The 72,089-nt window shown below is 40.7% G+C and overlaps 2 protein-coding genes across 2 annotated transcripts; both read right to left on the bottom strand.

Annotated features, from left to right (window-relative positions):
• Positions 1–6,095: 6,095 nt before the first annotated feature.
• Positions 6,096–6,899, bottom strand: lrrc3 (leucine rich repeat containing 3; the record flags this gene model as incomplete). Its single annotated transcript, XM_080037997.1, has 1 exon — positions 6,096–6,899. One exon carries the CDS (start codon positions 6,897–6,899, stop codon positions 6,096–6,098), a length of 804 nt encoding a protein of 267 aa, XP_079894123.1.
• Positions 6,900–37,273: 30,374 nt separating this feature from the next.
• Positions 37,274–69,720, bottom strand: pcbp3 (poly(rC) binding protein 3; the record flags this gene model as incomplete). The annotated part of the gene is made up of 13 exons (XM_080038726.1): positions 69,651–69,720; positions 54,335–54,499; positions 50,373–50,396; positions 50,231–50,263; positions 49,887–50,003; positions 49,163–49,294; positions 46,784–46,912; positions 45,141–45,215; positions 43,724–43,765; positions 42,331–42,409; positions 40,274–40,326; positions 39,554–39,723; positions 37,274–37,310 (listed from the first exon to the last, which is right to left on the bottom strand). Exons 2-13 carry the CDS (start codon positions 54,407–54,409, stop codon positions 37,274–37,276), a joined length of 966 nt encoding a protein of 321 aa, XP_079894852.1. The 5' UTR covers positions 54,410–54,499; positions 69,651–69,720.
• Between the last annotated feature and the right edge of the window lie 2,369 nt (positions 69,721–72,089).

The raw sequence follows: 72,089 nt of genomic DNA, 5'->3' as shown, positions 1-72,089 counted from the left end.
TTCAATGTGGTTAATTGATCTCTTTGTGGTTTGCTGAAGTAGTTCACAAAAATGTACAACAACAATAACATTACACTTCTGGGTGTTGACATTTAACAAAAATACTTTCAAACATACATAAATACAATTCTATCTCTGAAAATGTTTAGTTTAGAAAGCTGCAATAATTAATAATTGTATATTAAAGTTATTAGCAATGCCTTTTTAAACCTGACTTAAACTGCCTCTGAACTTCTTTCTGTGGTGGACAGCATAAAACACCTATTCGATCTTGCAGATGCACAGGTGGAGTAAACATATTAACAAAGTCACCTATGACACCTGGGTGACCTGAGAGCATCTACTGTATATTCCGGTGTCACCAGAGGATTTGTCCCAACTGGATCTTCCTGTGAAATCTGAGAAATTAGAGTGAAAGAGAACTCTCGCAGTCATCCCAAATTCATCGAACCGTAGTTACATACATAAGCCACTGGATGTCTTCTCCAAAAACGTGACGAGGAGTACCCCGCAAATGAATAGCTCGAAGCCGCAGACAAGCGGCTGTCACCACAGGATGAGGAACATCAACATTTACCCTGCAGAACCGAGCAATGGTGCATGATGAAGACCAGGGAGCAGGGGCGCACATGTCCTGAAGAAGAACCCCGTTCAAGGCAGTTCATGGTAAAGCCATACTCCTGGTAGAGTGGCACTTAACGGCCAAGGGCACGGGAACCCCTTTGCTCTATATCAGGGGTCTCCAACACGTCGATCGCAAGCTAGCAGGTTTTCAGTAGCTCGCCTGATAGGTTGACCAACTGTGTAGTAAAAACACTGTGTTTTTTTTTGTTTGTTTTTTAAGTTAAAAATCTGACGAAGGTAAATGCACCTCTTCCCATGGTCGAAACTTCGCGAAGGGCCGCAATTTGCGGTAAATAAATGTTCACATGTGTCTCAAAGGGTTTCTCTATCAGTGTGTGTCTGTGTGTGTGCGGCTCTGCTTGCGGCCATGCGTGACTACGGCATGAACGCGGGAGAGTAAACGAGCAGAAGCAAGCTGTCATTGAACTGGTGGCCATAATAAACGCAGCGCGGTTCTATGGGGATATGTAGCTGAACAGAAATAAGTGCTGTGTAAAGCTAGAACAGTTTTTAGACTCCACATCACCGTGGCAACACAACCTATCTATCAGCTCAAACAGCGCAGAGAAAAGTTTGAAGAATGCTTGAGTGTGTTGGCCCAGGCACCTTTCAGTAAGTTTACAGAAGTGCCACACTGTTACTGTCTTTGACCTTTGGATAAATGTATTTAGTCATTTTAAAGGTAAAACACATTGTATTTATTATTTTAACTATTGAGTTATTTGTAAAACAGCCTGCTAGTGTAGCCATACAAGATTTATTTTCTGAATTTTCAATGCTGCTTTATTTTTATGTTTTAAATTGGGAAATACATGTTCCAAAATGGTAGTGGTATTTAAAGAGAAATCAAGCTGGTAGGCTAATAATAACCATTAATGAATAATAGGCTATCACATCACAGTAGGCCTATTGTCCACAATAATCGCACAACAGCCCCCCATCCAAAAAGGAACTTTAAAAAGTTACAACTGTAAGGTCAGTTGTCTGTTTTATTCAAATAAGCAGTTGTTTATTTCTGTAGTGCATATTGGCATCTTTGAGCAAAATACCCCGAAAATGTTTGTCGCCTGGCCGGTGAACACCTTGACTTGCGGTCACAATAACAAGTCTAATATAGACATTGTCATGTCAATTTTCAGTGATGTGGCCCACAAAAAGTGTAAAGTAATGTTTTCTTGGACCTTTGATGGGAACTTATTTATGATAAGCATTGGGTATTGCAATTGCACACGTGTACAAACAGAAGCTTCATTCATTTGATGTGTGCTATGTAAATAAATATAAGTGATTTGATACAAGTAGCTCTTGGCCACTTACATTTTTTCAAAGTAGCTCTCAGTTGAAAAAAGGTTGGAGACCCCTGCTCTATATCATTCAAGATTGCATCCACAATTAGTGGAGGGGTCTCTGTTTGGACAGCGCAGCCCACTCCCTGCAGCCTCCATAAAAGACAAAGAGATTATCTGTCTTACGTAAACTGGTTATCGCATCCATGTATGCCTTAAGCGCCCACACCGACCACAGCAGGTCTGACATTTTATCTGCACCCTGGTGAGCCTGCATGCTGAGAAAACAACTCCTGACCCATCTACATGCCAGCACAATCACGCCTGGCTCACTGACAAGACATGGAGTTCCCCCACTCATTTTGCAGACACAATGGCAAGAGTCAGTGGCTCAATTGGTGGTAGACACAAGGCCCTCAGGACTATGTTCAAGTCCCAGGGGGTCGTGGTAGTTGAAGCCACCAGGCTCTCTTCAAAAACTACCTGACTGACTAGGTAGTTAGGTAGTGGGACACTACCGTCTGGTTATCCACCCTCGCATGTGTGGCCGAAATAGGAAGCAGCTCTCCAGCTGTTCAACACAGACTGCAGGAAGTGCAGTATTAAAGCCATTGAGCAGGTCTCTGGAACTTTTCCCTGTGACTCTTGCCCTGTTTGCATAGATCATTCTATTGGAAAGTACCAGTGGAGTCAAAATAGTATTGACCACCGACTGGTCACAAGATACTGTATTAGGAGTGGCTCCTGGCTATCAGGGCCAACATGCACCACCACAGACAACTGTGATTCAGCTGCCATATATGTTGGCCTACCTGAGACAGAAGGTCCGGTCTCAAATAGAGGGACTGTGTCACTCCGTTGAGGAGCTTTAGAAAAGCGTGGAACCATGGCCTTCCCAGCCAATGTGAAGCCACCAGAAGTAGGCTGCATCCGCAATGCTGGAACCCATTGTGTAGGAGGGCTTTGATCTCAGTGAATTCAGTTGAAAGAGTATCTACTTTGGTAGACAGACTTCCCATGGGGTCCACAAGAAATGACAGAGGCACAGTATCTAGACCAACAACCGAAAGGGTCAGCTCCGGTCAGCCCTCCACTTCAGCCAACCTGCGCTAACCGAAGGCTATGCTGTCTACACACACACAGACACCCAACCAGGTGAAAACACCTGTTGGTTGAGGGGTTGAAATGGAAACATGCACTCTACTACTCAGCACCATTGGCCATGTTAACAACACAACATAAGGCTACTGACAACATGAGCTGGCATGGCGAGTCACGGCTGGCTGTAGGGTGAAGATGACGGAAATTAAACTCATGTGGATAAAGAAACACTTGAAACACAAGCGATGAGTTAATCCTACAATATAAGCAACCAACATTTTTTGTTTTGTTACCCGACTATAGCAGGAACAGATCCTGATGATGATTCCAGCTAATCTTTATGGTCCAGTCTCACTGTTCTGATCAAAGAGTAAGCAACTGTTGTTAGCAATGAAAAGCTCTGAGCAACCAACTTCATAATACCCAGACAGGATGACCAGTAAAGCCCCTATCTCACTGGGCTGCGACTGTTTGCGACAAGTTGGAGACTGCATTCGCAAACGAGTCTCTAAACTGTCTCCAAACGTTCACGGAGGTCTCAATTTCCTCGCATGAGTCGCAGAGCCGCGCAGTCCTGTCGCATGAATTTTGAACATGTTCAAAAAAAGTGTGCGACAAATCAGTCTCAAAATAGTCTCAGAGTCGTCGCAGGTGTGTCGCACGCGTCGCAAACCCTTCTCAATTTAGTCTCCGCGAGTCAGAAAGTGTGAGAAGTGTGAGACAACTTTGCAAGGGTTTGGCGACACATGAAACTAAATTGCGACTGCTTTGAGACAAAAATGAGACTGGCATTCCGTTCGTGAGACACTCGCCAGACGTTCGTGAGACATAAATGCGACCTCCCGGCAAGGACATTCGCAAACGTGTCGTAAACAGGTCGTAAGTAGCAACTCAGTGAGACTGCAAGTGAAAATTGTCGCAATTTGGCATATTTTGTCGCAATTGTGTGTCTCCAACTTGTCGCAAACAGTCGCAGCCCAGTGAGATAGGGGCTTAAGGCAAGTCAAACATCTGGTAAGATCTTTTTTCCCCAGGAGTTGGTGCTGACCAAAATATGACTAAAAAGCGTGTGGAAATTCATCATTCATCATCATTGCACATCAGTGGTTTGTACTATGGCTCAACAAAACGGTCAGTTCTTCAGGGGACTAATACTTTTGATCCTGGTAGTTTTTGTGAAGAAATTTTGTTTCTGTGTGCAAAGTCAAATAATGTAATGATCCAAAATAAAAGTAGGATGTTTGGAAAAGCTGTGTTAAAAATGTCTTGCTCTGTTTGACAGCACTTTAAAAAAAAAAATTATTTTGATGGGGGGACCAATAATTTTGTACTCAACTGTAGGGGAGAACGGGGTAATTTGTCACACGGGTTGGTTGTCACAATCGTTATATCTTGGAACCAGAAGGCGCTGTCTGTGAAATTTTGGTATGTAAATATCCAGAATTGGGATCAGAGGTCACCTACATAGTCTTCCTTGGAGTTGGACTGCTGAATTTGAGGTGAGACAACTGTTTGTGTTTTTCATGTCAAATTGAAAATATTTAGCTCCTCAGTATTTTTCTTCTAGGCTTTTACACAATGGGTTTATAACAAAACACTTGTTACCCATACAAAGTGTGAAGGGTAAACTATAGTTTAGATTGTGATTAGCAAGCTAATTAGTTGTCAGATGGTTGTTGGCCTTGATGCTAGCAAGAAATTCAAGTTGGGGTTGGTCGTCAAATTTTTTGGGGGGTTGGTTGTCACATGTTATCTCAAGGCTGCAGCCAGAAAAGGAACCCAACAACGAAAGAAATTGTCAAGCTGTCTCCTCACTGACACCCCAGAGAAGGAAAGAATAGAGCAGGAAAAGGCAGCTAGCATGCAAAAGAAAAAAGGGAAACAAAATCAAAACAACCCAGTGCATCCCAAACTAGACCAGCTGCCAAGGCTACAGTAAGTTATGTAGGCCTATTTGTCAACTTGACAATGCAATTAAACTTTCTAATTTAGTTCTACTTGCTTGCCTTCTTTTTAAGATTATTCCCATTAAGATAACATTGTGACAAACAACCCCATAGTGTTTGACAACCGACCCCTTGATGGGGTTGGTTGTCACAATGTGTAAGGGTGTCTTTGATGATTAATTTCTTCTTTATTACAATAAGATAGAAAAAGTGAGGGGTACACATTTCAAGCCAACACCTTAAGCTTCAATTTAATGTAGGAATGACTATTGAAAGATGTTTAGGTGATAAGCAATGCTCACTAGAGTAAAAATTGTGCCTACTTACCCCGTTCTCCCCTATATAATCACACAAACATATCTCACCCTGTCTGAGAAATATTTCACCTAGAGCCTTCCATTGCTGGGATATATTGCCAATATCAATATTGCTCCCTTTTTAACCATGGCAGGGGACGCTAAAATGCTTGTTTACATTATTTTTGGGATGGACCAAAACCCCATTAGAGCTGCAAGTGTATGGCCACTATTCCATGATGAAATTGTACGGAGTAAACTTATTTACTGTGTCAGTTGTTGCAAGTGTAAGGTTTATTGAAGGCACCTTAAAAATCCCATAACCGTGACAGTGAGAAATGTACTGTAGAGCGTACATCAATAAATAAAAAGTAACTGGCTGACACAGTTGTCGTCCTCATTCGTCTCTGTCCAACTTCAATCACGATGTGGATCGACACCAGCATGTGAACATTTATCTGTCCAGTCTGGATCTATCATCTCTCATTAAGGGAATGTGAGTTTTAGAAGTATGTTGTGCATTTTGTGCTATCACTGTTGCCCTGTTTGGTTTTAGAGACAGATTTGCTCATACTTCAAATCAAATCGAACAGGTGTTTTGGAATAATACAACATACATCATTTTGGAGACTGAATACAATTTAAGTTACTCATTTTAGTAACTCAAATAATGTGCTAAAAAATATGGTTGTTATGTGTTCCAACTGCTTTTTAGTCATTGTGTACATCGTCACACATTTACTCGCATATTTACACACACACACACACACACACACACACACACACACACACACACACACACACACACACAGCATATCCCCCTGGAGCCTCATACGGCCCTGCTAGAGAATAGTGCTGATGGTGTCAAAGTCCTTGCTGATCTGTGAGCTGCTGGGCAGTGACTTGAGGTACTCCAGGTGTCTCCTCGCATCCTCCTGATTGTGTCTCACGTAGTAGATGACGTACGCGATCACCATGGTGAACCATCCGAACATGGTGACGAACATGGCTATGTCCGTGGTCTTGTGGTGAAAGTTGCAGAAGTTGATCCCAGAGTCCAGCACCTGGATGAGGGGTTTGCCCGCGTACTCCTCCTGCTCGGCCGTGTGGCAGATCACCTCGTTCACCGTGTCGGGGTCCAGACGCAGCTCCCTCAGGACCTCCTGCAGCGTACACTCACAGTGCCACGGGTTGTTGGAGAAGCTGATTTTGGCCCTCAGACGAGCGAACGCCTCTTTGGGGACACTCTGTATGCGATTGTTGGACAAATCCAACACGAGAAGGCTGTCGGAAACGCCCTGGAAAGCTCCCACGTCCACAGTTTCGATGTTGTTGTTGGACAGGTCCAGCTCCTGAAGGTAGTGCAGCTCTTTGAAGGCGTGGCTGGGGATGTGGGTGATGTGGTTGGACGCCAACAGCAGGACGACAGTGTCTCTCGGAAGGTCCGGCGGGATCCTCTCCAAGTTGCGAGACAAGCACTGGACCACAGTCATGCCGCTCTTCTCCATACAGTGACAGCTGCTGGGGCAAGCCATCACCGGTGCGCATTCCATGAAGAAAAATCCAAAGAGGAAGGCCCATAAGAGGGCAAAGCCATCAATTATGAGGGATTTCCTGGGCATACCAGGCCTCTCTGTGCCCTGCATATTCAGCAGCGACCTCCAACAAGACGAACATAAATCATAGTTTCACCTGTTTCTTGGCATTCAATGGTGATGCCTGCAACTGCATTGGCTTTTGCAGTGCCAACAATATCAGTCCAGATACACAAACATTAGGTCTTATCTTGAGAGAACCCTGTCAATATGAATTAATAGAGCTTCATATTTTCTAATAAAAATACATGTCAAATGCACTCCTCCAAAGAATCGGGCTGCTTGCTGAACATATTCCAGCAGGGAACTGTGATCTCAGTTTTTATTGTGAGGACGTTGAATGCTTCATTAGACGTGGGCCAGACGACACTGGAAGCCACATGACGTATTGTGCACTGCAAAGACACAAAGAAGAAATAGTGTTACTTTAACAGAACACATACATGATTTGTTCTTAAGTGCAGCAATACTTCTTGTAGCCTTATTGTACACACTCATCCAGCCAAGGACCACTGGCAAATTAAGTCTAAGTGCCCAGGCACATTTTTGGGCACATGATAAGAATAACTGAGGGCTCCACTAGAATAACCCCATCTGTCCTGCTGGAGGATAATGGCTTCGGGGCTGCTGCACACCCTCTGGTGGGCTAAACTGATCACACAGTGAAACCTCTCGCTGTGTTCGAGGTCATGCGTCCCACGGTTCCTCTTTTTCTTTTTTTCACTTTTTGTCTTTGGCAAGGTCTCCATATTTGGGAGCCACACACACACCCACACAACATCGGATGGACAAGTCTTACATTCACATCGGTCTGAGCTCAGCTGGAGGTGGACAGATTCATGTGGCATGGCTGAAATACCCCGTGGATAGTGGCACCACTATTTCATCAACAGTAGATAGATAGATAGATAGATAGACAGACAGACAGACAGACAGACAGACAGACAGACAGACAGACAGACAGACAGACAGACAGACAGACAGATAGATAGATAGATAGATAGATAGATAGATAGATAGATAGATATTACTCATGCATGTTGCACTGCAGCTTCTCTGGACTCTCTAACTCTCTATCTATCTCTCTCTCACACTCTTTCGAAATTAGATGATGAATTGGCTCTTATAAAGCGTACACTAGCAGATGTTTTCTCCAGTTTCGCAAGGGAATACGTAATTGCAGTTAAAACCGTGAACGATAAAGCATTGCGATAAGATTAATAAGGCTCAAGTGCAGAGTAAACTGTTTCATACTGCGCATTTAAGTCTCATTACCATGATGTTCTTTGGTAGAAAATATGACATTGGAAAACACAAACACACGAGTTAATACCTTAATTGACAATAGGCTCCTCGGAGAGACACTTACCGGGAATGTGTTCTGTCTTGAAATGAATTCAAACTACTTTTTAATCCAGTCTCTGCGTCCAGAGTATATAGTGTTGCTCCAAAGCAGCGGATAGCAGCAGCAGTTCGCTCATCACATGTGTCATATCGGTCAAAGAAGGCTGGATCGAATAAATACTAAAACAAAATAATCTTTAAATAAATAATATAGAAAAGAAAAAGTACAGTCAGCTACTTCAACGCAAGCACATCCCCGTGAGGGAATAAAGAATGGAACGGCAAAGTTCCAAATCGGCACTCGGGGAAGTTTTTCAATATCCAAGTGAAATTCATATCTCCAAACGTGGCTCTTTTGTATGCCTTCTCGTGAAACAAAACATGGCAGTCACACGTGTTGATTATGATAGTGGAGACTGGGATGTTGTTGGTTGTGGTGGTGGTGTTTAGATGCGGCTCATTACGCGCGTCTCTCTCGGATGGAGCCCCGGTCTGTCTGCGCGCGGACTGGACTGCTGCTCTTATGGCAGCTCCCCTCGTCATCCAACCCTCCCGCCTGTGTGTGACTCGCTGATTGTCCTTCTCCCTGGCTGGCCCGCATGCACCTCCCCTCCCCTTTTCTCTCTCCTCTAAGGCATTTGACGAAACAAATAAAAATACTATAGGCCCATGTTAAAAATGTCCCTGGATGCAAAAACAATCAACAGAACAGGTGATTACTTTTAAAATAAAACAATCTAATTAATAAAAACAGCTTAACAGCTTATAATAAAATATTGGCAGTGTTGTGCACAGAAGGGTAATGGGGGGAGGGAGGGGGGGGTTCTAACCAGTGTCCAGTGGCTAGCTAAAGTGACTTAAAGTGACTTCCACATTTGCACCAAGGTTGTACAATGGACATTTGAGTGGCTCAGGTGCAGGTACTAGCTTCCTTGTAAGACATTTTGAGTTTTTTAGTTGTATACCAAGAGGCGACCTGATTGGACATTTCTGTAATAAGGTCACAGCAGAAAAAATCACGGAGATTGTGACCTAATTCAGAAAAAGTGAATATCAACCTCAATATCTGGGCGCTGCACCACACACAAATTGGACTCCCAGCCCCCATTGGGCCCCATGTATGTTCACATGGACTAGGTTACCTTGTTTTATTTTTCACCCTATAGCCCCGTTAGGGATTCTGCATACACCACTGCTCACCACTATTGTTCTTTTGTTAGCATAAATCAAGTTCTATGCAATACAGGACAAGGTCACAATGAAAGAGTGAAAATTGATTTTTGGACTCAATTCTCATGTAAAACACCCCACCATGACACATTCAATTGAGGCACTGATTAGTTCAATCAACCCGAGTGCTGTATCAAACAGACTTTCAAGGACTTTTTAGGCTGCACAGCAGTGGATGAAGATGTCACTTTGTCAGTTCTGCACGATAGTACTAATAATATCTGGCGGTAATTGCCATAGTCTAACTGTGGAGGCATTTTCCACACTCACAAACTGCATGCAAAATAGGCTCCATGTTTCTTGGGTTGTCTTTTTACTTCATGGTAAATTACTTTATTTGACTTAATCAAGCAGCAATCGTGTCTACATAATCTAATATAAAACACTCTCACTAACTGTCAGTAGCATTTAATTAAAAAGTCTACTTTTTTTGTTTGTGTGTCCGTGTAAACAAGCTTTTTTTCAACACACCTCCTGCTAGTGCGGTTATCAGACACCAATGGGTATAATTTGCATCACTATGGCTAATAAGGTCAGATCCCATGTGACCTTGACAGATTGACTGTACATGGAGACATGCGATTGGGCATTTAGTGTTGTAGCATGTCATTAGTGGGAGTGGAACTTACACATGACAAGCTCATTCAAACGGGGTTGCGGCAACTTACATTGCAGTTTTAAATTTTCATTGTCGAAGTGTGCTGAAAAAAATCTCAGAGCTGCTCATGAAATGTGCTGTGGTTACCACTGTCAAGTGGTTGGGAGGGGTAGGAAAATAAGGGAACCGTCCCATACCTATTTTTGTCACCCTTTCGTTGGGGTACCAAGTCAAAGGACCCCAAAAAGGGGCGCCCTTAGCTCAGTTGGTAGGGCGTCCCCCCCGGGCCGGGCCCAGCAGCAGACCCGGGTTCGATTCCCGCCCGCGCTCGTCCCTTTGCATGTCACTCCCCTCTCTGCCCCATTTCACCTCTGTCTATCTGCACTATCAATAAAAGCATAAAAATGCAAAAAAAAAAAAAGACCCCAAAAGGCTGGAGCTACACGCTGCAGTCCGTTGTCTGGTCGGTGTATTCACCACTGCAAAAGTGAACAGTCTTGTGTTTCCAGCAAAATGTCGACTCAGCTCTTTGTTTATTGTGTGGCGTTTTTCCTCTTCATTGAATATATCGGCCGGCCACGCTGTGTCCCGCTGCTATGATGTCATGATAGTTACGTAGCAGCAGCGGCTATCGCCACATACAGTATACCCCGAATACGGGTACTGTCAGCAGTGGAAACGCAAGCCAGAGCTAGGGTTACCGTACCAAACCGTGCCATGCTCAAGCGAACTGTGCTGCTTAGTGGAAACGAGTCATGAGGTAGTACACTACAATGAACTCTTACATCTTTAAATGACAATATATTCTAATTAGTTGTGTACTTGTCTCACTGTGATACTTCAGCTACAAGAAACTTGTGGAAATTAGCAATACATTCCAAGAGGCAAATTGTGTGGTGTAAGCTGGTCAACGTGATGATTTCTTAAAGCCGCAGTAATCCCTCATTTTACACTACTAATGGATCAAATGACAGTGTGTAATGTGAAAGGGTTCACTTGTGACAAACGCAATTCCATGACGCAGAGTTTTACCATCTAGCAGTTATAAAATGAACACCATAACTCCAAGGTCAAGGTCCTACACTGTGCGTGCACCAACTGTTAGGCCACCATTAGTCGTTGACTTATCGTTCCATGATAAATAAGCAGGCACCATTTTGAGGGAGGTCACAGGCCTTTTTGCTGGAAAATTCTATTTTCTCAACAGACAGGTGGGGAAAAAGTGCAGCTTTTCAAAGACACCATAAAACTCTGACGGTATGGCCTTAACACACCCATCTGATATCAAGGTGTCACAGCTGCTATCCTAGAGGTCCACAAGAGAGTCACTTCTGCTCAAATGGTATCCAAATGTGTACAAACTCACAAAGCAAAGACATATACGTAAATGAAAGATCCTGATTAAGTTATATGACGTGATGATAATATCTTCCCCTTGAAACGATTATATGACTTGTGTGCTACAAAAGATGTGTGAGTTTTTTTAAGACTAGGCACAAGCCATTGAAATGCATCAACCAACCACTGACTGAGAGGAGTTCAGCTGTTGATGGTGCGACTGAAAAAGATGCTGTCTTTTTTCCTATTCCCATGTCTAATTAAGACGGTGTTCATTTTTAAATTCTTCTAAGCAGCAGGGTTTGACATTGGGCTAAGTTCGTTGTTCAATACTAATTTGATTGGATTCCATCTATAATTTTGGATAAATTCTAGAAAATGAGTCGTTGAAAAAAAAAAAAGATTCTTGAATCATTTCAGATTACGCAATCCTGTCTTGGTTTTGAGGATAAAACAGTCTGTACGTGTTGTTCAAACGTTCTAAGTAGGATTGGGATACATTTGTTAAAAAATAAAATAGAAAAACAGCATTATTCTGACCGCAGTTCAAGGGTGGATTCAAGGCCCATTAAGAACACCACCACTATGTATTTGTTGATCTCGAAAAGTCTTGATATGGAGAAAAGTGTTCCAATCCACTTTTGTTATGCTTTGAGTAAAACGTCGCAAAATAAAATGGATTACCTAATCGTTAACCTTCTGAACCACTGGGCACTGTTTGCTAGTAGTTTGCCAAAAAAAATCTCTGTGTGGATAGTGGAGTTTATCAACATTGTTGTAGCGACTGCTCTCCAATAAAGGCCGCTAAGAGGCTTAATGGGCTCCAGGCAGTTACGCGTCCAAACAAATCTCCAACTCCGGTGATGGGTATAGTTTAAATAGTTTAATGAATGAAAGGCAGAATTACAACGGATGAATGAGAACATGTAGATGGTGTTGAAAATAAACAAATAAAATATAAACTGCTGTAATTGATGGTTATTTGACGTTGTTGACGATAAGTTGACGGTAAACAGAAAATAAAACAGGTGCGCCACTAACCCCCTTTGTATCCTAACCCTCGCCCGCCACAAGTGCCCCGGTATATAAACCACACCCACACCCACATGTGTCAATCAAAACGGAAGTGTTTGTAACTTTTCAAAATAAACAATTTTGGCCCCTACAATTCCGGCCCCTAATTATTATGTTTCAAATTCAAATAATAATTACACATTTGACATGACAATCAACACAGTAAATATATTTTCTTGATCTTCTTTCTTCATTATTTGTAATCCAAAGAAAGAGTGATTAGTCAAAGTCATGTCTCCAGGAACAAAGTCAAGAGGTCAAAAGTTTGTTTGGGTCAGTCAATGATCCTCTGCCTCCAGTAGTAGGCAGACTTTGTTGATGGGCCTGGTCAGAAATCCGGTCTTGGACTTGATCCGAAGCTAACGTACAAGTCCCTTTTTGTCCATCATGGTCTCCACAATCCTTCCAGTCAACCAGGAGTTGCGAGGTGCTGAATCATCCACAATGACGACGATGTCTCCTGGGGTGAAGTTGCGTCTTATGTTGGACCATTTCTGTCGTTCTTGTAGTTGGGGAAGATATTCCTTAATCCACCTTTTCCAAAATAAATCAGCCATATATTGAACTTGCCTCCACCTGCGGCGAGCATATAGGTCTTCCTTCTGAAACTGTCCTGGGGACAGTGATGGCACAGTTTTGAGAAGCAGAAGGTGATTTGGTGTGAGTGCTTCAAGGTCGTTGGGATCTGTAGAAGCCTTCGTGATTGGACGACTGTTGAGGATAGCTTCGGCTTCACATAAGACTGTATGAAGTCCCTCCTCATCCAGACTTTGCACATTTAGTGTTGAGTTGAGAACCTTCCGCACTGATCTGATTAGTCTTTCCCACACACCTCCATGGTGTGAGCCAGCAGGGGGATTGAATATCCAGTTTATTCCCTTTTGAAGCAGTGTGTTATGGATCTGACCTTGATTCCATCCTTCAATAGCTTCCTTCAACTCGCGCTGTGCTCCCACAAAATTGGTTCCATTATCTGATCGTAGTTCTTTTACTTGGCCTCGTCTGGCTATGAAGCGCCGAAGGGCATGGATGAAAGAGTCTGTGTCCAGCGATGAGGCCATTTCAAGGTGAATTGCTCTTGTAGCCAAACAGGTGAAAATAACACCGTATCGCTTCACAACACTTCTGCCACGCTTCACTCCAAAGGGTCCAAAGTAATCGACTCCAACGTTTGTGAATGGTGGGTCATCTGGAGAGACTCTATCCAGGGGTAGATCAGCCATCTGCTGTTGTCCAGGAGTAGCATTTATACGCCGACAGACAACACATTTAGACAGGATTTTTCTGATTAATGCTGTGGCACCAGGAATCCAATATTTCTGACGCAGTCTGGATAGCATATGGTTGCGACCACCATGTCCCACCTCTCCATGAATATGTCGTAGAATGAGGTCAGCAATGTGAAAGTCTTTGGCCAGAATTACAGGATGTTTAATTTCTTCTGGCATTGCTGCTCTGCTTAGGCGACCACCAACTCTTAACACATCTTTGTCCAGAATGGGGTTGAGTTTATGAATGTGGCTTGTCTTTTTAACATTCATTCCTTTCTTGAGATTCAAGATTTCATCTCCAAATCTCTTCTTTTGGCAGAAGCGGATTACCTCAATCTCTGCATTCTCCAGTTCACTGATTGTGAGACGGATTACCTGAGTGTCAAGATTTCCTTGCAAAGAGAGAACCCCACTTGCCGTTTTCCTCTTCCTGATTCGGTGCAGAAGCAGTCCTTTCATTCTGAGCATCCATGCTACTGCCCTTTTCAACTGATTCCAGGATGAGAAGTAATGGATGAAGTTGGTTGTTGGATCCACTACTTCAAGTGTTATTTGAGCGGCATTTACGGTTATGCTCTTGACTTCAGAGTCCTTTGGTGAAATTGCATCCAATCCATCAGGGTTCTGAGGCCACTCTTCCTGAGGACCAAGAAGAAACGGAGGTCCGTACACCCACATTTCCTTCTTTAGGAAAGCTTTGACTTTCACACCTCTGGAAGCCATATCTGCGGGATTGTCATTTGTGTTGACATACCTCCACTGATGTTCATCTGAGGCTTTGGCAATTTCAGTCACTCTGTTAGCCACGAATGTTCGAAATCGTGTGGTCCTGTTCTTTATGTACTTGAGCACAGAGGTGCTATCAGTCCAAAATGTAGAGTCTGCTAGTTCCATCTGCAGCTCTTTCCTCAATATTGTGTCCATTCTGCCTGCCATGGTAGCAGCAGTCAACTCCATGCGAGGGATAGTGACTGGCTTCAAAGGAGCCACTCTGGCCTTTCCCATCACAAATGCACAATGTGTTTGGCCATGGTTGTCATGCAGTAACAAATAACTCACAGTTCCATAACCATCCTGACATGCATCAGAAAAATGGTGTAGCTGGGCAGATGTTACCGTTCCGAAGTTTGTAGGTTTGAAGCATCTGTTGACAAAAGAGTCTGGTATCACATCATCCCAACCAGTCTTTTCCCGACACAATTCCTGTAGGATCCTTTTTGCAGTCAGGACTACTGGTGCCAACATTCCAAGGGGATCATATACAGAGCTGACAGTCGACAAAATCCCTCGTCTTGTCAGTGGTCTGTTTTTGAGGATGATTTTGAACTTGAAGACGTCAGACTGAACACACCATTGTACACCTAACATCCTCTCCACAGGTAATTTGTCATGGTCCAAATCCAGATCCTTCATTTCTTTTGCTCTTTCCGTTTCAGGTATGGCAGCCAATACATGACGACTATTGCTTATCCACTTGGTGAGTACAAAGCCTCCCTTGGAGCAAATGGCTCTTAACTCGTGATAAAGAGCTATTGCGTCCTCTTCTGAAGCTGCTGAAGCGAGGCAGTCATCCACATAAAAGTTGTTCAAGATGGTCTTGATAGTTTGTGGGCTGAACTGGCCAGTGTTGTCTTCAGCACATTTCCTCAGGGCAAAATTTGCACAACTTGGAGATGATGTTGCTCCAAATAAATGCACCGTCATTCTGTATTCCACCATGTTCTGACTGTAATCTCCATCAGGCCACCAGACGAACCGTAGCAGGTCCCGATCTTCCTTTGGTACTTGCACTTGGAGGAACATCGCTTCGATATCCGCAGCAATGACAACAGGTTCTTTACGGAATCTAGCTATGACTCCAATCAAGGTGCTGGTGAGGTCTGGCCCCTGTAAGAGCTGAGAGTTCAGTGAAACTCCCCGATATGTAGCTCCACAGTCGAAGACTACTCGAAGTTTTTTCTTTTGTGGATGCAAAACTCCATGGTGTGGTAGATACCATTTTCTGCCATCACTACGTTCCAAGATCCCTTCTGGTACTTTCTCTGCATAACCCTTGGATATCATGTCAGACATGAAGTTGGTGTACTCCAAGTGATAGCATGGATGTCTCTGGAAACGCCTTTTTAAGTTTAGTGTCCTCTGTTCAGCGCAGTTCTTATTGTCAGGCAAGCAGATTTTCCTGTCCTTCAATGGTAAGCCAAAGCAGTAATGTCCATTTACCAGCTTTGCAGATGCTGAAACCAACTCCAAGAACTGCTGATCTTCTTTTGAAGGTTCTTGGTCATCTTTGACACACTCAGGAAAGTCAATCTTGTACTGCTGCTCCCACTGCTCATCAAGTGTAACAACTGATATCCTGTTAACACTGATGTCTGACTGCTCCTGAGCATAATCATCTTTTCCTCCCAGAGGTCCATTAACTGTCCAGCCGAGCAATGTTTTCACGGCATACGGTCCATCTCCCACACTTCTAATGACTTGAAGTGGTTCAAGAGCCTTTGGTACATCAGAGCCAATCAGCAACTCAATCTCACAGTCCAGTTCAGGTAAGTGAATATTCTTCAAATGAGACCACTGTTTGATGTCATTTTGATGTGGGATGTTTCCTTTGTGCACAGGCATTGTCTTCTGTGTGTACACACATGGGAGATCACAGAACTCAGTGCCATTCAGTCCTGTTACCTCTAGGCCTGAAACAATGCTGGTTTCCACGACCTTCCTTTGACCCATTGTTCTCAGAAGAATATTTGATTTTCTTCCCTGGAGATTGAGTTTAGTCATTAGCCCCAATGTGCAAAATGACGCAGTGCTTCCCGGGTCAAGAAATGCATATGTATGCACTGTTGTGTTCCCCTTCTTGGCCTTTACTTTCACAGGCACTATTGAGAGTTTGCAGTTGTCTTCACCGGCCCCAGTAAGACCACTTGTCTGTACCGAGGCTATGGCTCTGTTGTCGGCTTCTTCTTTTGTTGGAGATTGCTGTTTGTCCATTTCGTTCCTTCTTTGGTGGATATGCAGCATCCGAGGATGCTTCAAATTGCATATGTTGCAGCTGAGTCGCTTCCTGCAGTCCTTACTCATGTGTCCCTTCTGCAGACAACCAAAGCAGGCTCCATTTTCTTTTAAGAAAGTGATTTTCTCATGATGTGCTTTCTTTTCCAATAGGAAACACACCTCCAAAGCATGTCCACCTCCACAGAACATACACCTTTTTACAGCCGGCCAACTCTCCATTTTCCTAGGTCCATTTCCATGTTTCTCATGTGCAACTGTCACAGTGGTTGCAAACGTACTCCCTTTGACTCTTGGATGCTGTGGTTTTGACATAAAACTCCTTCCATCCTTGCTTGGTGTTGGAGTGTCTCTGATGTCTCCAAACACTGGATCAGTTGCAATCCTCACTTGTTTTTCCAGGTAATTAACCAGATCCCTGAAGGTAGCTCTTTGTTTGTACCTTTCCTGAAAATCACATGCCACAGATCTCCATTTATCCCTCAGTCGATATGGCAGCTTCTTAATGATAATTAGCAGATTAGCAGACATGTTGAGCTCCTGCATGTTGTTGACATCTTCCATGGCATTGCAACATCCTCTTAGAAACAGAGTGTATGCTTGTAATGTTTTTGTGTCATCTGGTTTTATTGAAGACCATGAAAGAGCCTTCTCCATGTAGGCTGTAGCGATTTTATGCTCGTTGCCAAAGTGCTCCTGCAGTAAGGACTTTGCCTTCCTGAATCCTCTTTCTGCTGTCATATGAAGGCAGCTCCTCACCATTTCTCTAGGTTGTGCTTCTGTATACTGTTCGAGATAATAAAGACAATCTGTGGGGTTTGGGTTCTTGCTTTCAATGTTGTGTTCAAAGGATTTTATGAATGTTTGAAATTGAAGTGGGTCACCATCAAAACGACAAATCTCTTTCTTGGGCATTAAAGAGAGACACTGTTGCTGGACCATTAATGCAGTGATGTCATTTTGCTTTTCCATGATATGAATCATATTACTCTGTTCACCATTGCTTGGAGCAGGCAATGTTGTAGGTACTGTAACATGTGCATCCATAGTCAATGTATTTGACTGTACTGTCACTGGCACTGTGGGGAGAGATTGGGTTTGCGTAATGTCTCCGTCAGCAGTGGCAATCATTTGTGTTCTATTTTCATGTTGTTTCTTCACCATATATGAGTTCATACCATCTGACGCTCTTGATCTGTGGCTACGCACACCAGATCTACTTGAGGCTCTGAGAATTTTCATTTTTGCCATTGTAGCAGCAAGGCTTCCATCCAGTTCCAGTTGCTCTTTTTTCCTCCTTAGCTGCTCTTCCTGTGCTTCTATGGCATGTTTATCTTTAAGCATTTGTTGTTGCACAATAAGAGCAGCCATTTCAGCCTCAGCCTTGATGCATGCAGATGAGGTGGTGGACAATCTTGAGCATGAAGAATGTGATTTGTGACTCCGGTTTGTAATATTTGACACACTGTCACTTGGATTTATTTCATCCTGCATGTCAGATATCGCTTTATTCTGTTGGGAAGGAATGGCAGGTTGAACATCAGAGTGTGGTATATTTCCCTTTAATTCAACAGGTGCCTCCTCTTCAGTTGGAATGGGAAAGATGACTGATTGTGCAGTTAACACATCTGTAGTCACATTTCTTGCTTGCTGACAGGGTCTTTCAATCTCAGAGAGCCATGTTTGAACATCATCAGTGAAGTCTGTGTTGTGTTTTATTATGCGTCCAAACCATTCATTTTGTGTTACCTTTTCCTCTTTGGGAAGTAAAACCATCACTGACTCATGTGTTGCATTTGCATTTTCATGCAGTTGTTTGAGTTCCTCCAGTTTGAATTGCACTTTCTTTGCATTTTCATCACATTTCATGAGCCCTTTCATTTCAAGTGAGAGCTCTTTCATTTTTGTCACATTAGATTGACGTTGCTTTTGAAGAGTTTCCATTTTGCAAGCCAGCGCTTTGGCTGTAAGCTTGACCGTTCTCTTCTCCGTATTTTCCATTTCATTTGCGTCACTCATTATGCGAACTTTCAATTTTCACAATTCACCAAAGCACAGAGCAACAGACACAATGCAATCCGCAATGACATTGATTCAGCCAATATGCGATTTCCACACAACAGCACAGCACAGCACAGCGGCGGCCTCAGCCCACCACGCGGTCAAATCAGCCCAAACAATTGCCGATCGCGACAACCAAGCACGCGCAACACAAGCCAAAACAAACAGTCCCCAATGGACAAAACGGCAGCCTTCCAAACTGTGTTCAACTTCAAACAAATACACAGAAGGATCAACAAACATACCGTTTCTGATGGCTGTGATGCACTGCTGTCACTCGCGCGTTACACCGCTGCTGCAGCTGTCAATTGTGTCTCTGATCCAAGGCGTCCGTGGAAAAGAGTCCAATGTTGCTTAGTTCGTTCACTCCAAAACATCGAGATCCAAGCGGTAAGAGCAACGTTGAATCCCGTCCATGCCGTGGTGTTTTTGGATTGAAGTTTCTGTTTACTAATTGTAGCGACTGCTCTCCAATAAAGGCCGCTAAGAGGCTTAATGGGCTCCAGGCAGTTACGCGTCCAAACAAATCTCCAACTCCGGTGATGGGTATAGTTTAAATAGTTTAATGAATGAAAGGCAGAATTACAACGGATGAATGAGAACATGTAGATGGTGTTGAAAATAAACAAATAAAATATAAACTGCTGTAATTGATGGTTATTTGACGTTGTTGTTCCTAAAAAATCAATCAGACAGCTTCAGCTAATTCAGAACGCTGCTGCTCGAGTCCTCACTAGGACCAAAAAAGTAGATCACATTACCCCAGTTCTTAGGTCTTTACACTGGCTTCCTGTCACTCAAAGAATTGATTTTAAAATATCGATGATGGTCTACAAAGCCTTAAATGGTTTAGGGCCAAAATACATTACTGATCTGCTGATACGTTATGAGCCGCCCAGAGCCCTTAGGTCGTCTGGGACAGGTCTTTTAAAAGTCCCCAGAGCTAGGACTAAACAGGGAGAGGCGGCATTCAGCGTTTATGCGCCCAATGTCTGGAACGGACTGCCAGAGAGTCTGAGGTCCGCTGAGACTCTCAGCTCTTTTAAATCGGGTCTCAAAACGTTCTTGTTTCCCTTTTAACCTGTAATTTTTTTTTTTTTTTTTTTTTTTGGTAAAATGTTTTAATTCTTTTATTTAAATGTTGTATTTTTATCCATGTTTTAAATTTGTTCATTTTTATTTTTTTTTGTATTTGTATTCTTTATTTGATTTTAACCCTGTGAAGCACCTTGAGTGGCCCTGTGCCTGAAATGTGCTCTATAAATAAAATTGCCTTGCCTTGCCTTGCCTTGTTGACGATAAGTTGACGGTAAACAGAAAATAAAACAGGTGCGCCACTAACCCCCTTTGTATCCTAACCCTCGCCCGCCACAAGTGCCCCGGTATATAAACCACACCCACACCCACATGTGTCAATCAAAACGGAAGTGTTTGTAACTTTTCAAAATAAACAATTTTGGCCCCTACAATTGTTGTGATGTCCTACAGAAAATGCATCGTTCTTACACTCAAGTAGTCAGGCACCCGATCAACATTGAGACTTGAACACGTGTTCATTATTAGATTTACTGGCCATTCACTATATATGGAGTCAAAGAGGCCGTAGTTGAGGGACCATAAATAAAGATGTTGCAGGGTCAGGTAATGCTGTTAAACCACTACACCAATGACAGCTACCGGCTTATGACAAGCTGAACTGGAAGTCATCATGCTGAAAAGTGGCGCAGAGAACCAATCTGGCTAAAACCATAAACATTAAGGGTTTACTGGCACCTTCTGGCACACAGCATTATTATAATGCATTACTTCCTTTATATAGGACACACGACTGTTAATCATCACTGGCACGTCATTCATTTCTTCCCAACAAAGGAAGACACCAGTAGCTAAAAAAAAATCCATTTGGAATCAACTTGCCCTAATATATTTAAGTCGATAACAAAGGCATGGCTTGGGGACAATACGAGCAGCTGAAGGCTATTTTTTTATCTTTAGATATATCTGCTGAGCTCGATGATTCTTTTACAAGCGCACAGGCATGCACACACAAATGTCAGTGTCCGAGATGATGGGGCCATAGAAGAGCTTGTGGTGGTTTCATTCAGCCAGAAAATCACAGTAATTGAGAAGATGAGGGGAGTGTGTGACAGTCACACAAAAAAGGAAGCCACGGTCAGGAATTTTGAGCACAGCTGTGTTGTGTTTGCTGCCAAAGAGATGCTCGACCAACTAGTGCTAACCTTCCTCAATCAATGTAAGTGACCAGGCAGAGAAACTCAGGGATTGGGTGGACAGAGTGCATGTAAGAAACCATTCATCTAGATGAACAAAAGTACTAAGTGAAGCTCCGTATGAATATATTGTGATTAATGTCTCCACAGGGGAATTTTTCTACACGTCAGAATTGAATTTTTCTTTCTTTTCAAATTGCTTTTTTTTCAATATAACGAGGGTTGTGGGTGGGATCCTGTGAATAAGATGGAGTTATCCCAAAAATGTTCCCATGATTAATACCGTGGTGAAGTGTTTGTAATGATACCAATACATTCATATTATGCACAGTTTAGGACCAATTTGACTAGTCGCTGCCTGTAATTGCCGGTGGGAAAAAACTATAAACGGCTCCAAACACAAAACACATTCACTTAACCCAGCCAAGAGCCAGGGGAGATGGCCCGCCAGGTGTGTGTGCGTGCGTGCGTGCATGAGTGCGTGTGTCTGCGCGTATGTGTGCACAAAGGCCTTCTAGAATTTCCTCTGCATGCATAAACCACAGGGCCAGTTGTCAGCAGGCAGCCTTTCCCTTCATTTCCCTGCTCCCCTGCCCCTTAATGAAACACCACATGCTTCAGAAGAGACAAATTACCCTTGTCCGCTGCCTCCAGTCAACTCATCCGTCCATCGCATACTTACTTATCCAAGTGTATCACGTTGGGTGTCGTTTGACAAAAGGACGTTCATCTCATTTGAATGGGGGTCAGGATACTTATGAGTGCAGCCTTTAGTTTGAAAGAATTCATCATAATTACATACTTACTTATGCAGTGTCCAGGGCAGAAGATAGCATTAGCAGCAAATAGCATCCAGAGTAGGGGAGGTGGGGTGTAACTGTCTGATGAGCTGCTGTAATACATCTAGAGCTGTTTGTGTGGGACAGGGTGACTTATAATGCAACACAGATTGTACTGGGACCAATTGAATCAGCAGAACACTGTTTAGTATCAAACAGTATACCATGTTATGTGTTAATATGTTGTGAAATAGGTTTAACCTGGGTGCAAATGAACCACTTTTTACTGTGCATACATGTAAAGTTTAGAGTAAGTAATCATTGTGCGGGATCCATTCAGATATCCTTCTGTTTTTATATAACCCAGATCTTACAGTTTTGCCCATAATACTTATTATGACATTTTATTCAACAAATTAAAGGATACGTATATACTTTTTCAAATGTGTTTTAAAATGATTAACATGTGCCCATAAGAACATTGAAACAGGTTTTGCTTGTTGTAATCATTCCTGTTTTTATATAGGGCCTATATAAAACCTAACAAAAAATATTCCAATGAAAGTGATGAAGGACATAATCTGTTAATGTTAATTAGTTGTAAAATATATCTTCACAAATAAATGTAAGTTCTGTATATTAACCAAAATGACCTTCTAGTAGAACATTCCCTCAATGTGTCTCTGAACTCCATTCTGCCTGCATAACATTTAACAAGAGACAGCTTTCACCAGGGAGAATGACCTTTTCAAAAAGGGGCATGGAATATGTGATATATCTACGGTGGCCCTGAGAGCTCACGGCACTGCAACATCAGAAAACACATGCAAGAACACAAAACGCAAGCAAATTAAGAAAACATCTTCATCAATTTGACAACACATGCGCACCATTTAGAAAACACATGCAAGAAGAGAAAACGCAAGCACATTAAGAAAACACATGCAAGAAGAGAAAACGCAAGCAAATTTCCAGAAGACACTTAAAAGTGATGCACACGTCCAGACAGGCTTTTTGCAAGCACCGGATTTCGGATTTCAGTCAGTGGTGTTGGAAAATTACATAAAAAGTAAGTGTTAACATTGTGATCGCATGATTCAGATATTAGCCTATTGAAGTGATAGGACATGTGCATCACTTTTAAGTGTATCACTTTTAAGTGTCCTCTGGAAACACTTACAGAAGCACTTCCGTTGTGTTTTCTTAATTTGCTTGCGTTTTCTCTTCTTGCATGCGTTTTCTTAATTTGCTTGCGTTTTCTCTTCTTGCATGTGTTTTCTAAATGGTGCGCATGTGTTGTCAAATTGATGAAGATGTTTTCTTAATTTGCTTGCGTTTTGTCTTCTTGCATGTGTTTTCTGATGTTGCAGTGCCGTGAGCTCTCAGGGCCACCGTATATATCTCATACATATTTTCATGTCATGATTATATCAAAGCCTTTAGAGTGTTATGACTTAGAGTGTATATTTGTCTAACTTGACTGATATGAATGGTCTTTACCTTTTGATATGTATCATTATGTAATCATCCTGTGCTTTTGAAGGGGGACAAAATAGAGAAAATAATTCAAAACATCGAGTGTGCACAAAAGAGGCGTCCTTCAGAAAAAAATAAATATTGTCCAAACTGACTTTCAATGGTTTGCTTTGATTTACTAATTTGACTTTCATTAGATGAATGCCGTTATGTTCTTTTATATTGTAATATTGCGCACATCATTATTTCTTGTTTGAAAACTTTTAATTTAGTTTACTTTCTGTCAGTTTTGGTCTGTTTTGCAAGGTTTTGGCTATCAACCTCATCATTAATGGTAACCTAACTCCTTGGGTGGCTAAGCATTGGGGAAACATGAAAAGAAAAAATTCCAGTCAATCTCTGTGGCACACTGCTAATGAATGCTGAAGCCTGGAAAGTATGTTTTGCACCTTTGTGGATATCTTCCTCAGGGCAAACTCCATCAGGACAACAATTTCATGGCTGAAAATGTCAATTTTTGAAGGAAGGGACCAAATCTAACAATGAATATATCCACTATTGCAAAAGATCCTGATATTATGTACCTGTGACATGACACGCCATTTCCACACTCCATGCAGTAAATCTTAAATTAGATTGTAAATGGGATTACATTAATTGGGAATGAAATTAAATATAGTAGAAAATAATAAATAAGATAGAATAAAAATACCATTCATGCTCTCGTTTACAGGTGTCTAAGCAGATGCAGCCGAAGTGTTACGGCTGGACAGGGAGGACACAGTACCAGTTTAAGAATGTTTATTTAGAAAGGATCAGCTGGGGGTTCGGGCCGTGATCCGGGGAAATCCTACTGTCCTGGGGGAGTCCAGGGGGAGAATGTCCAGGGGATTGAGCGAGAGCAGGCTAGAGCAGGCGGGCAGAGGGGTCCGGGAGGATGTGCTGGCTGGTGCAGGTTGGAGCCGGTGGTTGGAGTCAGGCCGGGAGAGTGTGAGGAACTAAGACTTCTACAAAGTATATTACTGATAATAACAGTGTAAAATTAGCCATCAATGATAGTAGCCAAATGTACTGTCTAATATCTTTCTTTGTTTACCTGCTTCCTACGGGCACTGCACTAATAATAATAATAATAATAATAATAATAATAATAATAATAATAATAATAATAATAATAATAATAATAATAATAATAATAATAATAATAATAGTTGAATAGGAATTACAAAATAAAAATGAAAAGTGACAGATAGAATCAATGACTGATAGAATATACAGTATATGCGGTCTGAAAGTGTTGCCTAACAAAGTGAATGCCGCGTGGATGTCAGTTTCTTTAAACACATAACTGTGGCTTCATAACTGCAAGACATTTTTGTTGGATGAACTGCTGCACTGAAACAAAGCAGTGAGGATGAACACCATCTGGGAAGTTTCTGTCATAAATTGTAAGCAGCAAAATAGGGCGGGTACGTATTATAAGGTATACACTGTACCAAATTACCCTTTTTCTACCTACTGTATATCAAATTCCTAAATAATTAAACATTATTTAATGAATAATTTTCATCTTAACAACTACTTCAGAAGTTATGGCACAGATCATTCAACTTTGAGTCAGTGAAGGACAAATATGTTATGGGAATACAGATTAGATGATGGTTAGATCGAGTATAACTAGTTGTTCAGTGAAAGAAGGCTCAGGACATGAATTATTTATAAGGTGAACTACTTTCTTGCATTCCACACTGTTTCAGGAAACAAAAAAGCCACATTGGTTTTGGTAGAAACTAATCTAAACCCAAGAGGAATTTTTGTATTTTTACCCAGCATGAATTGCAGTGTGCTCTGAGATTACTCAGGAGAGCTGCATTTTTTCATGGGACGGAAAGCAAACTGCAAAAACAAAACAAAAATGGGATGAGATGAAAGACATTCTCTCTTAATGAGAGCAGTCAGTCCATAGTCGGACCCTGAAATACTCTGAATACCGGCCACCAACTGAGTTCTCTTTAATAATGCACCACAACATATTTAACACACTTGGATGCACTTTTTTTTTAGCTTGTGTAAGGAATGAAGAAGAAAATGAAACCCCCTTTATTTTTGATTTTTTTTGGCATTTTTCAAGCTTTATTGATAGAGACAGAGGTGAAATGGGGCGGAGAGGGGAGTGACATGCAGAGAACGACCGTGGGCGGGAATCAAACCCGGGTCTGCTGCTGGGCCCGGCCCGGCCCGGGGGGGGGGGGGGGGGGACACCCTACCAACTGAGCTAAGGGCGCCCCATGTCAGTCTAACGGCCTCTGCACACATCCTGCGTCTACCTCTGGAGCGCGTCGCCTTACCTTACTGCTGCGTCTCTCAGACTTTTCTCGGACACACATGGAACGTCTCAGCAGCTGCTGCAGCGCTGCTTCTAAAAGCCCTATCTTTCTACATAGAGTTTTCATAGATAATTCCCATTAAAAATGAAGTTTTTTCCTGTCATTTATGATGCATATGATTTATACTGAGTGTAATATTGAGTCTGGACAGTAATCCGTGCGCCCCATTGCCTTTTTTTTTTGCCACATTTTCGCTTGTTGGAAGTTTTATTTTGAAAAGGACACACCAGGAAATTGTGAAACTACAGCGAAAGCTGCTGGTATGAAGTCAATATGACTCTCAGCAGAGTATTTCTCTATCAGTTAAAGCAGAGAGACCCGAGAGAGACGCGCGGCTCTCAGAAGAAAATAGGCGAGCCTCCTGAGGTAAAGGGGAGCGTCGCTGCAGACGTGCCTCTGACGTGCATCAGCAGTGCGTCTGAGGTTGGATGTGTATCCGCTCTAGGTTGATTACACGGTCAGTGACAAAAATTCAGACGCAGACGCGAGGTAGACGCGCAGTAGAGGTAGGATGTGTGCAGAGGCCGTAATCTTGACTTATATCTGATCTGTTGTTGCATTGATCTCCTCACATACAAGATAGAACTAACTACACCAAGAGAATAGAAGTAAAAGGCCTATTAAAGAAACAATTGCAGTGTTGAAAACGTAAACCTTTGAAACCAGGTTCCAGAGTGGAATCTTTTGAAAACGCAACACCAACGTCACCATGTGAATAGCAATGCCGTTCCCTGTCATAACCATGACATCACGTCTCCACTCCCCACATGCATAGGCAATTACATTAGCTGTCAAAATAGCCACAAGAGAGGAACAAGACAACATGCACGGTGTCTCTGCTGCACAATCACTGAGATCAGCGGAGAGAGAGAGCGTAGTCTCGTGCAGGGCTCAAATATAACACTCAATGCGGGTAAATTTAGTCAAAGTGAGTAGTAAGTTATTGAGACCACCCGCCACTTTGGCTGATGAAAGATTTGTGCTCTGGCGGCTTTTCTAGGGAAATAAACTTGTGTCATCACCGTTTATGCCCTGGACACGGCTTTCTACATTAAAAAAACACTCTATGGATCACATGTAGCAGTTAAGTTAGTGTTAAGACAAACAGAGCATTGAGGCTCTGGCTTCACAATAAAAGCATGTCAATGGCTTCACATTATTAGCATTTCACTGGACAAACCTGAGTTGACTTTTACTTTGAAAAGACAAGAAGGTTGCTCGGACACAGCCCCTTCACTGCACCGCAGCGCTCCAGTCACTAGCAGCATATCGTCTGTATTTAAGAGTTCTACGCGGTGAAATAAGAGGACAGAAAGCTTGCCATTTGCAATACTAACCCTAAGCTTACACATAAAGATTCATGAACTTTAGTGGCATTAATTTTCAGTTACAGTAAACGGATTGTCAACATGCACCAAATTGCACCGGAGTATTTAGCATGCTTCAGCGCACTGTTTTGGTTCCTTTTCATTGTAGCCTGGTAGATCAGCATGATCTTGCACAGGCTTCACAATAGGCTCGTTCGACCTAACTTTCAGCTCGTCTGGAAAGTAGACGAGAGTAGCCGAGTGCAGTCGGGGGAGTGACGAAAATGCCTGACTGAAGCCGGACAGCTCCGAGTCGGAAGTAGCGTCCTTGTTGCGGATGCAGTTCGTTTTCTAGTTTTATTTTGAAGGCCTATTAGAAACATATTCGCAGGAGAGTCACACATGCTACAACCGATTAGAAGCAGAACACAACACAAAGACGAGTAAACACTTTAAAAGCGAGGGGCATTTTCAAAACAAGAAACGAGATATAAGCTAATATCCCCATTCCCCACACATCTTTATCTTTCTTGTTACTTTACTAGAACACCTACTTTTAAGTGATAAAGAATAATTTACAAGAATAATTTACAAATCCAAATAAAGGAGGTTTAGTATTTCTCCCTTCACATAACGAATATGATCGGCCTAAATAAAGAAGGTCTAAGAAAAGATCCCTTATTATTATTGTAGAGATGGATATGATGAACTGTATTATGATGTGTAACAAACAAACTACTTGTTGTAGTTTTGGTCTGGCTTTGCGACACTACATGTAAAATACAATTCCCAGACCATTTAGATCACTTGAAATAAGCCTATGATTTAATCTTAATGGTATAAAAATCACTTCACCAAGATCTTATGTGACTCAAGTTTGTGTTCACTTTTAAATATATCTATACAGGAGAGTTACACATCCAAATAATTTCTATGTCAAGGGTTCAGAGGTTTAACTCTGATTAAGTACATTTCTGCTTAAATGCATATTGTGGCGGCCTAATGATTAAACATAAATTAAAATCAAAAAGAATGGATCGTAATTTAATTTTGAGCGGTGATGTCAGACTTTTGCCTAACCAATTGGGGAAACGCATCAAAGGCACGAGGTTTAAACTCCCAATTAGCGCTCAGCTCCGCCTGTCAGCAAGACGTTTCCCATCAGACATTTCGCTCCCGCAGCCCGTGGGGAGCAACTGCAGCGACTTGCTCCAGTGTCTGTGTCCGTCTTGATACCGCGGGACTTCAAAGTCTCAAGCAGCCGAGCCGCAGCCAGCCACGGGTGCAAGTGGGACAAAAAGTCTAACCATAATGCAGTGCGCTCAGCAAGACGAGCGTCATAATTGCGCAGGTCTTAGCAAGACGGCGACAGGTCGAACGAGCCTATTTATTTCTCTTTTGCAGATCAAAAGTCCAATCAGAGCCCGGGGTTCAGACCTAAGGTTCTTCCCTACTGGAAGTTAGCTTCTGATTGGTCCGTGTAGTCGTTAATCTAACCTTGTAAGACTAGCCATATCTCACAAGCGTATTCTCCGATCTATGTTGACATAAATGACCAAAATAACCAATCAGGGACTGCCTTCCACTAACTGATGGAAAGTGGGGAGGGCTAGGTTTGAACGGAGTCCAGATTGACGACCACATGAACCAATCAGGGGCTGCCTTCCACTAAAACACAGGGCTGGGCTCCTCCCCACGGAGATTGGAGAAAGTCCAGACTTATCTCCGGGAGAAAATGTGAAACTGCTCTCTTCGTATATGTTTTCAGCAAATAATAAGATACCTGCTTATTGTCCAACATAAAGCAGATTAAGATAACAACTAGCTGATGAACAGATGTAAGCATTCAGCAGCTAAAGAGCCCACTCTCATCCGTCAGGACAGAAACAAAACCGACTTGAAAGGAGAGTGAATATTGGACATCCATTTTTAATGTTGCAACATTGGCACTTCAAACGAACGTGTATTTTCACAAATATCTGCTGGTTGTAGGCAACTGCTAACAGATATGGAAATGTCAATTTTATGATATCATTTCAGTGTTTTTGATTTTTCCTCTGCCCCCAAAGTAATTGCTATAAGTTGAGTGAGCGCACGAGAAACTTCAGTAAACACTGGGTCATTTAAAAAGAGATTGACATCTTCTTAAATGAAGTGAATGTCATCGTATCAGGTCATGGAATGTGAAAAGCCCAATTCGGCCTCCCTTTAGCATCAGACGCTTTTATCCAAATGTTCTATATCCAGGTTCTTTCGAGTGCATTCATTCGAAATGAAGTCAACATGTACTTTGGCATCATGAGGCCAGACGACAGGGGACCAGAAAAATGAGCCAATAGGTCGAGGCTCATTCTTTAAAGCACTGCAACAAGATTTTAGGTCTTCAAAAAGTAAACGTTAAAATAATGAATTATGGTTTTGGACTGTCTGGAGCATTTTCAGCGTGGTCACGTCACACCACCCACCTGATGCTCAAAAAAACAGTTATGCGAATATACGAATCAAAGCTTCCTCTACATACAAAGAACAATAGAAAATCGTATTCATGTTTTTTACAAGGGTATATTTTTGATTAAATATGATTGGACAGAGGTTTTATCTGTAGCCCTCAGCAGTGACTACGTAAGTGAGTTTGTTATACACACTATGCTAAAGACAGGCAAGATGGTTTTCATAACATTTGAAACACTAGAACATCTAATTTTCTTAATATATGAAACCTCCACCAGAGGGGCTTCTTCTTTTTTTCAACACACATGTTGCAACAGATGGTGAATGGGACCTAGCACCCCAGAGGAAAGCAAAGTGCGTCCCATGAGCTGTTAATTAGAATGCATTCATTCTCAAATAATTCTTCATGATTAGTGTTTGGTTTGCTGAGTACTCTCCAGTATTTATATTTTGGATGCATCATTCATTGCCAGCCATTGGATTCGTGAAACATACTTTTCTTTCTTTCTTTCTTTAACCTTTATTTATACAGGTATATCCCATTGAGTCCGAAGACTCTTTTGCAAGGGAGACCTGTTCCCATTCATACACTCATTCAGTATGGAGCCCTGAAACTGACAACATTATTAGATTATAATTATTAATAAACTATTCAATTAATAATAAAATGTTAATTTAAAATGTTAATTTAAAATAATAATAATAATAATAATAATAATAATAATAATAATAATAATAATAATAATAATAATAATAATAATAATAATAATAATAATAGAATGTGGAAAAACAAAAAAACAAGTTTTAAACATTTAGTTATCCTTTAAAAAATGCATTTTAATTTAGTTCAATCAAATTCTGATGATATGCTATAATCAGAATTTGATCCATTCACTCCAGTAATGTGTAAATTATTTCATTCTATTTATCTGTGTGGACAGCCACTGTAACAGAAGCTCAGCTGTATTGCCAGGGGAAATCTTGAGGGCGCATGTTTTCAACTGGCTCAACCAAAGAAGGACCGGCGTGCCATGCTTGATAGGCCAACACACCCAGGGGAGCCCAAGGAACTCTGAACTCAGTGAGAAACTTTCAAATGAAATAACACACTGAGATAGCCTTTTCAGCTAGCTAACTAGAACCGCCTAAATATAATTTGGAGCTTCCTCTTTCCCTGGAAAGGTTTTCAGTGGTTAAAGCCCAGGGATAATTGTTCTTTATTTAAAATTGGTGAATGTGCTAAATGCCATCAGAGACTTTCTGGGAGCAATCAAGATCTGCATAGGACTAAGCACAGTTAACAGCCATGGAAGACTGTTGCTGGGGACTTATGGAGCTGCATTGCCGACAAGGAGACCTGTTGTGGCCTCTGAAGAGTCATGTGGTTGATTTGCAACATACCTGCGGACCATGGCATTCTATGTAGCCCGGCCTCCTGTGCACACACTCAGGGGGAATGGCAGACCATACTGTCCAATTAACAACATTTACCCTTTTAGATTAAGCTAGCATTTGGTAGTCCCTTCCATTTCTTACATGATCAGTTTTTTTAATTTGTATTAGGGCTGTCAAGAAGCTGCTTGAATGGTACAAGAACATACTTTGAAAACTTACATGAAAAGAGAAAGAAACACATCACTGACGGTCTGATGAAAACCTCAACGTCATCAACCTCATAAATGTAGTATTCTTTGCAGGGAAGTTACCATGGATTGCATCACATTGGAATGTGTTCATGTTATTGTGTCCAACCCCTATACAGTCCTATCTGTTGTTAAAGATTCAGACTGAAATGATCTGAAATGTCCTAACATTATTATGTCAAATATATAACACTTGTTATCTTCTCGATGTCCAAAACAGTGTATCCACAGAGAAGGGATCAATCATTCATATGCAATAAAACCTATTAAAAATGTACTTTAATGATTAAAAATAGCTTTTTCCATCAAAAGCAACACTATATAATCTCTCATATCAATAGAAACAGTTTTTCTACAGCACATTCACGTTTTATAAGGTTTCTAAGTGGTGGGACACTTTTTGTCACCACCGTCAGACAATCCATTACAATGTAAGAAAATCAGCCAAAATAAGGGGGCAGCTGTCACTATTAAGGACCTCTTGTCGCATTCTACCTCTGCAGAGTACATTAGAGTCAGACAGGCTCTTATAAGTGTTGCAGTTTTAGAATATTTTACATTCTAAATCTTGAAAGTCCTGTGTCACAACCATGCTACGCCAACACCCACTTACAATTTCTGAATAGTTATTTGACATGTTTCGATCATTTTATTTTCCTGAAGTAGTTCATACTAGGGTCAAACTTCTAAATATGAAAGTGAAAATGAACAAATATGCAAATAAGTTATCAAAATGTACTTATAAAGTAATGATAATGAACATAAATAATTACATAAGACATGTATGTATAAAGTTACTCACAATCAAAGCTTCTCCAAGGCTTACATGGATGGAATGGATGACGTGAGATGACAAAGGAGATGTTACACCGTGTGGATCTCTAGCTCAAATTACAGATCAAAATGGCTGCCGATATAATGACCGATCACGTGTCTAACATAACGTGACTCTTATCAGCCAATGAGAATGAACACATATTATTTAACTACAAAAAGACTGCATACTAGTAATGGCCTGCAGGGGCTTTAAAATGCCTAATACAAACTCAAAACAAGTAACATTGATGCTTTATTGATTCAGGCTAATGAAACACACCTGGAGGAGCTATTTAGAAACCCATATAAATGTGCTCTTGAGAACATATATACATTGTATGTTCTAGTGTTCCTACTAAAAAAATCAATTACTTAATTCATAATTATCAAAAGCTCATGTTCCCTATATCCCTCATTGACCAATCCAGAATCCACTGTATCTGGTTCAGGCTAATCAAGATTAACTGCTGGCGGCTCCTTTACTGAAAAGTCCCTTCTCAGTGGACATGCACTGGAGGTCTTGAGTTTCCACATCACAGCTTATATACAGTAATTGCATGCTGTTAAAGACCTACTTCACCGGTGGAATTATGAAGGTGTATGTGAACTCTGAGGTCCTATGTAGTATAAATGTGCAAAAGATGTACACATCGGTTCCTCCTAGCCTGAGAAAAGGCAGAAAAAGTGTTTTATGGTCTCACTGTCTAACCCTACATTTTCCCATGCGTGACATCACACATGGTAAAATGTAGGGTTAGGAATAACAGAATAGATGGACCAAGGGAAGACTGAGGAATGACTGAGGGAAGAAAAACCTAATTCATTAAATTATAATAGCGATTTTATAATGATAGAACGCCAGTTCTGTATGGGTGAAGTATTCCTTTAAGAATGTTGAACCAGGACTGGTTTCCACACAGGCTGTTTTGTCACAAATTCATCTTGTATGTAGACATGTTAAACTCAGATACAAAGTGAACTCAGAGAAACCTTTTCCCCTTCAGCAGGTGAATGTGAAGCAGCCTCTTAGTGTCTAACTGTGCACATACATCATTCTGTACAGGGAGGTCAAACTACTGTAGTATGAAAACACACTTTGGGCTGGAGGGTTAGTATTGTATTTGGTACTTCCTCCCACATCCCAATTTTGTTTCAGTTCGGAAGACAGGCACTGTCGGTTTTAATTAATTTCTGTACTATGGTTCCTTGTCGTTTCACTGGCTGATAAGCTGACTGGTGTTTGAAAACTTGTCAACCAAATTCCTTCTCTTTTTAGTTTAAAAAACATGTTTCACTGCAATGGTTCCCTTGAGTGTGTGTGTGTGTGTGTGTGGTAATGGAGGGGGGGGGGGGGCATGCATCTGACAACCCATCCATCCATTTTACAGAGAGTTTGCGGGTGACGTTGCACTACAAATAAAGTGAAATTGACTGAACTTGCTCTACTGGCTTGAAGAAAGGAATACTTTTGACTTTCTCAAATGTTTACGGTTAGCACCAAAAAATTAAAAATTGACAAAGTCCATGAGTCAAGGGAGAAAACACAAACTTTATTCTCGTCTTCTTTTTACAAAACATTTCAGCGTCATCCTCAATAAATAATCCATCCGCTACAGACCTTCAAGGAGCAAATGATCAAACTCAAACATTATTAAACACATTTCCTCAAACCAAATAGCGTTGACCTTATTTCTTGTTGATGCTCTAGCACTGTAACAGAAAATATGTGTCATTTAAATGACACAAGCAACAAAACAAGGAGGTGTTTGACTTAAAACAGTGTTGTAAAATGATGGAGCGGTGCCATGGCGATGCAATGCATGGTGTATGAAAATCAAAATGGCAACTGAAATGTTTCCAAATTGGTGACACTGCATCTTAAAGCTCCCATATTATACACTTTTCGGTTCTATTATACACCATATTATATGGTCTTAGTGGTCCCTAATACGTTTTTCTTCAATTGTTTGCTGAAAAAAACTTTCAGATAATTTATTGTACTATGCTGATGTTCAGCTAATCTCACAATGGCCTATTTTTTTAAAGAGCTGCAGCTCCCCTCGTAAATATACAATCTTTGAGCTGCCCCCGCCCCCTGTCCGGAAGCGAAGCCAGATACGCATCGCCCTCTGTCTGTTTGTAAACAATGATGACGTATAGCCTGTTAGCACAGTTAGGTTTAGCCTACCCATGAGAAGAACCAAGTCTAGTGCTAGTAACGCACTTTGAACAGTTTGACATGACCTATCCTTGTCTACATGAAAGACTATGTTCATACAGATGCACTGACAGCCACACGCTAATGGAAACGGCATGTTCACAATAAAAATGCTGCAAATGATGGTGGCTACTGCGAAGCTAGCTCAGGAGCTAGCTGCTAACAATACCACTAAAATCAGTGAAAAAATTATCTTCAAAGTCAGACTTCTTCAGTATACCTTCCAATCCTTTGTCCTGTTAAAAACAAGGCATTTCCAGACTTTTATGAGGAGCAAAAGCTGAATGCTTGTCCCAAAGCTAATAGCTATACACCAGTCAGGCAAAAATACCAGTAAAAACATTTATTTCACTGTTTGAAAAAAAGCACAAGTAGCTTCCTATCCGTTGTGTTATTAAAAACGAGGATAAATTAGTGGATTAGGCAACATTCATCATGTTTTGCCGTACTACAGGCATCTTGTCGCTTAGCAACAAGCAAACAACATGGGGGTGAAGGAATATTTTTCGAGAGGATCTCGGGGCCGTGGACCAATAAGAAATAGGGGGGTGGACTGCACAGTGGAAGCTTCTGGCTTTCCAGTTTTTGACGTCAGAAACGGGGAGAATTCTGACTTGAGTATATTGGGTGGAGAGGTGGAGGGTTTCAGAAAAGGGGAGAGTGAGAAAAGGAGAGAGCTTTCTTTTTTGATACTTTGGCAGTCTGTAGGCACACCATAGACCCATAAAGAAAAGTGCATTTGCACAATATGGGAGCTTTAAATGGCACACAACCTTGGACCTATAAACGCCACCATAATGGGTACTTCACAGATAATATGAAACTACTTTACAGATGAGAACATGTAGATGAAGGAAAGCGTTTTAAGGACACATTAAAAACCTCACTAAGCTATTCCTCAGTTTGTTCGTCAAACACATCTGATCTGGATGCAGCCAGATGAGCGCAAATGTACAGATTTTACATTCATAATGTAAATGTGAAGCAATATGTAAATGTAAAATGTAGATGTACGAATGTAAATCAGTCTTGTTTCAACACCAGCAATGCAATTCTGACTCAGAATGTCCATACTTATGTTGAATTCTAACCAAAAGCCAAGTACCTAAACCTAAACTATGGCGATGCAAATAATATTCCCCAAACATCCCATCTGTAACATCACAGGAAATATGGCGATCCAGACTTTAGGAACACAGTGTTTGATTGTAATGGATTAAAATGGTAGCTACCTACAATCAGCAAAAATCCGCCATTAGAATAGCTTTATTTTTCTTGCCATGCTTGAATGTGATTGATATAGATATATAGATTATTTTAATTGTATAGCCTACATTTTTCAGAGTTTCAGCTAATTACAGGGCCATTCATATCATTGCAGAAAATATGGGAATGTATTGGTTTAGGTATATATTTCAAACTTAAAATAATAGAAAATAATCAGAATACATAACATTTTGCACTTATTCATGCTTCCAACATTAATAAGGGTTCCCGATGTGACTAGAGACTCCCAAAGTATGATTAAAAAAACAATCCTCTCGTTTCTCCACCTCCACCTTTCTGAAAACATGTGTTCATAAACCTGTCAGATTTCTCTCCCCTTATGATGTCATAAGAGGAGAAGTCATGCCCCTTCATTACCAACCTAAGTTAGCATCATCTTCATCTGTGATAAGCACACTCTAACTGGCAGTCAGATTCAAACCGGTAGTTAGGATCAGGGCCAATCAGAGAAGAATGGGCTTTTTGGAAGGCGGGGCCCTTTAAAGGGTTTTAATCAGAGTATGGCATGTGTAAGTTAGCGGCTAAAACACATTTTCAAATACATTCAGCTTTAGATTGAACAGGGATATGGGTTGGGCGGGTGTGCATCTGGGAGTAAGGGGATGTAACAGAGACACACCAATTGGTGTAACCAAGGAGATACTGTATTCAATGACACCTACAGAGACACTCATACATACACTATATGTAAGGCGTGTGTCTTTCTTGATTGTTTAACAAAATCAAGCTGGTCCCTTGTACAGAAGATATATACAGTACATACCTCACAAAATATGTATTCAATTTTCATCGGTTATTCAAACACACGTGTTTTTCACGCTGTAACTGTCAACTAAACTGTGCCAGGTGTCTGTATGGCAGGCAGCTAATGAGAGCCTCTCCTCCCAAGAGTGTTTGCCCTTTTGACGTACTCTGATACACCTCCAATTGCCTACACATGAGTGCCAATATACACTTGGCAATGATCAGACCTTCCTATGTGGCCCTTGCCTATTATACATACATAAATGCCATAGGAAGGCTGGATGATTTGACATGATTAGATTATTGTGCCGTATAGTTGAATAGAGTGAGCCTTTATTTATAGCACGCATTTAGATTTCACCCTTGGCTGCAGTCATTTATTTGGCTTATTTTAATTTTTTCCACCCAGCTCGGAAAGACTGATATTGCAGTACCCGTGAGGTCATTTCAAATTGGAGTGAGAGTGACAGATCCGGTGCATAAATAGACTGTCCACAGCGTGTTCCATTCCTTTTCACCGTTCAGTCCACCTTCCTGCCTGTTTGATATGACAGTAAATTGAAAATGCAGTGACTGTATTGTGTCATGCTGATCAATCTATAGTGTGTGCATACACCACAGACAGGTGAATGTCAACAGGCAACAATATGATGAATCTTGGAACCAATGTAAAAAATAAACTGGAATAGAAAAATCTGGGTTTGTGTCATGGAATGCACCTACTTGTTTATGGAATACAATTCTGGCATATTAATTTGAGGTAGAGGAATTGGTTTCAATTGTCCATACCAATGGTTAGATTTATTTTAAATTTACCTTCAGGTGCCTGCAGTGCAAAACCAAAAATGACAGTGCTGAGTTTGTGTTGGAACATGGCGAAAAATCAAAGCAGTGCAGTGTGTGAGATGCCATGGAAGGTATCTAGAGTGTCAAACAAAGAAAAGTGACTTTTCATAAACTAAAAACAACATAATTTGCATAAATGTGAGGAAATCTTAATAACAGTGCAAATATGCATGTCAACAGTGAGAACTAGAGACGATGAAGGTCAAAGTAGAATAAATATCAGGACACAGTCAAATACAGAAATGAATAGGCATAGGTGCAATGCCATTCACTCAAGGGTTATGTGATGCACTGAGGGATGATGGGTAGAAATTAGAGTGTGCCCATCCCTGTGACTTCAGACGTCAGCCTATAGAAAGGTTCGGGGAAGATTGGGGGTTAGGGGAGGAGGAGGGAGGCAGACAGACAGAGAAAATAAAAACAACTGTGAAAGAAGGAACTTTCGCCTTGTAAAGTTATGCTGCGGTTGGTTGGTTGCAGTGGTTGGCTTTGTGGTCCAATCCTTACTGGCACCTTTTTGTCACATATTTGATACCATATTGTCATTGTGCCCTTTCAAACAAAACCATATGGTAACATAACCATACAAACCCCCTCATGAAGCCATGCAGTGGACTGAAAAGAATGGTGGTGGCACGAAATGTCCAATGTAGAAATTGCTTTATTCCCTGACAGAGGCATCACATCACTCTTCCTTCTAACAGCAAATACTCGAGTGGCAGTCGTGTGTTCTTTTTTTTCTTCACTTTTTTGTTAATTTTACATTTTTTATTAATTTTACTCTTTCAAGACAATGATACAATAGGACATAATAGGTAAATGTATCTAATATAGCAATGACAAAAAGAAATACAATATTATTCTTGGAATGAGGCATGCTAAATAAATACATAAAGGAGTAGTTTGACATGTTGGGAAATATTTCTTACAAAAAGTAAGAAAAGCAGAAGAGCAATACGAATCTCATGTTTGCACGTCAATGCCAGGAGGTAGTTAGCTTAGCTTAGCATGGCGTAAAGACAGGAAACTGATACAGTATATGTGGCCAATGGCACCTTTTGAAACTCAATAAAGCCACACAAATTCCGGAAATTATCCAGGGAATCTGACCCAGAGTGAAAGGGGCTTGATTTACATTTGAAAGATTAACCATTAGTGTAAAAATGGCAATTTACTGTTGGGTTTTACCAAGGTGTCTTTGACGCAAGCAGTGACTTCTTGTCATCAATGTTAGTACAAGTGTGTGTTACCAGGCAACTATGTTGAAAAGTAAGTATGATAGGTGTTGCTATGAAGATTGTGTTACCGTTAAACAAAACCGGGCTTTCTGCTTCCAGTCTTTCAATGCTAGGCTAAGCTAACCATCCTCTACATCTAGCTGCATCATCAACTGACAGAGACGACAGTTGTATTGTTCATCTTATCCAAACTTAAGCAAAAATAAATAAAAAAAGGAAAAATTAACAATGTTTCCCCAAAATGTCAAAACTATTTATTCAACGATACACAGGCCTACATCCATTTAAAACAAAGCTCAGTGTTGTTAATCCGACTTGTAGTATAGGTTTCCCCACAGGCTTATGCCAAAGGAGTCTAGCGGAAGTTCCATGGGATTACACATAGAGGTTAATCGTAAAGCGGTGGTTTGGGATGTAAGCCTTCAGTAAGCAGAACCACATGTGGGGTGACTTCAGGATGCAGCCATGGATGAGGGGTCATTCCACATGGCAGCCACGTCCCTGAACCTGCCATTGGAATTGTGGGGAAAGCAATTTAGCCGTTAGTTTTGTCAGCAGGACCGCTACCCTTTTAAGAAGTTAAAGACATGAAGTCTTGTTTGGAGAGTGTGTGGGTTCTCCTGTTCTAATGCTGATAACATTTGACCTTGAGGCGTAAGTAGCCTGCGGACATTTGAGGTACAGCTTTCTCAGATTTTAGGATAATACATGTATGTTCTCCGTTGATAATGAATTAGTGGCATGGCGAGATAAATCAGATGGGAAAAACTTTTCCTTTGGCATTTTACTAGTATATACAATCTTACTATCCAGCAGCTGTTTATTTAATCTTTGGTCTTTTATCTTTTAATTTAGTAACGTAAATTAGTTTTACATGTTTATCACAAAGATTTTAACAATGAACATTCCAGACTGAGGTAGGCATTAAACATGTCATCATGCAAATATACAGGTTATGTACAAAAACCCAGTTTATAGTCTTTGTATTTATCATTAATCCCATGAGCCATACTGTACTTTAAAGGAGGGCACTCGCTTACACTTAATTCATTTTCAAGTATGCATTTCGATGTGAATAAGGAACAAAAAGACAGGAATGAATTGGAAAGTAATGAATAGCCACTTTAGTCAAGTATACTGTATGTCCCTTTGTCCCTGACAGATTGTGTGCATTTCCTGGCAAAGCGACGGCGTACCAGTGTGGTGAATGGAAGAACTAATCTAGCAAGATATATTTAATTCATTTCAAACGGCACGATAACAGCTAGCATTGTTCATCACTATAACCTTGGTCATTCGTGCTGTTATGCTTTAGATTGTGCTGGAGCCCAGCTGTTCAGAGTGAAACGGTTACCTGGCATTGATGAGATACTGGGCCAGGCTGATGTTAGCGGGGGTTCCTGTGATGGTGATCTGGCGCTCTGACGAGCCCTCCATGGCGTTGGCAATTTTGATCTGTGCCCCAGACATCTGTCGGATCTCATTTATTTTGGTTCCCTGGCGTCCAATAATGCAGCCTATTAGCTGGAAAGAATGCAGAACCTTTTTAACATGAAGCCTTTGTTTTCCTGATACACTATACGGTATATGTCAAATGGGTTACTGTAGGTAGACTACTGTAACACATTTGATGATACAAATGGGTTTAATGGATGATGAAATGGATTAATATCCCATCATTCAGGAAATTAACTTTAACGGTAGGTAGCGTGGACATTAGAACAGCTGACTGGTGGAAACACTAAGAACTTAAGTTTGCAGGATCATTGTTGGCAATGTTTTCAAGCATTGGTTCTTATTAGATAAACACGTCTGAAGAGGATTATGGCAGAAGCCTCTGCTATTTGAAAATATTTTCCATATGAGTCAACAAGAATGAAAGCTGCCATCCACCCTCGTAAATGTGTATAAGTGTGCTCAGTGACAACAGTCTGAATAATTTTAGTTAGCTTACTATATACGCATACACTATAATATTTTTTGAACAATTGACATTGACAAGTTTAATATTTTACAACATGCTGCAGCCTGTATCTCTCAGTCAGCTCTCTCAGGTAAGCAGTAGGCTACTCACATCATTAGGAATGGTGAGTTCATGGGTGCTTGCTGGTGGACTGGCATCCAAACCTGGATTAGGGAGCAACAGAACAAGAAAGGAGATTGGACTTTAAAAAGTCACTTTAGGAGAGGGGTAACTTTTAAAGCAACATTTTTGGAAATAACCTTATTTGCTTGATTGACGTTGTTAGATGATATGATTGATACCTTTATATATTCAAAGTGGAGTCAGCAATTATGCAGAATGCTTGTTTTAGTCAAAAACGGTAGAAAATCTAGTGTTAATATACAGCCTAGGATCTTTAACCCATTGATGACTATGGCAATCTAGGATGCATGTCCTTAATGCCTGAGGGTTTTCTGAAAAAATAGTACGAATTGTCAAGTCTACCAAAACCTTAATATCTAAGCCTGTGTAGCACATAGAAACATGAAATAAAATACATTTAAAAGTTAAGGTTCACAGGTTTTATTTAAACATGCTCCCTTAGCGCTTACAAACCAACAAATATTTCTAAAAATCGTCAAAATTAGATGAATTAGAAAAGTATTAAATATATAGATGCAATGTGTTGTGTGATTTTCATCAGTAGTCTATAGTAGACCTTGATTCTGCGCACCAAACGCCACTAACTGTTCTGTCGCCGACATAGCTGGCGTATTTTTTTTTATTATTTTGTTTTATTTTTTTATTTTTTTTATTGACATGATTTTCGGCAAACCACACAACTTTTGGGTGGTCACGTGGTCTTAAAAAATTCAACAAAACCCACCTCGTGTATTTGAACCAATGACAGTGCATTCTATGCTGGGAATGCCATGAAAATTAGATAAAGTAATAATGCTGCGCGATGCAGCATCAGGCAGGAGAGCCAATGTGGCATCGCGCAGCAGCCGTCATCAATGGGTTAAGTCGCCATGTAAACAAAGGGGGCCACAGTTACATGCCCTTTAACAGAGCCTAGGCTGTGTATTAACACTTGATATTTTTGGAACAAGCATTCTCCAGAATCGCTGACTCCTCCTTTACATAGGCCTACAACGTTGCAGAAAGCAGACGGTTAGCTTAGTATATCAAAAAGACTGGCTAGCATGATTATGTCAAAAGGTAAAAAGATTTGCCTACCAGCAAGAAAGCAGAGCTACACTAAGCTAACCTTTACCTGGTTCCAGCCTTATGTTATGTTTAACATACAAAAAGTAATACAATATGGATCTCCCCAGCAAACTTTTTAAAGGTGTCAAAATAACTTTTTTTTTCCTCACGATCCACAACCTATCTGGAAACTGGTTTTATTTTCAGCCCACACAGTACGGACAAGTAGTAGATTGTGAGTGGAAAACTGTGTGTGTGTGTGTGTGTGTGTGTGTGTGTGTGTGTGTGTGTGTGTGTGTGTGTGTGCGTGCGTGTAATTTGATAGGATGTCGAAATAGATATGACACTGAAATGCATTTAAATAAGGGGGACACTTTCTGAAGAATCATTGTTGATTTATTACATCTTTCAATTAATTATGGTAAGCTTACCTCCACATACTTCTAGTTGTAAGGAACAAAGACAAAAATCAAAGACTGGTGTAAGCCTATTAATTCAGGAGATATCCAGATGAGTGTTTGCAAATATATAGAGGGTATGATAGCCTACAGGAGGAAGATTGTATCAGGGTCCAGAGTGACACAGTTCAATTCAGATGGGGAGGGAGATTGATTTGGTTTTGATAGCACAATGTAGTGAGTGAGAGTCGAACGCACCTAAAAACTTCCTCCAAATGTGTTGGAGGAAGGATATATCCTGTTGCCAAGTGATAATGCAAATTTTTAATACATCATTTTAAAGTGAAGCCTAATTTATTTATTTTGTTCCCTGGCATTATATCAGACAGGGCCAAGAGAAAAATAAAAACACAAAAATAAAAAAATAAATCAAAAGAAGGAGAGAAACCACGGGGACCAAGTCATGCTGTGCCAGAAGAGAGATTAGGTGGAGAAGGTAGGGGGGAATAGTCAAATGAATGTTTTCTCTGGATGCAAAGAGAAGGAATCTACAGCTAAAGGGACCTCGTGGGTACGTACCAGGGAAAGCAGGGGTGGTCTGTCCGAGAGGGGTAAAAGGGGTTTGCTGCATAGCCAACTGGTGGAGCTTGGTCAACTGCTGAAGGGGTTAGGAGGGAAAGTAGAGCTAAGATGTTACTGTTACACAGGTCGCACCACGAAAATGAAGCCAACCAAAAAACTAGAGTGAAGAAAACGGTGAGGAGATGGAGGCCATGGTGGAGGACAAAAAAAAGTAAGGGAAAAAAGAGACATAGAAAGAGGATGGATTGTCTGTCATGGAGTTGCTAGGTTACTCGATCTTTTTTTAAATGGATGTTTTTGTTATTACATTCAAGCCATGACCATCACAAGTTGACACAAATGTGATTAAGCCTGTCAGCTCCACAGAACTCTCTGCATTTCTTATATATGGCAGCGTTTACAAACTGGTGTCGCCCTCCCAGACACGCAGGAGGCGCAGGAGCTCAGAAAAATCACAAGAAGCGCCCACGAAATGTTTCAGTTGTCGATTCTCCTTCTCAGAAAAAAAACCTGGATGCACCAGCAGCATGTATAAAATCCATGCGTGATCACCGAAGGTTTACCTCACGTAGACGTGCCGAGAGTGTTGTTGTAATAACTCAGAATTCCTCATGGGGGCGAAAGAAGTTACGCACTTTAGCTTTAGACAATTGTGAATCTTAACAACTCCGCCCACAAGCACCTGACCTAAATGCAGAAATGTCTGTTTGCCCCCTCATTACCATAATGTCCTTCTAGTTGGCGTGAGTCAGAGAACTTTTGCTATTTTTTCGGTGCCAGTCAAGGCAGTCTCTCTTCGCCGACATGGTCACAGGATGTACACCCTCTCTGCTGTAATATCATTTCCATCAGGAGCGGGGGGAAGCGACGGATGCGCTCAAGCCTTCTTCTCATTTTAAAGAGGTGTTTTTAATGAGCGTGGAAGAGGGTTTCAAGCATCCTACTTGAATGATTGTACCGTCAGCCACCACCTCCAATGGCATCAATCACTGCCCAACTTTGAATTAGTGTATGTGACACGGACGTAGCGGCTCTTTATATGCTCTCGCGACAAAGATGGATGAAAGGCTTGATATTAATGGAGATGATACGGTCCGGTGGAATTAACGGGGTGTACACATCAAATCTGCCATTATACTGTCATTGCCTTTATCACTATGATCAGCTGTCAGTGTTTCGTTACTGTATCAACTAGATCTGCTAAGGGGTCCTTTCCGGTGGCTAAGTTTTAGTCCAACCTTTTTACGACAAGGGAGTCGTGATTTATGATTTACCTCTTAAATCGTGTCCAAGTAATTGACTGTCTGCCACTTTATATTTAATGATATATAATAAAGATACACTGCATTCATCATTCTTCAATAAAATTAGAAAGGAACTATGAACTCACATCTGGGTGGGGTATGGCATATTGTCCCTGAATTGTGTAAGCCTGGAAAGATGAAAAAGAAACACATATAAGGGATATGAGAATTTGGCATCTCATTCACAATACATTACAAAAACATAAAAAGCTTGTTCCGTCCTGTGCTCTATTCATCACAATGTGCACTATTGTAGCTCAAGTGACATAGATAAAGAGTTGATTGCAAATGTATTCTGATAGTTTTTTTAAACCATAAGTGACTTTAAAGTGAACAATCTTAAGCATACTCCTCTTTACCATATTCAGAGCAGTAATCATGATATGTAGATGAGTATGAAGTGCAATGAGAACGTGTGTATGCCCAATTCTTAATAAAAAGTTTAGAACAGTGAGTGTCAAACAGACAATGTCCTAAAGTACATCATAAAGTGCACTAGACTCAAAAAGGTAATTGCTGTGGTCACTGTGGGCACTTTGTTTTAACTGAGAATAAGAGCAATATTTCATGTTCTGACAGCAGTTGTTTTAAGATCAGATCCAGGAAGATTGTGCACCATAATTCATGACTAGAGTGGACCCAATACAAGGGAAAACTGCACAATCTAATGGATTTAGTAGCTTCAAAAATCATATTGGACACTAAACAAAACTGAAAAGGCCCATTTTATGGACGTATTGGGTTGTACGTACAATATTGCACAGGTATGTGTGTGTGTGTGTGTGTGTGTGTGTGTGTGTGTGTGTGTGTGTGTGTGTTTGTGTTTGTGTGTGTATAATGTGTTGTCTAAAGGCTTTATTCAGTGTTGTGCTACGTTCCATTTACCGAACAAATACGTCAAATTTGCACAAATAAAAGAATAATTGGAGTCATTAAAGGTAGCGATCTGCTGTGTTTTTCAATTGTATTGCTCTTTTTTCGCTACATTTTAAAACAGCTTTTAGATCTAGAACCAAATGATCGGCATTAGCTGGATGTACTATAGCATGTGTTGTGCATTGTGGCTGGCGCTCATCGCCGCCGAATCACACATAATGGTGATATGTATGCGCCTTATTTCCTGTGTGCCCAACCAAAGATGACATAACATGAACTGCATACACACATCAATCACAGCCTCTATTATCTCCCTAAGCCTTTTTTCTGTCGTCTGCCTTTGCTTGTGACAGCGGACAAGGCATACCTATTTGGGTGATTTGCAAGAGGTTGTGTGTCAGGAAAATGTAAACCTAGCTCATTTTAGTGCTTGAAACGACTGATGTTGTAATTTCCAGTTATGAGGACAGTCCCATTTGTGAAAGTGTGTGCTGGCATACAAATGTGCATATCAAAGAGTATAAATGCTCGCAGTGACAGGCAATGAATGGCTGATGCTGCAGTTAAGGTGTCAGATTGGCTGTAGGCATAAACAGACAAGCTACAGCCAGCTATCTCAGCTCTTACCTGGCCACCCGAAAAAATGACCGGGGTGGAGGCGGGCTTTGGGCGATATGGGATGGTGGCACCTTTTGGTGGAGACTAGGAGAAAGGGGAAGACAGAGGAAAGTCAGCACGGTCTTACTTTGTTTGAAAAAAAGGACTTATTTAAAAAGGAGTAGACCAATATTAGAGTTAGATGAGGATCTCTCATGTATAAATCTAGCCACTCAATGTTTCACACCCATGCACTAACCAAGTTTTTTTTTAAAGCATCAAATCCATTTTGAGATTTTATGGGGCCAGACTATTTCTTGGCCGAAAGCAGTGGCTTCATGTCAATTACTGAGCTTTAGAAATGCTGGTACACATATTTTGTCTGCTCCCCCGGTCTCTTATCGTTATGTTTAGCTGGCCTATAGCTTCATATTTAATGAACAGATAGGCTAAGGCTAGGGGTATTGTTGATAGTCTCATACAACTCTTGACAAGAAGGCTGACACATTTCCCTAAAAGATAAACTACTTCATTCAATTCCTTTGCTACTTCTAAGATTTCCTATTTGCCTGATTTGCCGTGTGTCATGTCATGAAAGAGGAGCAGAATGTTGATGTTCAATAATCCTAAAGGCAAATACAGCTGAACTTAATTCATTCAATCTGGGCAATCACCTTTCCCAGCTGCTTCATTGTGTCGAGCTACATCAGAGACACAGCAGGGGAAGAGGTAATATTGTTTCCCTGCAATTAGTGTTCTGACTGTGCAAAAAGTTTTAATTTGCTGGCAGCTGTTAAAAACAACAGAAATGTGCTGTTCGTGAAGACAAAAAGGAGTCGTGGAGCTCTGAGGTATTAGGGGTCTCTATGGGTCTCTATTCACACAGATGAGTACAAATACAGTGACCTGAAAGGTTGAACATCACTGAATAAATGCATCACCACGCCTCGATTTTTCTTCTCACAAATGTATTTTCCCTACGGTGGCAAGGTAGTAGTTCAAATGAGAAAGCGGGGAGTTATAGTTTGCGAGCTTACCATAACGACACAGCATATTCTTTATTCATGCTGTGCTACGGCATCTAAACCTACTTAGATGGCTTAATCAGATTTCCCCTGGAGCTCCCGGCCTGAAAAGGGAGGAATTTTTCACCGGGGATATATTTGCTTTCAATAACATACCAAGAATCCTTAATGTTACGGAAACAGAGAGGCGTTTTTTTCCTTGTCAGTTCAGCTGAAAAGTTGTACACAGATGTTCTAATACTTATCCAACTCTTCAACAAAAACAAGACAGAAGTCACCCTGTATTACACAAGTAGATTGTTTATCAAGTTGACATTCATGCACACCGAATGCCAGGTGTTTCTGACCTTGCCCGACTAGGGACAGGACTGATCTGATCCAATATCGGGTGTGATATGGCTGCAATCCACCAAGCCCAACTTGTAACTCGTGGTGCCATTTTTTTTAAAACAGCAAAAATCCATTAGTGAGAAAGTTACTAGCTAAGCATGTTGCATGGGGGGTCTTGTCGGAAACGTCACTCAACCCTCGTAGCCTCAAACTACTCAATACCGCCTTCATGGGAGGTTCTGCTTGAATACGTAACGTCATTCTTCAACAAAAACTGACACTTCACAGCTGTTTTGCTAAATCTGAACATAATCTTACCTCCAGCATGACCACACAGATCTGTTTGACACACTGGATAATGGCTTCTGGGGTCCCAGAGATTGTCACCGCACGTTCTGTAGAGTTGGGCAGCATGTCCCCTGCCACCTGAACCTGGGCTCCTGTGGACTGGAGCAGAGTATAGGAGACTTTGAGGGACTTGCAAAGTTCACAAGTATTCAGTGGCTGTTAATGGTTCTACAGGCACTCACTTCAGTAGGGCAGCATGTATAGTTGTATTTTGCTTGTTACCAACCCTACTTATAGTGCAGGGTGTTATAAATTATAACTGTACTCCACTCCTGTATGTTTGTTCAACTGTAAGATACACATCATGATGAATATGGTATTTAGTTTGACCTCTTCTGTGTTAATGATAGAGATAATGCTAAAACCGGTGGCGGAATGAGGTTCTGCTTTGGGCTCCACATCTTCTGCTAGATTTTACATTTTTCCAGACGAAGTTCACTTTCAACCGCACTTTTATAGAGTATGTCCACTGTGGTCATTAGGGTACAGCAAACATTTACTGGCAGCTCTCTATTTTATGGCTGGGCTAAATGCCTTTTGGTAGGTCCACCACTTTGGTCCAGATTGAAATATCTCAACAACTATTGGATTGCTTTGCATTTTTGTGAAGACGTTTATGGCTCACTCATCATACTGTAGCACCACCAAAATTTGGGATTTTAGTGACTGGCTGAAATTCTGGATAGATTGTTATGGAATTTGGTAAAACTATTCATGGTGACCCCTAAGAATGATAATCTGACCACCACCTCAAACATATAGCACTCATTCACATTCACACAAGGCAATATATTTTGTCATTTCAAAATTAAAATTGATGTGTTGCCAAAGCCTTTATAACCTAACTCACACAAAATAACACCACCAACCAATAATAAATATGATATTGGACAGTATCGGTTTCAGCCAATGTATAAAACCCAGATATCGGATTCAGAAGATATTCGGAAGTAAAAGATAGTGGAAGAGTGCATCTCTAGTCTCTGACCACATCCAACGTCACAGCTGGGTACGCTCAGGTGTGATCTGCTGTACTTGAAACATTGCTGTGTTGTAGCTTAGATCCAGAGGCGGCCCGAGGCATAAGCGAACTAAGTGGTCGCTTAGGGCCCCCTCAAAAATTATTAGTTTGTGTGTTTGATATTAACATCATCTTATGCAAATGTGAGTTATCATACAAAAAAAGGAATAAAATGTTTTGGTCTAGATAATGAATAGCCTAAAAATGTAATCAGTTCATCTGGGAGGTAATCTGAAATTATCTGATCATGTCACGTTCACATCCATGCACAGTGTGTATTGAGTTTATTTAAAAACAATTGGAAATGGGGCTGCCCTCAGTTGCCCATGCACTGTGTATAGTCTATAGCCTATTTCAGCCTTGTCTGTGGAAAAAAAGATACAGTAGCTGGACAACAGAGTTCTTCTGCTTCGTTCCTCTCACTGCATTTAAATGCATTCACTATATTACAGAGAAATATGTCCCGTAAAAGGAAAAGAGATCCAAGCCCATCCCAGAGGACCCCGCATAATATTTTATTTTATATTAATATTTTTATGGAAAATCCATGTGTCCTTCTTCAATAGCTTCTAATTCATCTGACCCAGTGTCTCCAAATTATTTGTTCACACAAAATTTCTCAGATTTAGCATCTTAATTTTCCTCTCAAAGTGCACCAGATTCATGCATTTCACTTTAAAAAGGTTAAAAAAATCTCCCGGGGGGGGGGAGAGTCTGAATCTCGGCTGTCTAATATTTTCGCACAGCTGCACAGTGGAGTCACTAGCGGAAAACACTGGGTGTGTGAATGATATTTAACAAAGATCTATAGTTTCAGCAGCGCTAACATTGGAGAGGGGCCCCCTAATCATAATTCGCTTGGGCCGGCTCTGCTTACATCACTGGTAGCACAGGATGTGAGAAAAGCCTTTTGTCACGACTTGTTAGCAGTCCATGTAGGAATATATGTCCAGCCTGGTCTAGAGAGGCATTATTCATCTAAAAAGCTGTTGAATAGTTGAATAGAAAAGCAACAGGGCTCAGTCCGTGCTCATTAAACTGGAGATGCAATGCTCGTGTTACTGTAGCTACGAGGACAGAAAGACGTGCTGGAAGCCACCATTGTATTCAGTATTACATTCCTTCATACTGCATTATCAAACAAAAACAAACATAAAAGAAACGTCAGGACAATTTTAGAAAATGAATTCAATACATTCCTTCATTTTCATATCCATCCTACTATAAATGTATTCATAAACCCCTAAACAGTGAGGACGTATGGAGGTTATTATGTCTCGTATAACTGTGTAGCATTTGTATCCATTAAAAAAGGTGTCATATTATACCTCTCTCATTTCTTTTATCTTGGAGCCTCCTTTTCCTATGAGGGAGCCACACTGGCTGGCTGGCACGACAAGCCTTAATGTGACTGGGGGCTTGCTGGTTGCTGGGCTGTTGCTCATGGAATTGATTATGTCCTGGAAAAGAAGGACATCTATCTCATTTCATTGTTGTCATATTTTCTCAATGTGAAGGAAATGAGCTGCTTTTTATGTCTTTTCAGTTCTGTCTGTAAATAATGAGCGCCGTTGTCTGACCGACCGGATTTGAGCACAGTTTAGGACACAGCAGTGGGTCTCCGCTGTTGGCAGTCCCAGTTACAATGCTTCTGTATATCAATTAGATGAGGAATAATAAAGTCAGGACAAAAATAGCTGAAAGGGGTCACCTATTATTACAGCCATCAGATACAAATACCCACCACGATCAAGGGACTATGTGAACTACAGTACATTAACCATTTCTGTTTCCAACTGTGCAAGAGTTGTGTTATGATTGTGATACAGTAGCCCAGAGAAAGATTGTTGTGAATACAATGAAATATAACTCACTCAATCATCTGAAATGACAGTAGGCCTACCCCATGCAGAAAGCAGGTAATTGATGTGTACATAAATAAGGGAAAAGTACTTGAACTCTCTTTGGGCTTCATTAGTGTATCATTGCCCAGGGGCTGTGCATATTTTATTTATAAATGCAGCTGCCACCAATCGAACTGTATTATCATACCTCCTCGAATTTGTACGCAATCATAGCAAAGGCCTTGAAGATGGTGTCTGTTGGTCCAGTGATGGTGACAATCCTCTCCGGACAGTTGCCCTCAGAAATATTGATTCGCGCTCCGCTCTGGAAAAGAACAACACGGCCATTTAGTCAGCGTGAGACCTTCATCTGTCAATCGTTTTCTGTCATTTGAGTAATTTATTCACCACTAATAAACTAAAGAAAACTTTTAAATTAAAAAGTTTCATGCATTTCAAGCGATGTGTAATGTTGATCGTGCTTATACTAAATCAGTAACATATTTTTATAATTTAGTTATTCAAATAATGATTCTTTCGACAGAAACCCACCTCTTCTCGCATCTTTTTTACTGTTTCCCCTTTCTGTAAAAAAAGAAATAAAATATATATAATGAATATTTATTAAATAATTCAAAACACGGGTCAATATATATATAAATTAACAAGGATGTGTGATAAAAAGATAACATACCTTTCCAATTATACTTCCAACTTCCTGCAATTAAAAAAAAGGGAAACAATTTTTTTTCAAATCATTCATTAAATAGGCTTCTGGGTAAATGGACAGTGCAAAAAGTACAGGGGCATGCAGAGGTTACATGGCCCAAGGCTGCACTTTCCACCATGCATGTTATCACTCTTCATGGCATTAGCATGAGCTTTGTTTGGCACTGCGGGGACAGGGCAGAGGAGTGACGCTGGCTGCAGACGTCAACACTCCATGAACTCTCCCCAGTGACTGTGAGGGTAACATCCACTGTGACGTTCAAGCTGCAGCCCTGGATCTGCCTTAACCATTCATAACATAACATTCATCATGAACATAATAAAGTCAATTTTGTTCAATTACTCAACAAAACATTTAGAAAAGATTCTAGACCAGATGTAGCCTGGCTCCGCCCGCCTACCTACATCCGGCCAAATGTCATTTTCCCTTCAGTAGTCAGTCTGGTGATGGGGCGTATTAGTGGGATCCTGCTCGAACAGATTTATGTGTGTCCAATCAGCGAACAGAGCGAGTGGCTGAGAACGATGACGTCAAAGTCGCGCTCCAGTTTCAGTTGAATGCTGCGTTCCTTTATACTCGGAAGAAGGAGATTTCCGACTTGGTAGTTCCGAGTTCCGACCTGTCTGTGTTGCAGTGCATCTGCTCACGAAAGTATGGACGCCGACAACCTTTCTTGTCCAAATAACTAAACATTAGGCTCTAATAAGTTACCGTTGCCAGGTACCGGTAGATCCATAGACCACAATATGTAATGAAGTCGGAAATTTCCGAGTTCCCTGTCCAACTGGAACGCACCGCCAGAAGCCGGCTCATGACACACGTGATGACCAAACATTATGTGATTGGTTGGCTAATCCAGAGTGGCACTGGGCAGATCCAATAGTTTTAAACTTCAACAGACACCCGCCTCCAAGTGAGTGAACGTTTTCCAATTACAGCACTTCTAGACCTTCTGTACAAATGAAATGAAGTATGATGGTCTGGTTGGACCAGGCTAGACCAGATGTTGTCCAATCAAACTTTTTGTTACTCACTTCAAATCACAAATGTTTGTACCACATTGTCCATTCACAAATTATCTTTTTATATACGACATGATTTATTTCCTTTTTTTGGTATTACCAAAAGCCACTGTGTAAACTATAATGGCATGTTTAGTTATTCCAGCTCTTAAACAATGATACATCAATTACATTTTTCACTTTAGGGAAAATCACACCGAAAACTGAGAAAACAAAATGAAAAGGATCATAATATCCCTACTCCGACAAGTTCTATGTCCTCCGTTAATCACTTCTGCTTGGTGATAGACCAAGCGGACAATGTTCTCCAACTTTTCACCCAGCGCAACCCAATAGCTTCTCAGTTAATAGAAAGAGTGTCCTGCTGCTGTGATAAACAGAGCCAGACCTGGGTCATGCTGCCAAAGTTCCCCGTGGTCGTACATCTATACTGGCTGGCTCTGGAGTCAGACTGGGCCTGTCTGGGTGCAGGGTTATTCAAACAATCAACAGGTCACCAGTGAAGGCACACACTATATGAGTAATTGAGCAGCATACTGCTCTCTGCACACAAAAAGGGGATGTTTTGGGTATAGTCTTTGTGGTGCATACCCCACCAACATGGGCAGTTCAGAGGATAGCCGTCGTGTGGGGTTTTGGTAATTGCCTAGACCTCAAGACTTAGGGTGTAAAGGTAATAAATTCTGATAATTTTCAGGTTCATATTATAGTTTAGGTTTCTAATAGAAACTGTGTTCATGGTGTAGTGTCCAAAAAAATGCCTTTTATGTCTCACAGTGCATTTGCCAAATGTCCTCTTTTCATCTTCTGTCTGAAACACTCTTTTAGAAGATGTCTCTTTAAGCCTCATCTTCCAAAATGCCAAACTGCACTGATTGGCCCTGAAACTAACTGCCGGTATCTGGGGGTGTTCTTAGCACAGGTGGAGATAGTGCTAAGTTTGGTTGGTAATAAGGGAGCGTGGCCTCCTCTCCCCTTTATGAAGACATTATTGGAGCAAAATCTGACTGGGGTTTTGGAACATTAGTTTTCAGAAAGGTGGAGTATGAGAAAAGAGATAAAGTTATCATACTTCTGGAGTCTCTGGACAGACACACAGGACAGGGGACCCAAATTGATGTTTAGAAACCACAAAATAAAAATGTATCTTGCATAACGTGACCTATAAACATACTGTAGACAAATAGACATTGGCTTCTGAAAAACTCTACAGACTTCAAAAGAACTCTGAGGCCAGTTGCTTGCTGCTATTAGATATAAAAGAATACACTTTCAGCAGCCCCCATGGACAGGAAAGCAAAAACCACGTTAACCAAGCATGAATGATCCTAAACAAGCTGGCAAACATGGACACACCAACTCTGACCACCACTTAAAAAGTAGAAGGTGGGGGAGTGAGGAGAGTTGAACACTACACATAAGTGCAGGGGGGAACAAAACAGATGTTGATGCCCACTTAAAAGTCATACACCGTGCCATGGGAAACCTGTAAGCTCTAAGGGCCCACAGTCTCAGAGTGAAGTAAGTGGAGCTCTATAGGCGCTTTAGTGTGTACCAACTGAAAAGCTCAGCACCTCCATTTACAACAGCAAAGGTAATTTGTTATTCCGAGGTGGATGTCAGGGGTCGACACAGAGTTCGTTGTTATGGTGAGATTGGGTCAGGGAGAGAAAATAAGGTCTGTGTCTTATTTATCGTGGTCAGTGATCCAAATTGAAGCAAGGGAGGCTTGGATATCCTTACTTAGGGCCTCTCCGAATAGTCTTTTTTGCATAGGAAATTTCCTTTCCTATCGAGATGACCCGGAAGTACTCGGCGGATAGGTGATTCGAATTCTCAAAATGCTTAGGAAAGGCATAGGAAAGGAGCCTCGATTCATCCTTTAACCCTCCTTTAGCATAGGTTACTCCGGACCAACCTATGCGAAAGGAAAGGAGATAGTGGTATCCCATAATCCTTTACGGCGGCAAGATTTAAAGCAAGAGGCCACCGCCGGAGTTTACCGACTCTACACGAATACGAGCGAGAGGTAAAACAGAAGAGAGGAGAGGAGAAGAGAGGACGATTTAACTCGGCTAAAACAAAATTCCCCCTCCCCCATAAAGATAATAAAGAACTCATAAAAGACCAACATCATAATAGTTATTTTCGTAGCACATAATTTACACCATAATAAAATAAAATACCAACTTCACATTTAATGAAGTTACTGGGGGCAGTTAATTTCAACATCAACATAAGTGTAGCCTCTTTTTATCCCGCTTGTGAATTGGGATATATGGGAGTGATTCTCACTCTGTTGGCGACAACCTGATTAAAATCAATATGAAAAGAACGCATGGATCAAACGAGTGCTTGTTGTAGTCAATTTTCGGAGAATAGGCTATAGTGTAGTTTCACACAAGTGACTCACATAAGCAATACTCGCCGTCGCGCAATGACGTCGGTTAGGAAAAGTGGAGTCAAATTCATTTGAAACAGTACTGTCTTTTCCTATGTTCGATAGGAAGCACCTTTCATCTCTCCTTAACTCCGATGACGTTTAGGGGTTAAGGTATAGGAAAGGAGGCTTATAGGTTAGGAGATTGGACTATTCGGAGAGGCCCTTAGTCTTTAGTGTGGGTCAAAATTTAAAAACAGCTGGATCCATTTACATCCCATTTTGCATCCAATAGCATACATTCTTCATCGGGTGAATTCAGATGTCTTTTAAAGCTCTTTTAGAAGTAAGATACGCTGTCTGTTTAAATTCAGTAGGTCCTAGTCCAAAACGAGACCATTCGGATTTATAACTCAATGAATATCTATAACTGAACAGGCAAAGTAGAAATTTATATCAGTATTAAATCACTTAGTACTGAGGCTACACGTGGAATATATTGTGGGGGGGGGGCACATGCTCACCTTTCCGTGCATGAGGAGGCGGATGGTAAGGGTGACATTGAGGCCTCCCTCTGACTGGACTTTGGTTGGCTCCATACTCAGAGGAAGTGAGACCAACGCACTGTCCTGGAATGGGATGTGCTCACAAGGAGAAGGAGTGGGGTGGTATTCCAGCCAGCCAGTCACCTGTCAAACACAACACAAAAAAACGTCATTATAAATACATTATTACCCAAACTGTTCTGCACTCCTGCAGCTTTTGTCTTTTTTTGCTAAATACATCAAGAATAGTGTGTTATTTCACTGATAGAGTGTATTTGTATGACAACACCATTATATCAAGTGTGTCCTTGTTTCCAGAAATGTATTATCCCATTATCCTTTAGGGGTGGCAGTAGCTCTGGGGACTTGGGCTAGAGACTGGTTCAAGTCCAGCTCAGACCGATATTGGAGTGTGAACTGGTTGCTGGAGAGATGCCAGTTCACCTCCTGGGCACTGCCGAGGTGCCCTTGAGCAAGGCACAGAACCCCTTAACTGCTCAGAGCGCCGTCTCTGAGACTGGCTGCCCACTCTGACATCTCTCATACATTGCATATCTAAAGGTCCTGTTTGCAAGTGTGTTTGGGGCATCTCTGTGTGTGTAATTGTGTACATTAACAGAATGTAAATTAAATTCCCCCCTGGCGATTAATTATGTATTTATTCTTCTTCTTAAATCCCCCCTAAAAAAACGTGTGTTCACCACCACACATCTCATGTTGCAGCTGATGCAAAACATTTGCAAACAGAGTAACCAGACATCAGTGTTTTGAGGTCCCTAGACAATATTGCATAACTAAGTTGAATTAGATTCACATCCCCCAGGTCCATGTGTTGTCTCAAAATGTCAGAATAAAAATCTATAATTAAATTAATAAGCAGCTTGTTTTGTTTTTTTAATCGGACACCACCGTTCACAATTGCAAAAAGGGAGCATTCGGGCTCACCTTTTTGTAAGGTGAGGAAATACAGTATTGGGGCCAGCTGTGCTTTACAAATAATAATACTCATGTCCACTGGATAAAAGCTAATTTCATCTCTGTCTCTCTGCACTTTCAATACAACATTAAAAATGGCCAAAACATCATCTTAAAAAAAAAGCAGTTCATCGGTCACAAGGGACTGTGATATGGGTGAAACATAAAGATGATAATAAAGGTATTGACCAAGCTCCTGAAAATGAACCTCTCTGTGTAACAATGACTTTCAGAATCCTTATTGGTTGCAAGGTCTGCAACAGTAAAAGCTTCTTTTCTACAAGCCAGACATTAAAGTACCCTCATTAAGGTTTGCCCAAATGACTTTGCTCCCCAAAGGCAAACAGGACAGTCTGAATGCAAGGATGGATGTGCCAAACAGTTTTTTGTGTAGAAAAAGTTAGAAGACCTAATTTCATGTAGTATATGTGTGTTTCTTGCTAAAATGTGTATATTTGAGATGAATCATGGACAATTGAATCCACAGAATCCTGTGATTAATCTGGTTAAAAATTGTAATCGTTTGACAGCCCGTAAAAATAAATAACTTTATTTATACAGCTTTATTGTGATCAATGTTCACTAGAAAGCTTGCTTTGGAAATATGTTGCTAATAACACAAAAACATATTATTATGATATATGAAGTGAGCATTTTAATCCCTTTAGTACATTTTCACCAAGTTGCAGCACTGCTAAACTTTTCTTAAACAAGATCAAGTAGCATATACTTTTTCTCTGCTGTGAGTTTTAATAGCATATTGTGTGCCATGTAAAATAAAAAAATTATTTGTTCCATTTCAAAATCCCCAATAACCATATTCTTTGTTTTACTCAGACAGCATGATCCATATTCCATTAGGAAGACATCAACAGATATGCAACCTGCCGCCCTCATCAACCCTGTTGACTTTTCTGCTGTTATCATGACCTGCACAGGTTTCTTATCATTAAGCCCCAGGGAATTAAAACTGCCCTCCTTCTCTATCTACTAAAGTTGGGCAGTTCTGATATTGTTTCTGGCTTGAATGGTCACAAGTGTATGTCCGTGCAAATTTAAATTTTTTGCAAGACACAACCTTAGACTATTTAAGTTTTCCGTGCTCGCAAAAAAAAAAGGAATAAAAATCAGGCAACTTATAATGATGCACAGTTCTATCCAGGACTGTTTAGCTATGTTAAGTGGAAAACACACAGAAGATGGACAGTTGGAGTGTAATTCATTGCTATCCTCAACCTGAAGTTGACTTCAAAACCAAACAAAATGTTCTGATGTGGAGTCAGGCAATGAAATTAGAGCGTGAATTGTGACGAGGCCACAGGATGTAGATCTGAATCATGTGCTCCAAGCTAGATGCTTATCTTGATATGAATTACACAAACAATCCAGAGGAGCACTTGGGACTACACTGCATGCAACTGGAACATCTATCAACTGGTGGAATTAAACAGTGAAACACCTACTTCACCGGTGGAAATATGAAGGTGTATTGAACTCTGAGATCCTATGTAGTATAAACGTGCAAACATTTTAGAAATCGGTTCATCCTAGCCTGAGAAAAGGCAGAAAGAGTGCTTTATGGTCTCCCTGTCTAACCCTACATTTTCCCATGTGAGACATCACACATGGTATGTAGGATTAGGATTAACAGGACAGCTGGGCAAAGGGAAGACTGAGGAAAGACTGAGGGAAGAAAAAAACTAATTCATTACATTATAATAGCGATTGTATAATGATAGAACGCTGGTCCCGTAAAAAAAACATGAACAACAAAATGGGCTCCCTGCTCAGTGCTTTTTGCACCTGCTTGTGCTGATATTTTCCAAAACCAATCTGCAACACCTAGAGAGCAGTGAAAAGGCTTTGTGTGCGGACCTTAAAAACAAAAAGTACTATTCATGTGTCCTTCCTGCTAGGTCTTATCACCAGTCTGTGTTTGTTAAACGGTGGCAGACAGCAGGATGTACAGCATGTAGGTGATAACAAGCCCATGTATCCGGAAACCACCGAGACTCTGGATGTGATCTTCAGTATTGGAACACTGCTCACATATGAATGGACTTGCTGGAAGCGTTTGTGTGCGTGTTGATCTTGGACTGATGTGACGGAGGCTGGCATCATATCCTGTTTTGGATGTCAAATGTTACTGCAACCTTTCCATGTTGTGAGGTCGCAATGACCTTGTTCCATAGTGTAGCTTCTTTGGAGTTTTACCCTTCCTTAAAGCATTGCCGAGCACCAATTTACTCTCACCGTTTGGCAATTGTATGCCTCGGGGAGGTCTAGAACAGCGTGGGCGTTATTATTAGTTGTTTACTGTTTTTCAAAGACTTGCAACTTGCAGCCACTATTCAAGAGGTAAGTGCAGTATTGGGGGCAAAAACCAAGTAAGAATCATACTAGGGTTTTGGAAACAATTGGAACATGGCTGGTTGGCCCTGGCATGATTGTCGAGAAGCTTAACGTAACAATTTGACATTTTGTGAAGTGAGCAAAGGCACCCTTATTTCTTTGCTGGTTGCCTGGCAATATTAGCCTCTGCACCAGCCAAGGAATAGTCTGGCACATAATACCCCTTCAAACAATAACTAATCTTCTCTTCACTTAGTTTTGTACACTGACTAAACACATGAGATATTATCTGTTGAGAGCATTACAGGTGTTGGCATCTTGATTTGTCTACCTTTGGCCGGAGCCAGGCTAATTGTCTTTCCCCGTTTCCAGTCTGGTAGTACTGGTACACTGAGGTATTGGAATTCGAGGTTGTGATTAGGCTGTCTTCGCCGCATAATTTGCTTCAGAAATGTCACCTATAATTGTAGCAATGTTCACAGAGTGAATCAAAATGGCCATTACTCTCAGTTTCCAGAGACAGGTATTTCTGTCTTTGAAAGCTGATGGCTTTAGCAGTCTTGAACAAAAACATCAGGGCACATGGATCATAACAATTTTCATTTCAAAGTAATTATTCATTTGCTCTGCTATTCCATTAGAAGCAATACTGAAGATTGACAGGACATGAAGTACAGCCAAATCAATCCCTTTTGTGAGAGTTTTTGCGGATGTCACGTCACTTTTATAGATTTTATATTTTTAATGAGCACCTTCTTTTGAAAATCTTTTAAAAAGAAATTATTGTGTTGCAATGAATCATTGCCAGCGCCTATTCGTGGTGTTTCCAAGGACATGCATGCTTTAGGGATGCAATTATAGTGTGTCAATGAGGGCACAGCAGCATAAACATAGAGTTTACCCAGTGATATCAGGCAGGTAAGTAAAGGCAAGTAAACCACAAATGACAAAATATACATAATCATGTTGCACGCATGTTGGATACAAATGTCACCTCACATATACTGTAGATATAGACAATAGGTTACCAAAATGTAAGAAATGTCAGCCTCTTCTGTGAACACTGGATTTCCATTCAGCAAAACGCAAAACAACATCTTAACGCACAAAAATCTGTTTCTGATTTTATGAAAATCCAGCTGTAAAACAAAAATCCCCTTTGTACTTATATGACATAAAATGTAACGTCACACCACCCAGCTCACAAAGGGGACATCTGTATAAAAGCCGCAATCTTAAACTTGTAATGTGGACCATATTGAACTGTCCAACTGTAAAACATGAATCATTTTGTAATGGTAACACTTCTAACTATCTTGGACTAATGTTTTCATATTTCAAGACAAAGTACCACTTATATCTAAGCCTCTAAGCCTAGATGAGCATCTACAATAGTGTGTACATCCTTTAAAAAAATCTACACTGCGTAGGAGAGGTTAACAGTTTTAAAGAGACAATTAACACAATGTATTTCTGTATGCCCTTTGCTTTTCTGCCTCCTGTAGCTCAAATCATCTCAGCATGCCGTGTTTCTAAATACAGCAGAGCACGCACTAATTACATTGGTTTGACACGAACATCTTTGAGATGCTAACCTTGAACAGGAGGTGTCATCCTTTTGTGTGGGTTAAACATCACCTGCTAGCCACTGCAGCCTATTAGCAAGATTTAAGAATGGTTTCTATGCCACAAACAGCCTTGGAACATTGGGGAGGGGGAATGAGAATTAGGAGAGCAGAAATGGAAGGTTGATTAAACAGTACGGTCCGCAGATACACATGCTGAGGAGCATTTAGTTAAGGCACGTTGTTCTACAAAGCAGCCGTCTTGCCAGACCCATTTGCTCCCAAAGCCTGCTGTAAACCTGTCATCTCCAATCATTGGGCCTGGTTGAGATATCAACCTCAATTACGGTCTCAAGTTGATAGCACAGTTTGCATTGTTCCTCTGCCATCAGGCACTAGCTTCAGCACACTGAACTGCCTCTATACTAAGTGTTTTGTGCAAGTCATGTAGTAATGATAAGTCAACTGAGAGGATCTCAGGGTATCATTCTATTAGTTTAAGTTATAACCGTATAATATGTTAAACCAAGGATAGCCTACTTCAGAACGTATCTAGTGATGAATTCATACCCCCAAGATGTCACACTGCATGTAGCCTTCTTAAAAACAGTCGCCAAGCAGAAGGGCCCTGGAACGACATTTACTACGAGAATCCAAAGAAACGTCCAATACTCATCTTTGACATAATATACAATCCAATAATCCAGGAAGTATTTACCTTTATGTGGCTCCTAAGTGTTGACCACCACTGCTCCAGCTTCTAACAAAATATTAGCTACATGAAATTGAATATATTATGTCCCTCTATCACTAAGACCAGATGAAATACTGGCAAGTCACTGGCCAATCCACGGAGTCATGTGGGTGATCGCATCACAACTGGTGACGTCACCTTTGGCGTGTCACCCTAAAATACTCAGTTGGACATGATGGGTGCTCCAGATTAGGATGCCCCTAGGTGTCGGGGGTGTTGGGGGGGAGGGGTTGTCAGGTCTGGGGGTGGCAAACAATTGAAACCGTCGCCTGGATATTTGAAGTGACATGTCAACGAGCTCATCAAACTTGATAGCTCAATGCTGCTGTCGGCTCAATGCTGCTAAAATCAGCTTCAGTACTGCCCCTACTGATTGTGTGAACTGTACAAATTCAAAAAATTGTAGCAAAGCTGCTAATGCGTGTTCATATTCCAATTGACCTCAAATTGGGATAAATATAAAGCTAATAAACCATATCCTAACGCTGACATTACCAAATCCAGCGTTATACCTTAATTATTTGGTTTACAGTGGCGTTAAATACAATAAAATAACCCATCAACTTAAATATTTGCTTTGCTGCCTCAGTCTGGTAAACTTTCTATGCTTGTTTCATACAAATGACCATGAAGTTGAGATTCTTATTAAATTGTGTTGCTACCATGCAGCAAACAGAATACTGAAACTCCTACAGTACTTATCAACTGAAATAATTGCAGTTCTCCGCCTAAGGACTGTGACCCAGACTCTCTCCATCATATTTTTTGATTGACTGATAACATATTTGCAATTTCTTCCCAAGTAAATAAACCCTGCATGCAAATGAAATAGTTGATTCCTTTGTCTGTGTGATTTAACAGTGATTCTGTACATTTACCTATCCCCAAAGTGGAACCATGAAATAACAGATATGTTTTTACCATATCGTATTAATTAGGTACGGTTAAAATCAGGCGATCAACCGTGATATTGTCAAATGTAGGCTATATCTTTACTGTGGAATACTATTCACAAGTATTGGTGTAACATTGACTGTGGCCCTAATGACTTCACTACATGCTTGCACTTCCTTTTGCTGTAAGTTGAACCAATAGAGCAGAATATCACAGTATCCCTCAGAAACAACATCCACGTGTGTATAAGTTTCATGTTTCTATGAGTTAATTCACAGCAATGGCCTCTCAGGTTCAAGCTATTGTATTTCCATGCAGTATCAATCCAAACGTTGACCTTTGCAGAAAGGATATAAAGGTTGAGTGCAGTAATACTCATAGGGAGAGCTATCCAGGATTTTTTTCTTTTTTACACAGAAAAAAAAAATCCCCCTTGAAAGCCAGTGCAAAGGCTTGAGATGATTGCCTCCCCTGTGCGTAGCTTTATTATTGTGTTACTTCAGGTTAATAAGTGTGGCTGATTGGCACTGCTCCATCGTAAAGTAAAAACAATATAAGGCCGCACACTGGTCCTCCACCATATCTCTATCCAGAAACAAAATGAGCAATAAAGTCTATCAAAAAACTGGACGGGGCGTATTTTATCAAGATGTGATATGGCTCAACAATTAAGTGGGACACTCTACACTCTACAGGAAATGTATTGTTCAGAGAATAACAAATTACCTTCGGGCAGTAAAACTGATTTCATTTGCAATAACACTTTTTTTTTTGAGTTTTCAAAGATGAATCAAGTCAAATCAAACAGCGAGGTTTCAAATAATTGATAAATATCAGGAGGAAGAACAAAGAACAACTCACGCCATTTCATAATACTGTCAAGTACAACACGAAAATCCCTTCCTCTCAGGATTAACTTCCTTCTTATCTCAAGTGCCCACAGCACTGTATGTACTCTCTAATCACATCCCACCTCAACAAGCGCATTAATGAAATGCCAATGAAAACCTGGTTTGAAACATATTGCCAGTATAGTTAAGTACCCTTATACAGTATTTGAGGCTGGGAGAACCAGAATGTTCTCCATGACAATACATCTGATTGGTTAGGGCAGTGGTCCTCAATTATTTTCTGGGGACAGAATTTTTTTTCATTATTAGTAACCAGCTCCTGATGAAATCCTAAGAAAAAGTAACATGCACCGTTATATACACATATATTAGTGTGTGCTTGCATTTAGTAGAAGCTGCTTCCATGATTTTTTCTTTCTTTCTGATGTTACATTTAAAGGAAATGCTGCTTTTGGTGATAACCAAAGCAATTACCTTACGAGGAGACAGCCTCAGCCATTTTTAAATACCCACATTCAAGCTATGTTGGCAGCTCCAAATGGCAGAAGCAGATACATGTTTGCAAATGTCGAACTGAACCTACATGACTGGTCTTTGATGATTTACATAAAAGGAAACCAAATAAGGGAAAGGAGCAAAAAGGTGTAGCTTTCCTGTGGACATGCATTCTGTCGACTGATAAATATGGCAAAATGTGGTAGTTTCATGCAGTTATAAAGCTTTGAAAAAAAGTCAAAGGGGCCATTCATTTTGCTTAATGAAAGCAGGCATTGGTGAACAGTCTACGGCTGTTGTATCTTGAGTGAAAGCAGCCTGACAGCAGCAGAAGTCCAGACTGTGGTCAAGGCTGTTGTGGTGTTGAGTTGCATACATACAGGATGTCTCACTTTGTGAAAAACTGATGGTTGCAGTTTAAGACAACAAAAGGAAAAAGAAGCAAAGTTTGAAGAAACAGCTTGTCGACAAATACGAAAAGTTTGTCCTGCCCAAAATGACAGCTGGACTATTTAAGCCAAGACAGAAAATATATTTGCCAGGAAAAATACACTTAACTTCAGTATAAAACTTAAGGGAAAGGAAGGACATGACATAATGAGGCTATATCTTAAAGCTTCAGTGGGCCCAGTATAGTACCTTTTAATAAAGTAAAGTCTTGTACTTTTTAAAAATGTGTCTACAGATAATTGAAAGGGAGGGTTGAGGATGAAGAAAAAAGCTGGAGCTGATAATATTTATCCATGCTTCTTCCACAATGTGCCGTGTGTTTTTTGCCACCTTGGAAAAATAAGTTCAATAGTTGATGCGTCAGCTGTAACAGGATAGCTGATTTTGGCTGATTCCAAGCAGCAGATGAACAAACAAGTTTCTGCATAAAAGACTAGGTAGGTAGCAACAGAACTTTTCACAGTGTGAACATGGTCTCAGTATTGAACCAACTCTGTGAAGAGCTGTGTGATATAGGCTATGTGGGAGGAAATACAGAAAGCTGGACAGGGATCAAACAAAATCCATCAATTAGGAGTTTGCATCAGTTTTAAAGAAAGTCAACTTGACTCACGTGTTCAGGATTGTAATCATTTGTCTCCAGTGTGCCTTTGTAGCTCAAATGCCTTTGTAGAGAGGATTTTCTCTCCAATGACCATTACATGGTGAACACTCATGAAACAGAGCTGGTGGAAAATGAACATCAAATATCTGTGAAATGTGACATATCAAGGAATGGATTTCTCTCTAGCTGTGCAGAAGGACTGTTTGAATTAGGCAAGAGCAGCAAAGACGTCCATGGACAAAATGGATTTGGTGAGTCATGCCTGCCTCTTTGCAAGGTCCAAATAGAGATTAAACGCTATCATAGTTTAACCCAAAGTTTAGTCACATAATGTTGCGTTACGGTACAATTTTAATGAAGGTGTAGTCAGCGATACTGGAGAATGCCTGTACGTTAAGTGTATGTCGCTAAAAAATAATCCAGTGTTAATAAACAGCCTAGGCTACCTACAGGGGCATCTTGCTAACATTGGGCCCCTTTGGTTTACATACACTTTGTTACCTAGGCTATGAATTAACACCAGATTCCTTACTATCCCAAACAGCAGATAGCAGATCATGAGGAAATATTCAATGGTTTTGATAAAAAGGGATTTGGACATCTATAATTTGTTTTGCCTTTCCAAATTGATAATGAATACACATACATAGACTATAAATGTACCTGACAAAAGGTGTGTCCTTTATTTGATAGAGAGGAAGTTCGCAACCTTAGTGAGCTCTCTCTCTCTCTCTCTCTCTTGCTCTCTCTCTCTCTCTCTCTCTCTCTCTCCAAGTATCAAACTGACAACTGGCTCTTTTAGTGAATTTCAACATTGATGCATAACTGGCATCATGACAACATGCCAAACATCAACACGGTGGTAGCCAGTCAGAGAGAAGCGGCTAGCCGGCTGTTTAGCTGGCATTTGGTGCTAGCTTGTGAAACCCGCTGCAAGATTTGAGGGTTGAATAATGAGTCTCCAGGTTCTTGTTATGAAGGCAAATTTCAACCTGCTCATTAATAAACAACTTCATTGCATTTCTACATTTGGCTTAATAGTGCACCTCATGGACAGTTAAGGAAGAGTGCTCGAAAGCACTGGACTTACAAAATAATAAGGGCCACAGACACAGTATGCAGTAGGATATTTTAGCACAGAAAAAGTTGTTTAAGAACTGTATAAGGTATGTGGGAGATACAAACTTTGGTATAGCTCCCATGGATTTCTATATTATTCATCCTTTCCTATACGCTTAATGTACTTGCCTGATTTGTTTGGGAATGGAATGTCAGGTTGGAGAACTCTGGCAATACAAACAGTGACTGCATAACCCTAGTCTCCATCAACAAGAGATACACAAACTTTCTCTGTGCAGTTGTCTATGTCATTTATTCTCCAGTGCTACTAGGAGAAATTCCTCTGTGACCACATATATTTTACTGGGCAGGTTACATTGGGAGTAAGTGTACCAAAGCTAAAATGCTAAGCAATCAAATGTGTGGCCAGTGATCCATTTCAGAATGGATGTGGGGAATGGAGTGCTTTTGTTTTTTCACATCAAGTACAGCCCAGCTCATGCCACTATGTTTTAGTTTGATGTGTGCACGTAGTGGAACAAGTTCATCATCCTACTATTAATCAGATATAAACTTCAAAATGAAGTCAACAAGCTCTCCATTTTCTGACACAAGTCTCTTTTCATTATCCCAAAGCAACATGCACATAATGTCGATGGTAATTACTGTTCAAAACAAACCTCCCTCAACTGAAATGGTTGAAAAATAAAAACTATTAAAGATCTAACGTACTGTATGGGCTGTGAATTTACCCAAGATGACAACCTAATGAATTGTGTGTCTGATCTAATTTAGGATTGTAATAGTTTAATGGAAAGTGTGTAAGAAATCTCCAATGGGTTTCTGTTTACTTACTCTGTCAATATGGCTTATGCTACAGACTAAGCATGTTATGGCCAAAGGTTGAAGTGTTGTTACTGAAAGCCTATGGGAACTCTCAAAATGAAGAGTTGAAGCCCTGCGAAAAATCAGTCGAAGCAACGCGTATGGGATGTACTGTAATGTGGGGAAACACTGACTCGAACTGTATTAGTGTGAGTTATACTATGTGAACAACACTGCAACTAACTGGGCTGCTCCTCTGCACGTGTATTACTACCGTAAATCCTGTTTATAGACCTCCATGCTGAACAGGCACTATTTATTTGTTTAGAATGTCATTTGGAAAGAATGTCCGGACCTTTAAGATCTCAGCACATAGTTGATAAGTGAATGGTGATTTGAAAGGTGACTTGGCGATAACATTAAATATGAGTTGGATGCAGCAGGATTGACAGTATAGGCGCTGTTCCACAGTAATACAAGTTCAGCTTTGTTCACAGCTGTACATGTGAATGAGGAGTCCTTATTGTCTGAAGCTATGCGAGTCCATGAAGCAGTACCACAGAGACTGTGTTCCAGTTGCAGCCTCATTTGAAAGTCCATATCAAGATTGTCAAATTTCATTACGGCCGACAACACGCACCAATGGCTTCAACAGATACGGCTGAAATACACTGCATTTTTTTCCCCCGAATATGAAGGACACAACAGGTGTAGCCCTGCCTGCTCTAGCATCCCTCAATCCATACTGCATTGGTTAGTTTAGATGGTGCTTTAAGGTTTTGTTCTCTGAAACTCTTGACAGTTGGGAAATATTATTTGAACATGTCATATACACTGAGGGTCTGTACTAAGCAACAACAACATATCCAGGATATAGATATAAGCTAGACTTCACTATGCCTAACAACAACGATCAGGATAAGTGTCATGTCGATGGTTATCAACTCGTTAAGAACTTACATATCATCATCATCATACATGAGCTGTAACAAAAAAACGAGACCATTAGCGACAACAACTCTATTTTTATATAGGTACTGTATCATTGATGTCTTTGCACAAGTCCAGTTTTCAGGAATTTTAATTAATGTAAAGCATACCAGACCGTAACACCCTGTGCGAGCACTACTAAATTAGGTGCCAATAGAATCAACAAAAACTGAAAATTCCTTCTGGCCACTTTTAAGTCGACCCAACATTTCCCAAACTAGCTGAGTGTGTTCACATAAACGGGGCAGTGTACCATCTATCTATCTATAAAGCAAGAAACGTCTGTGTGTTTGTCTGTGACTCGCATATCTCTCTCACTGTTAGTCAGATCGGCCTTAGCTTCCGGATATTGCTTGCGCACGGCACAAAGGTGTGCATCCTTGATTGATTATAAAGTTTTGGACCAAATATGTAGAAGTTATCATATTTATATCATGCTAGCGGCGAATACATATGCACACTGAAGGCCACAGTAACGACGGGCATGAAGCGGCATGAAGTAGTCTCCGGCTAAACCCCGCCTCCCTCTGATTTGATTGGCTGCTGCGACCAAAGCTTGAAATGAGTGACAAGCGGGACACACACAGCAGACCTGCTTCCTACTGGCACTGCACTAGTTTGACAAATCCCAAGCACGTACAGGTGTATTGGATCCACATGTTTGACACAGGATGAGCAAACTGTAATATTAAGCAAATGTGAAAAAATTATAAAATATAATCCAGACTAAAACAAACACAGTTGCTGTTGCCAAAGACGGGAATACAAGCTGTCAAAACATTGCAGATGTGAATGCATGAGAGTGGACAGACTTATCAAAATCACTTCCTCTTCAATGAGGCACAAGAAGATCTGACTGTAATTGCAGATCTGTATTACATTAAATGAATGCTGCTTAAATGTGTTTTGTATGGTGTTGGAGACCATTTTTTTTTTTCGCAAAAAATTAAAGTCTCACCTAAAAATATTGCAAGGTTAACAAGAACAAGGCTTTAGTGCTCAGTCTAAAAGAGATGGGAGTAATACTTATTGTGGGAATAACTAATCAAATGTATTTAATTGTGGTGACAATAATGTTGTCACCATCAACGTATGCACCACTGTCCCAATACAGAGGTAACAGGGACAGATACCTGGCTGTCATAAACACTTGCATGACATTTGCAGTTGCATACACTCTGCAGGAGACTGTAAACAAATGTGGCAATGGCAACTTACTGCTCAAAAAGCTGACATAGAAAATAATCGACATTCTTCCTCTAAATACTATTATATATTTCATATCGATACTCATCATGGAAAAGCTGCAGGTTTTCTCAAAACACTCTTGCCTGCAGACACCCTTCTACAAGGTCTTCTGAGACTATGATAAGTGATACTGCCTTCAGACCAATCAATTTAAATGATTGAGGTGTGCAGCATAAATGTGCGGCATATATTTCCATGCAAAAAAGCACCCCAGTAAAAAGTGAACCACGGACCTGATGATGAAAACATAGGGTTACTTCACTAACCTCAATTCCCGTTTCGTAATACAGGCCTCAGGTCTTTGTCATCCATCAACGATAGATACATGACATACTGTACACTGGAACCAATGAAAAGCCACACACAGGGTCAAGCAACAGACTGGAAACTTAAATTCTACCGTTTATTTTATTTTCTCATTAATACACTTTTGGTCCATGTATGGGCTATGCTACCCGCAGGATTTTACAGTTGCTTTTGTAATATTTTGTTCGATGTTTGCCACAAAATGGCAGAACAAAAACCTTTTTAAAGGGGTTGAAGTTGACATTAACAACACAAATGGACTCTTAGTGTTTCCAACCTTTTCTTTTAGTGCCTTTAGAAAATCCCTATCCTCTGGATGGATCGCAAAAGCTATTACACTGACAAAGGGTAAAATCTCCCTTGAGGTATTCTTCAACACACTAATAGGGGGAAAGTGGTAAAGTGGGCTTGTATTCAACAAAAAGTGACGCTCTTTGTCTCGAGAGGCTTCACCTTGACATGTCAGCCTCAATGTGTCTCTTAAAACCCAGGTACTTTAATGTCTGACTGGTCGTTGTTGAGGAATAAAAATGAGAAACTATAAAGTATCTGCTCTCTCTCTCTTTTTCTTTCTCTCTCTCTCTCTCTCACTCTCCCTAGTTTTTTCCCCCTTGTCCTCTGTTTTCTGTCGGTACTGGACCATCAGCCACCATGGGTCCAAGTTTGCATGTCATCCAGTCTCTTTCTCTCATGCTGTGTGCCTGTCTGTTTCTCTCTAGTATTTGTGTTAAATGATGTGCATGCCTTTCTCTGTTGTTGATTGTCTGACCTCTAACCAGGTATCCATGCTGGAGAGGAGGGACTTATTTGGTGGCACCTGTAGTTGTTTGAACGACCCCAAAGCAAGTTGTTCATGATTTGTGTTAATGAGATAAACCTGTAACCGTGGTTATACCAATAAATAAAACTGACCTGACTTGACTTGGCATGTCCTCAAATGTCTAGAAATGAATGCATCTTATTCATGGTACTCGTACTGTATATGCGACTGATGTCACCACTGTCATTCACTCATCGACACGTAATGGTCAATGCAACCTTCAGTGAATGCAATATTTTGATGGATTGAAGTGGGCTGAATATATTTCAGAAATGTTCTGTTTGGGGCTATAGCCTATACAGGTGGCTTCAGCAGAGGTGTCATCTTGCAATCTGACTGAAAGCATGGAGTGAACACTACCTCCATAGCTACTCTCCTGAGTTACACTTGACTTTACTTTCACTTTGGTGCAGCTGGCACACACTGCCTTCAGAACAGGGAGCAATCATCTATGTGGGAGGAAAAGCCTGTTGTTAAGGAGACTGGAGGTGCATCCTGAAACTCCACCTGTTGAATGTGTGTGTTACTGTGTAACACACTTGCAACATGCTCCCTGCCTTCCAAATCACATACTTGATCTCTACACTACATACTAAAATACAATAGAGAGAGAAAAAAATCAGATAAGGAAGATTTTATTTTCATTATGTCGAGAAATGTCAAGAATAAAGACGAATACTCCAAAATGCTATTGGAGTTACTGGGGCATGTATGTATTTTCAGCATACTACAATTGACGTGCATGTATTGGGACATCCTAAATATTTTTCTGGCATACTAAATAGTAGAGAAGTATGGGTATTGGAATGCAGGGGCTGTCCCGATAGAGCCCATTGGAGTTAGTTAAGCGAGACAGTATGTGTGCATCGCCTGGACTCAAAGTAGTTAGCCTTGCCTTCCGACCCTACATAATTATAGGATCGGAGGATGATGCTAATTTAAAATGATCTGACGCATTTGATCGCCAGAGGCACGGCCCACATCAACCACAGCCCAGTCTGAGACTTCAAAGCTAGGACACCTGCTTGCTAAAACGTCTCCGTAATGGAAGAGAGTAAAAACCCCTTGAATTAACAACCAACAGATCAAATGAGTGTCTGTACTCACCAGGTTTGCACTGGGTGTGTTCTCAGGGCATACAGGACACCAGAGCAATGCAGTCTCACACACACTGAGATCAGTTCATCAGCCTTTGGACTTCCCTTCAGGTTGATAGGCAGCCCATGCTATAAAAAAAACAGTGAAAAATAATATACGTGAATAAAGGGGTTGCAACAAAGGAAAGGACATGTCTGAATCAGATTTCAACTGTCAATTTGTACTTAATTTACTTTTGCTGTGTGATGTTGGTTTTTCAAGATACACTGCAAAAAGAAATATAGTAAGCCTTTCAATTTGCATACATATAGGGTTTACATGCAATATGATAAATTTATATTTATTTTTTCGATGCATAATTTAATTAAGTAGACTTCAGTTGTTTTGGAGAATGCTGAATGTTGATTGAAAGTGATTGAAAAAAAATTAAAAATAAACAATGTAATTAGGTTTGGTTGCCACTAGAAATGGTTGAGTTTCACCATGATGCTTTAGTTTAACAAGCAATCATGTATTGAGTAAAATAAGAAATATGTGTTGAACTAACTTGAGTAAAATGAAAAAAATCAAGTTTGATTTACTTAAAGAAAGTAAAACATGAAAAAATTGCATTATCGAATTGTGTGAAACTACTTTCCACAATTCAATAAAGTAAGTTCAACGGATTGTATATTCAGTGTATAATATATATTTTTATAGATACTTTTTATAGATACTGCAGGCGTTGTTTTTTGTTTTTAAAGTCTGTGTTTGTGCACAGGGTCAATGCATATTCAAGCAAAGCTCTCTATCTATACCAAGAGCTTCCAATCAGCTTAGTGCAACATGCTCATAGTGTATGCAAGTAATGCAAGTAAGTAAGAAGGTGAGTCTGACCGAAGAGGGATCCCAAAAGTCTCCTAGCTTTTTTCTTCCAGGTCATGTGACCCGTGGCTGGCAGCCTTCCAGCAGAATGGGGAAAGCGGACGTCTGGCAGGTGCACCTGAACACATCACAGAGTAACAACATGAGAATACGGAATATTGTGTTAACAGCGTCTAATAACAACCAGGTGTTATCTGAGTCACGGAATGTTCGAGTGGGTGCTAATTTTCTGCGCTGAAGAAGTAAAATGAAGTAGCATTAATACAAATGTATAGGTTACTTTATATTTCAGATACACAGTCGCCATGTCTCCCAGGTTTACAAAACTAGTATGTGTCATAATTCAATTCCCACCAGACACAGTGCTTCATTAGCCTTCATTTGGATGTAGCCATCTGGTGCATCGACTCTCATTTGAGCTCTTATTTAAGTTCCTAACAACTTCTGAATGAAAAACAGGGGGCGCCCTTAACTCAGTTGGTAAGGTGTCCCCCCCATGGGCCTCGGCCAGCAGCGGACCCGGGTTCGATTCCAGCCCGCGGTCGTTCTCTGCATGTCACTCCCCTCTCTGCCCCATTTCAACTCTGTCTCTACACTATCAATAAAGCATAAAAATGCCAAAAAAAATATCTTAAAATTAAAAAAAAAAATTAAAATCTGGATATTGATCAGGCCCCATTTGATTCAGTAGCTTTGTTTGTATGCTGAGCAGATAGTGGGTTTATTCTACAGGGAGATAGTGTACAAAGGGCAGACTTTTTTTTTTTTACTTTTTTTTTAAAGATATTTTCTGGGCATTTTTATGCTTTATTGATAGTGCAGAGAGACAGAGGTGAAATGGGGCAGAGAGGAGAGCGACATGAAGAGAACGACCGCGGGCGGGAATCGAACCCGGGTCTGCTGCTGGGTCCGGCCCGGGGGGGACGCCTTACCAACTGAGCTAAGGCAAGGCAAGGCAAGTTTATTTATATAGCACAATTCAGACACAAGGCCATTCAAAAACCAACTGAGCTAAGGCAAGGCAAGGCAAGTTTATTTATATAGCACAATTCAGACACAAGGCCATTCAAAGTGCTTTACAAGGGCAAGATTAGAATACATAAAACACATAAGAAAACATTTAAAAGCGAATGAAAAGAAGTAAATAAAATAAAAATTGCAGGTTAGTAAGGGCACCCCAAAGGGCAGACTTTAAAACCGTACTAGAGCTTGCATCTAGCTGTGTTTTGCACTGGCCACAAAAGCAATTTGGCTGATGTTAGAGAATACTGTTGTTTTGGTCGAAAGCTAATTAACGCGTTGATCTTGAATGCGCAATGAATGTTTAAACATTATCATAAAAAAAGTATACGCTGCAGCACATATTGATACTATGTAAAATGCCTTTAGGTACCTAACGTGTAGGCCCATTACAGATGGTCGTAGCCAGTATTTAACATTGTCGATGGGCAAGGTGGTTTTGAACACTCCATATACTATGGAGAAATGAGGGTGAAACTATTCCTTTCATTACATGGATGCATCAATTATTCATAATTATGAAGCAATTCATTGGTAAGAAACATTAAGCCTAATATGACTTCT

The sequence above is a fragment of the Ammodytes marinus genome, assembly GCF_949987685.1.
Source record: "Ammodytes marinus genome assembly, chromosome: 12".
NCBI classification, from domain to species: Eukaryota; Metazoa; Chordata; class Actinopteri; order Uranoscopiformes; family Ammodytidae; genus Ammodytes; species Ammodytes marinus.
This window is presented reverse-complemented; position numbering and strand designations above follow the sequence as displayed.